A 72,089-nucleotide genomic window follows, 5' to 3' on the forward strand; every position below is an offset into this window, starting at 1 on the left:
GAAGCTCTCTGCTTGGTGTCCCCATCTGGCTCCCTTTGTTTTGACCCTTTGATTGGGGGAGAGAGTAAGGGACCCCAGGCCCAGCCATTGCTGCTGCAGACACCACCACCTTAGAGGGGTCCTTTCATACATGGGGGCACATGCCCCCCCCCGGGTTGTCCACCCCACAGCCTGCCCCTTTTGTTAGGTGCTTTCAGAGGAGGGAATTGTTGGTGACACTCGGGCATGGTGCCAGGTAACTCGAGGGGGTGGCAGACCTTGAGAGTCGATGAAGCCCCCTTGCTCTGGACCACCAGGTAACTCGGAAGGGTGGAAGACCACGAGAGTCGAGGAAGCCTCCCGCTCTGGGCCCAGGCAAGCTTGAACACTTCCCTCCCCTGAAGCTAATGAGAAAACAGTTGTGATTGGTTGCTGTTTTACACATTGTATATGCTGTTGTTTTGTTTTGTAAGTGTGTTATGCAAATAAAAAAATATCTTTTTTGCTTCAAAAAAAAAATTACTCTCTTATAGCCATCTGGCCCGACCCTGTCACAATATGTATATCCAGCTGGCCAACTGCATTGCCAAATATCAATTTGAAATGCAATTATTATTATGCATGCAGTGATAGAGTTTGTGTTCCTATTAACTCTCAAACCCAGCTGACATACTGAATAGATCAAATAGTCATACTTGTCCCACATCTGTAAAATGGGCTATTGCTAATGCACTTCCCCACGACTGTGGCCCTCATAAATCCTGTAGGCTTTGCCTATTGCTAATATGCAGGCCCATTTCACAGATTGGGCCAGTAGACATATGTGTTTGTGCCATGTGTTGGGACTGGGAGTAGGACACAAGTATATTCTCTTTTCATCTCCATTGTTGTAAATAAGGAATACCATCAGTGAAGTCAGGAAAATTTACCATAATTTAAGATCAGCGAAGTGAGATTTATGAACCTATGAAACCTTGGAAAGTTTTCAGTGTACACATTTGATTAGCTTTAGCAATCATGTCCTTTGTTAATAATTATCAAAGCAACTCTGAGTACTTGAAGTTCACATAAATAAAATTTTTGAAAGTAAATTGCATACATCTTTGAGAAACATGTATTGATTTTACAATGCCGATATGGGTAATAAGTGTCTAATATTTTTTTCATGGATTAAGAGTAAGGGAAAATGTATTTTTCTCTCTCTCTCAAAAATCTATTGTTAAAATAAAATGGTATAAGTTAATCAATCTTGTGATAATAGGTTTCAGGACAACTACTCTATTTGACTTCATTTTTTTATTTGTCTACAGAGCAATACAAAAAGAACTAGGTGTGATAAGAATAAAGTGTAGGAATAAAATTACATTGATCTAATGTAAAATTGCAGTGGGCTTCTTCCAGCAGCCTTCCCTTAAAAGAAATATTAAGTTAAATCATTAACTCCATAGTTTAGGAATAACAGTTGTTAGCAAATTTTCTGAGCAAGTGAGATTCACCCCTATGCAGAGGACCAGCAGGAGGGCCACGCACCATTTAAATCCATAATCTTAAATTAAATTTCAGTGAAATATAATCCGAATAGTGGCCCTCTGCATAGGAGTACATTTCTATTAATGCCAACATAAAAGAACTAGGGGATGTTACTCTATGTAACTTTGTTCATTTTCTTTTATTATACAAATAGGGCTAGATTGTGACTTGCAAAACATGGCTGCACAAGGGATTAATACCTCCCCTTACACCTCTATGCAGGCTGCCCATACCTTAGGTAAAGGCATACTAGAAGGAGCAGCTGAGCAGGGAATGGACAGAGTCGTGACTCAACACCTTTCCTACTTACTGGCCAGCACAGCTGAGTCGGTGTGGGGTTTGTTGTAACTTCTTATTAGCAGAGGCCAGCAGGAAATTACTCCTCTCACATAACTCCGGTGCAAGGTTAGAAGCAGGGAAGTCATTTTGATTCGGAGTAAATCCTAGCTTAATTAAATCTTACTCCATTGGGACCAGAATTTCATCTAGGGTCTCTGAGTCACATTGACCTCCTAGGGCTGGGTGGTGCAATTTACACTACTCCTTTTCTTTGGGTTGTACCTAAAGTAAAAAAAATCGGACCAAAATTCATGAGTAACAGACTGCTCTGATGAAAGAAATTTACCATCCAGGTTATGTCATTGATAATGCCATCTATAAATTAAGGCTAAGATTAAAGTAAAGAACTGTAGTACAGCTGAAAGGGCCTGCAAAATATGATAAGAGTGTATTTTTAAGGAGTTCTCATTTGAATGAAAATTAGTTTCAGATCCCCATCTGTGTATTCAAGGGAAAAATTACTCTAATCTCTACAGAAGAGAGATAAAAAGGAGATCTGTTGAAGATGAAATAATGAATTTACACTCCTAACATTCATTTTAAGGTGCAGAAGATACATTACTCTACATTATGGCTATATTAGACTTAAATAAATTTCATTATGAAAACAAGATTAGAGGACAGCAATGTAATCTGAAAACAGACAGTACTTATATGAATATTTGTAATAAAAAGCTTTCAGAATGGTAATATGTGGCTGTACTTTTGGATAATTAAATACAAAACTGCCTTAAAATAATGTAAAGACACTGATTTAAACACACAAAATCAAGGTAATTCCAGGCTACCACACAACCCTTTCACTCATTCTGTTATGCATACTCTTACAGTCCTGTATCATTGACGTCCAATCTTTCAAACCATATGAACAGCTGGTTGTAATCTGTAGGCATAGCAGGGTGTGATAAGGACAAAGTGGGAGGCCTAACTGTGAGTGCCTTTATTTCCACAGGTTTCAGAGTAGCAGCCGCGTTAGTTTGTATTCACAAAAAGAAAAGGCGGACTTGTGGCACCTTAGAGACTAACCAATTTGTTAGAACATAAGCTTTCGTGAGCTACAGCTCACTTCATCAGATGTATCCGATGAAGTGAGCTGTAGCTCATGAAAGCTCATGCTCAAATAAATTGGTTAGTCTCTAAGGTGCCACAAGTACTCCTTTTCTTTTTCTGAATACAGACTAACACGGCTGCTACTCTGAAACCAGTAAAAATTAATGTCAAGTGGGACAGATATGGAGCCTCTCACAATCAAATACCATGAAAGAGCAGCACGTCTATACATTTTGCATTTATTTTTAAATTTCATTATTCCTGAGTTGTTATGGTATTTTCTAAATCCCTAACTTTCAGCAGGTTTTTCAACAATGATACCTGGCACATTGGTAGCAATTTTTCATGGACACAAAATATCCCCTTCTAAAATTCACAATACAAATCTGCCTGGCTCTACTTTCCATTTTCTGCTTTTTTTCAAAGACTGTTTAAAACTGCTACTGAAAACCAAGGCTGAGTTATCAGCACCCTAATAAAGCTTTCTTGTGAAGGCATAAATTATGCTGTATGGATGGGTGTTTTTATTCAAAATATTTTTAATAAGAAATGATCTCAATGGAGATGAATGGGATGTTTGCAACACTGATGTCAAAAGGACTTTGCATAATAGGAATGTTGCAAGAGACACATTTTAGAAGGAGACTATGGTTGGCATTTTCACCTTATAGAATCATCTATACGTAAGCAGTTTGGGCTTACGTATAGACTGCAAAAAGTTCCATTACTGTGTATAGATGGGTCTTGGTATAGTTAAAATTCTTTGAGTACCGTATATTGCATAGCATCATATTGCATGGTGACTCTGCTAGTATGTTGTATACAATCAAAACATCTGTTACTGCACTGCACTTCATATTTTGTGTATGTATCACTGTTTCTTTGCAAAGTCCTATGAAATTGAATGGTACACTAGCACTGCAGATTTCAGCAAGTTTTTTTCATGGAAAGAACATGAAGTGACATACACTATACAGAAAGATATAGCACACAGTAACATTGCTGATGCACTAATGGGAAGACAGTAAGATTCTGTGAGCAGTTACACAGCTGGGGGCTGAAGGGGCACAAATACATTTCAATGCATGGTATAAGTTGCACCTGTGGAAATAAAAAGAAAAGGAGGACTTGTGGCACCTTAGAGACTAACAAATTTATTTGAGATAAGCTTTCGTGAGCTACAGCTCACTTCGTCGAATGCATCCGATGAAGTGAGCTGTAGCTCACGAAAGCTTATGCTCTAACAAATTTGTTAGTCTCTAAGGTGCAAGTGAGCTGTAGCTCATGAAAGCTTATGCTCAGATAAATTTGTTAGTCTCTAAGGTGCCACTAGTACTCCTTTTCTTTTATTAATTTTTACATAAGTGACAAGCCAAAACAAAGCCCTTGGGAGGATACAAGAGTAAAGAGTGCTCTTGACTCTAATGGTGAGGGAGACAAAGGTGCATCTTTGCCCTGGATCTTGTCCCTTCGTGCAAAGTGCTGACTTACGGAAGACAGGAGATTCTGAATCCTAAATTTAACTTGAGGCGGTTGGTTGTTGGCGGTAAGAAAACTGTGCACATTTATGGCACAATATAAATAGTGTTAGTGGTAATAATAGTATAATAGCAAAAGAATATGGCACCTACTGTACCTGCCTTTGCTCTTGCTCTCTCTACCCTCTACACATTCTACTTCTGTCTCCCTTAAAGTGAAGAAAAATACGTTTCACTTTGGCTAATGATTTGAGCAAAACGGCAGCAGCACAAAGTCATTTACTTTTGCCTTTTCGTGCAGCTATCAAAGAGGAAGCACTCCTTGTTTTTTTGCTTACCAGTGAAGCTTTCAGCACTAGTTTAATGGGGGTAGCATTTTATGAAGATACCGTCCATGTTCTCCTGAGCTATTCTTTTCTTTTCTTTTCTTTTCTTTTCTTAAAGAAGTTAACTATCAAATGATTAGTCTATGTTTGGGGCCATTTCCATGTATGAGCTCGTTTTGAAAACAAGTAAGCCCAATTTTTGGTGAAGCGATTAGCAAGGGGCAGGGGGGCACATTTTAAACTTCACAAGACGTGGGTGGGGAGAAAGAGGCCCCTGCTCTGTACCTTTAGTTTTGCTAATGGAATGTGCTTGTAGGCTCAGCCTCCATGGGATGGCGGGGGGGGAAGCACCAGTTTGCACCACCAGGACAGCATCTCACGGGACTTCAGCATCCCAGTTTCTTCCCATCTTCCCTCCACTCCAGGGCATAACTAATGTGGTGCTGCTGTTTACCAGTAGCAGATTAACTCCCCATTGCCTGCACACTGACTCAGCAGTGCTTAGTCAAGGCTCTGCATATATTCAGTATTTCTTCACCTGCTCCTCATCCATTTGCTCTGCCTTCCATGTCTGGCATAGTAATCCAGGCCACGCAGGGAAATGAAGGTATTTTATTCTCACTTCATCCCCTATGTGGTGTGTAAAGCTAGGCCATAATCTGGCCTCCAATGTATATCAATTTGCATAATAGAGTACTGGATTATGCCTGTAGATTTCTGCATGAGCACCCCTCCGTTCATAGAACTCACTCACATTGGAAAGGGTGTTGCATGCTTAGCTTCTGTAGAGTACCCACAAAGCCCAGTTCCTTTTCCCTTGACTCTGTGGATTGTCCTTTGTGGTGTTCAGGAATCTGTGAGTGGGGGCAGGCTAAGGGGGATGTAAATCTTTTGCTAAACCTACAGGGAATCCACACCAAAGTCTAAAACTGTATTAATTCTTTTGCAGAGCTCTTCCTTCAAAAGGAAGGCTTGCAGGGGCAGGCAGTGGAGCTCCCGGCAATGTGGTCTCAACAGAACTCGGAACCACATCGGGGGACTCTGGCACTGACATGGTTGCATGGGGCACTGAACAGGTGGTTCTGTTCCTCCAACAGATTAATAGGGATCCACAGGGCTTGGAGGCCAGGCCCTTTGCAAGGGGACAAATTCTGCCAACAACCAAAGAGGTTGGGGAGAACTCAGATGAGAAAAACATCTCAGCGTTTCTCCTCCCCCAGACCTCTCTTCTGCAGGTTTTTCCAAAGGAGGGAGTGATTTGAGCCAGAACTCATATTTATGCTGACAGCTAATTTGCAGCCTAATGAAATTCAGAACTGAAAAGATAATAAACCCTAAAAAATGAAGCTGGTAAATGGAAATACTGTCAGACCTTTAGTTTTAATAGCAGTGCTATTGAGCACCAGAGCTAAAATAACAAAGCTAATTTTAATGAAGATTTGAACACAGATGAGCTCATTTATCTTCTACAATTATGGTGCATTTGTAGAACTAATATCTAAATAGAATTCCAACCATTTAAGGTTATATGTATATGTACTTTTCAAGTATATTTACCTCAGCATGTTGAAACTAGACCTATTCTAATTAAGTATGAAAATACCATTCTTATTTTCTCATTTTTATTTCTAGGAAATTCCAGTTAAGTACACAGCATAATTTAATAGTTTAGGTTTCCAGGGCAGCACATTCTGGAAAAAAGAAATTACTGAGTAAATTTTAACCACAAATTTGTAATAGGCAAGCAACAAGAATATAGGTCCGGATTCAGCAAAATACTGCAATGAAACTATGCACCACAGTTGCCAACTTTCATGTGGTAAATAAGTCAAAAATCAAACTAATCCCATTTCAAAACAAGGCCAAAACAAGCCAATCCCTAAGAACCCCAACACTCTCTATGTGACTAGATTCCTCCTCCTCCCCCCCCCAGCATGCAGTCTGGGACTGTGGGGGGTCTGCTGTGCACCCCTGACTCTCTCCCCCCCCGGCCCTGCTTACTGCTTGCCTCTGCTTGCCCCCCCCCACTCCGACCCTGCTTGCTGGGAGCTGATTTTAAAAAAAGAAGCAACAAGCTACAATAATCAACAAGCTACAAGCCAAACAAGCTACAAGCCAAAAACTAGCCAACAAGCAACTTGCAAGCCAATTAAGCCAAAAACAAGCCCAATTTCTATGTTTTTTTTGCTGGTTTGGCATGTCTGCTATGCACATGCGTGCAGCTAGACATGTGCTCAAGCACCTTGCTGTGTTAGGCAATAGTAAGTAAGAAGTAATAGTACATGACAGAGAGTGTATTCATCAGACAATAGACTTACATGCTGTGAAAGAATTAATGCACACCCAGGATACTCTTATGCCAATTAAAACTAACCTTTTAAACAATGTGTAAACACTGAAATATAATATATTTATTCAATATGCATCCCCAACAAAATAATTTGCTATGGGTGCTTTTATTTGCTCTAAAGATTGAATTGGATATCTCAAAATATGCTGGTGCTTTAATATGCATTGGGCTTTTTCTTCTCCTTCTGTTCTCCCATGTTCTGCCTTCCCCTCCAGATGATTAGGATCTGAATGAGTAGGACTGCCAAGATGAGCAGTAGTAGCAAGACTCCAAAGTAGAAGGTGCATACACTCAACTAATCAGAACAAGACTGGTGGTTTCTCCTGGGAAGCCCTGTTAGCCATCTAGCTCTGGAGACATGGGGGTGGGGTAGCATGGGTTGGACAGGTGTCAGTCTGTATGGGACAGAGGATTTTAGGAGGGGAGTGCAAGCCTGCTAGCCACACACAGATGACACCAGAGTGTGTGGCAGCAGGACCATTGAAAATAACACCAGGCAGAGTTCATGGGATGTTATCTGTGCAGGAAAGTCTGTAAGAGGTACGTTTGGGGAAGTCAGGTTGTAAGAGGACAATCTAATTGATTGAAGCCTTTGGAAAGTAATTTTATTTGGACAAACTGGAATAAAAAATACAAGTTAAGAATTAAGCATCTAACTAAAGAAAACCTGGATTCCACTGATATATATTGAAATCATGGGAAGCCTGAGTTGTGCAGGAATGCAGTTATGAGAAAGGTGTGAATTGATAATGAGTATGCTTCTTTGTGACCTACTTACAAACCATCAAGTGTGATGCTTAATATATTGCTTGTGACATACCAAAGTGTAAAATCTTGTATTACAATGGTAAATCTTGAGCTCTGATGGAATCATCTGAATGAGAAGAATCTGATGTAAAAATTGCATGGGAAAAAAAAAGAAAAGAGTGAGCTTAAGGCTCGGTTTTGGGAACTAAAAGTTTGATTTTCTGCATTTTTCTACTGATGCACAGAGGTTTAGTAAAATGTCACTTTAGGAAAAAATTGAAGTAAATCTTCTTACTAATTTTGGTTATAGCTACTGTAAAATGTTATGTATCAACAATTCATTTTTAACCCAAAGATTGACGGCCGTGGCAATGGGCACAATTTTGAGATGTGGAGAGGATGGGATTGAGTACAGGACTGACAGGAGGCCTTAGAATGATGAACTGTTCCTTTTAGTAGCAAATGTCAAGACAGAAGAGGGGATAGGTATTGATAAAGAGGATAAATATTGTCAGTTGGGAAAAATGAGCTCATCATTAAAGAATGAAATAGCATTCTAGTGTTTAAGGAGCTAGAACCAAAGTCAAGGTATAATGATAAAAGGATTTGACTGAGGATACTAAATCAAGGATCTATGAAATGAATGATCTACCCTGAGGTAGAATATATACTGCATGGTTTAGGTTGCTTACGAGACACAACAAATCATACTTAATGCAGAATTTGGAAATGAGAAAAGAAGGGGAAAAAGAGTGAGGAATATGATGTTTCTCTTGAAGGGGAAGAGGAGAAGTTTGAAATAAATGGGGGAAAAGTTTAAGGCCAAGAAATTTTGAAGATTGAATAGGGCATTGCATTTTCTCTGGAAATTTCAAAACAGATCAATCAAGAGCTAGAAGATACTAGAAGATGTTTAAAAAGTAATCCAACAGGTGAACCATAAATGGCAGGTAATAGTTATTGGGAAGCATTTGACAAGCAATTTAGGAATTGTCATTCACAAACCATGGACCTGCCAAAGGGGAAACAATCATTCAAATGCTTTGTTTTTCCAAGAGAGGCTTAGCCTGCTAGTGGGTCTGTGAAGTCTTGCCCAGAGGAAGGGGAACAGGTTATTGAGCCTTCCCCTTCCTTACTACTTGAGTTATGGGAAGCTTCTTGGGGGAAGGAATATTATTTGGGAATGGTGCTGGTGGATCATATACTTTGAGGGGGAGTTCTTAATAGGTTAATATATGTGGAGGATGAGTTCTTAATTGGTTATCTGGATAAGTTTTGGTTTCACATCCAGACCTGCAAAAAAGCTGCTCTAGTTAAAGGATTGATATGATTGAGGGGGACAGTCTGCCTATATGAACAAAGGGTGCCCACAGATCCCATGTTAGGTACAAATATGGTGAAAGGTTGGCACTAGCAGATACAACAATGATATCCTGCAGATAGCCATTGGTCATGGATGAAGCCCTAGCTTTAGGTGAATTCTCATGAAGTGGACGGGCCATGCTGACTAGGCCAAAGTCCTCCAGGATGTCCTACGAAGATGCTTCTCCTTCAGAACCACTGTTATCATCTTGGTGTTGCTGCCTGACAGGTGTCTGTGGTATGAACTAAACCTCTCTCTCTCTCTCTTTCTCTCTCTCAGTTGACTCAGGCAAGAAGAAGGAATCATAACATTTTAAAATCTCTGTTTCCTATAAATAGCCACAATATAACACTCTTTTTCACATACGTCTCTGAGGTGGCAGTTACAAACCTGCATGCAGAGCATTAATTCTACCAGCACTGGGCCTTAGTGCTTTATGCATGGCCTTGCCGTACTGCTTGATGACACTAGGTATTTTTTAAAAAGTCCAACTGGTACATCTATGGCCTGACCCACCTATTAGCAGCAGCTGAATTCATATTGGAAGGAGAAAAAAGAGTACTGTCTCAATCTCAGTCCACAGGCCAAGAACCATCCAAGCTGTTGAGCCTCAAAGCAACATCAAAGAGCCTCAGCTAGGCACACACACCAGTGCACTAACAAAGGTAATACTCTGAAATGGATGAGGGTAAATAACTGTGCCCACTGCAGCTGGGATGATTAATGGTGATGGGGGGTGGTTAGTGGTAGCATGACATAAATGCGAAAAATGGATTCCCTCCATGCACTTGGCAGATAGATTACATTTGCTGTGTATAGGATGGGGTATGCAGCAGCTCCCAAAAATCCCTTGGCCAGAGACCTTGGAACCAGGGCAATTAGTCATACAAAACAAATAGAGATAAGTGACTGCATCCTTTCACAAATGAGACTGAGTATTAATTGTTAGACAATTAGTAAAAAAAATCTAAACTGTGCTCCTAAAACTAAAGCAAGCTGCCAAACTAAACTAACCTCAGAAGCTGGAGATGATCTCTCAGGGCTGGAGCAGATTAGATATCATATGACCTAAGTGACCAATCACTCAGCTCAGACAGCAAATTCCAAATAGTCAAAGGAGTATTTGCTGCAGAAAGTTTATGAACAGCCAATTGTCCTAATTATTTTTTGTGACATCGGCTTATCTAATTATGAATAATATAGATTATTGTAAAAAGTATCTTTGTGTGGAGAATTTGTGAAGGGAAAGTCCCAAATCCAGTGAATAAATTGATTACAATAATTATTTCAACCAGCTCTAATAAATTTACTGGTTGAGTTAACTGCAGAGGTGACCATTTTTATGATTCACTCTTTCTCTGGAACCACATATCTTTTTTTCTTTATTATACTGAATATAGAATCATAGAAATTAGAGACAAGAGACCGCTTAGATCATTTGTTCAGTCCCCCTGCCAATGTAGGATTTTTCCCTATAGGATACATTTTCACTAGCACACAAATTATCAAGTTCACACAAACTTAAATGCATATTAGAGTATTCTGTCACCATTTCTGAAGTTTATTATTTTGTATTATAAAAGCAAGCTCAAAGGAGATTTGTGCTGAGGGATAAGCATGCCATCCATCAATACCTTATCATTAAAACTTAATTATATTTTTAATTTCCTGACTTTCAGAAATACCTTATTTCAACAATTTATTCATTACATGTAAAAACATGCAACTGTTTTAGAGCAGTGCTTTCTAAACAGACACATTCTATAAACCTTAGATCTTTCAAGCCATGTGTGGTCTAGGACTCAAATCTAACATCTTACAGGATATTTTTCTAAACCTGTGCTTTTTCCACATCATATTATAAACCAGCAAGTGCCATTGTAAATGGCTTGTTTTTTATTTCACTTTAACAAATGCATGTATTTAATAATTTTGTATTTATGCAAGGATTATCTAAGAAGCTAAAGAACTAATTTTCCCATATAGGCTGGGTTTAAGTGTATAAATACTAACTGAGACAGTTAAATGAAAACTATGGTGTCTGATGGTTAAGATCACTGAATAATTTGCAATAACTTTTCCCCTAATCTATTTAGGCTTTTTTGCAGATTATGATTTCCAGAAATTTAAAACATGAGCAAACACTTATACACATACCTACATTTACTCACATGAATAATTCGATTGACTTCACTTGGTGTTCTGAATTTCCTTATAATTTCCTTTTCTTGCAGTCTGTTGGAGACCTCAGTAGCTTTGCTACATCTGCTAGGTAGGGTGACCTGATAGCAAGTGTGAAAAATTGGAACAGGGATAAGGGCGGGGGTGTGATAGGCGCCTATGTAAGACAAAGCACCAAATATTGGGACTGCCATATAAAATCAGGACATCTGGTCACCCTACTGCTAGGTGACAATAGTAGAAGAATCATTACTTCAGATCTATGCTTGTTATGGAATCCCTTTAGACAAGGGAAACTGACCGTTTGGTGTTGGGGCTGTGACAGCGACAGCAAATCCCAGAAAGTCTAAACTGAAAGAAAGGGATAAAAAGCATTGTTTTCTATAGTAACCAGAAAACCCAAGAATTTTAGCATGTGTACCCAGGGATATGAAATACAGAAACTTGGGAGTCGGACTATTATGCAGGGTTGAAATACTTATCTGTAACACATATGTGGTGGTGATAGGTAAGAAAAGCCACAATTGAGTTACATGTGGGTCATCCCTAATGGTTACCCATAAAGCTTTTACAACACACCACACTATCACAGAATACATATTTGCCATGTATTTAATAGAAAAACTATTCTGGAAATGTTAGAGATTTTTAAAAATAATTATTTTTATTCCTTCTACCTGTAAACACCAGGTTGTCTTGATTAGCAGACTATTCCTTTCTGTGGAAAAACCTAACGAAACAAACCAGATATGGGAGGTGTTTCCTGGAAGGTGGTGAAATGGCTTTGGTGGGATGAGATGAGAAAAGAACACCTATTTTGGAAGTTGTGCCCAGCTTGCAGCTTCATGGATTTTTGTGATCCATAGGGGATGTATTGCTCTTCTGCAGGGCATTAAGAGTTGTCTGCTGATCCTCCTTCTACAGCAGAATTCATGCTGCCATTGTCTGGGTCCAAAAGCCATTGTCTGGGCCCAGAGGAGGGCCCCAGGTAGAAATAATGCAGCTCCTCTCCTGGGATCAGTTATGGAAGGGCATGGAGAACAAGGGTAGCACTCCCCACTTTCATACTAACAGTGTGTGATGTGCGGGTCTTGGAAGGAGAAAAGAATTTAAACTCATTTTGAAAATGTCTACAAATGACCTGAAATAGCTTTGCCATACTTAGACAGTTTCAAAGCAACAATATTAATATCTCCCTATCTTTCAGGGCAAGAAATAAAATGAGAAAAAGTATTTGTACTTTTGGAAAGGAGGGTTTCCTGCCTGACTGGTGATACAGAGAGTTTGTTTCTAATCCTGATGGATCATGAGATATCAGATCTTAAACTTGTTCCAGAATTCAGTGTTCTTAGTTTTGGGCCTCTGACCATGTTGGGGGTCAAGGGGGAAAAGGAAAAAAACAGTTCTTTAGCAGGTCAATCTTCTCAGAGGTTTGGAATATTGTGGGCCTAGTAGAGATACCATGGGGCGGAGTGCAGGTGAAATGGTTAAAGATCAGTGATAAGTGCAATTTGTCACATGGATGCCTTCAGCATGTATATTCTCCTTCTAGCCTACCCAGTGTTTAATATTAGTCTTATAAAGCATGACAATTTGCTCACATGCTGTATGATGTACAAGCTTTTCCATAGCTGGCACTATCCTATTGCTTTAGCTGGTTATTTCCTTCAAGCACCTTAGAGTAATGCTGGGTTTTACTGACACTTTTTAACCTTCATAGTTGACTTCAACTGAACAATTCAAGATTTTTCCAACTCCACAAATGCCTGTTTTGGGTTCTTTTTTGTTTGTCTGTTTTTGCACACAGATAAAGGTCAGACTCTTCCTTTTTACTTCACTCAACGATTTTATTGTCTCAAGGTTAGTACAACACTCAAGGTTTTTCCCCCTTTGAGATATATGCTTGTCACACAGCCTTTTACTATTGAAAAGTGAACACTACATAGATTTTAAAATAATGTATATTTTCCTTCAAACAGTTTTACTATAAATAAGTAGAACTGGAATTGAACCAACTCTTAAATTGTAAACTGGCTTGTGTCTTTATGTTAACACTGTGTCCTACATGTATGACATATATAGCACGTTACCCTAACAAAATTATGTATAGGACATAATTTTAGCCCTTCACCTCTTGCTAATTAATCCTTTAAATATTTAGAGGCACTTATATAGTATCTACATGATTGAGGTCAGAAATTATGGTCATATAGACTGCAGAGAATTTCTCCTGGACTTAGCAATATCTGTGAGCACCAAAATGGCCACATCTCCAGATCATAGCAGTCTTAGAAAAGCATTATTCTCTTCTTTATCAGAACATTAAAAATACAAAGAAAATGTTGACATTTCTTTCTAAGAGACTGATGACAGCCATTTCCTTTTGCTTTCTCTCGTCTCGCAATAGTCATTATTGGTAAGGTCTCAGAATACTTGCATTGTGTCTGCTGCAGTTAAGAATTTATAAGCTGTGAGCTACAGATTGTTCTGGTCAGACTTATTTTGTAGCCTGTGAATTCAAAGAAACATTTAAGAACATTATACAATAGTCACTGCCGGTTGACATCCACCAACTTTGAGTGTTCAGTCTTTTTAGCAGGGCAAGTTGAGCAGGTCACTGCTAACATTATACCGGTTTTTATCCTGGGTAAGTCATAGTGGAAGACATCCTATTAAATTATACATTGTTTATAAATTATACCATGTTGCTGCTTCATCTGTTTTTGTTCTTGTTCAGTGGTATTTGTGAGTTTTATTTTGACTTGCCAAGAATAAGCTTTTTTCCCTCTGAGTTGACAATTGCATTCTTTAATGAAATGTACTGCATGTTATGTGTCAGACCACAAGATACTGTCTCTGCCTCCAATTATTCAACCATTTGTCAAATTAAGCCCTACTTTTTAAAAATGGAATTCATAAACAAATTTCATTATGATGACAGAAAACATATGGCACTGTATTCAGGGTGCAATACATGAATATTTGTACCATATTACTTGTCCTCTTTATACCATGTTAATTTTCTATGTCTCAGTTAGAGAAAGTGGCTGATTTAATTGCTTTTAAAATTCTTAAATGCATGTTATTTCTACCTATTTTCCTCACTTCTGTTTGGCTAAATCAGTTACAAAATAGTTATAATTCTGTATTGTTGCCTGAAAAATCAGACCACAGGTCAAAGCACAAGAAGTAAATTTTTTGCACTGTATTAAACAAAACTAGGGCAAATCCTGTCCTGTTTTTCATCGTTCTGGAGTGCCCCAGATGCAGCAGGTATAATGCAGCTGTGATATTGGAGGATGTTAAGATATGGGGACTTCAAGCAGAAGAGCCCTGACTCCTTGTGTGCTGAGGAGCTCTGTTCTTCCTGAATTCCAAGGCAAGAGGATTGAGATTAGGCCAAAGTAAAAATGGTACAGTAAGTCCTCACTTAACGTTGTAGTTATGTTCCTGAAAAATGCGACTTTAAGCGAAACGATGTTAAATGAATCCAATTTCCCCATAAGAATTAATGTAAATAAGGGGGGTTAGGTTCTAGGGAAATTTTTTTTCACCAGACAAAAGGCTATATACAGTAGAAGTTTTAAACAAACAATTTAATACTGTACACAGCAATGATGATTGTGAAGCGTGGGTGAGGTGGTGAAGTCAGAGGATGGGATGTTTCCCAGGGAATGCCTTACTGCTAAATGATGAATTAGCATTCAGCTGAGCCCTCAAGGGTTAACACGTTGTTAATGTAGCCTCACACTCTACAAGGCAGCACGAATGGAGGGAAGGGAGACAGCATGGCAGAGAGAGACAGAGACACAAACCATGTGTGTGTGAGAGACAGAGGTGCATTGCCCCGTTAAGTACGCTGATGCCACTCTAAGTACATTGCCTTTTTAAGTAGATCAGCAAGTTGAGACAGCAGCTGCTACCAGCAAGCTCCCTCTGTCCTGAGCCCTGTCACGCGTCCTCCCTTGCTCTAGGGAGATGGGGTAAGCGGTGGGCAGGAGCAGGGGGTGGGGAACACCCTGACATTAGCTCCCCTCTTTCCCCACCCCCTGCACAGCAAGCAGGAGGCTCTGGGGAGCAGCTCCAAGGCAGAGGGCAGGAGCAACGCATGGCAGTGGAGGGAGGGACAGCTGAACTGCTGGCAATTGATAGCCTGCTGGGCGGCTGCCACACAGGGAACTTAGGGGAGTGGGGAGCTGATAGGGGGGTTGCCGGTCCACCCTGGTTCCAAGCCCCCACCAGCTTGCTGCAACGGGCTGCTCTTCCTGCAAGCAGTGGACAAAGCTGCCAAACAACGTTATAAGAGAGTGTTGCACAACTTTAAACGAGCATGTTCCCTAACTGATCAGCAATGAAACAACGTTAACCGGGATGACTTTAAGTGAATGCATCCGATGAATTGAGCTGTAGCTCACGAAAGCTTATGCTCAAATAAATTGGTTAGTCTCTAAGGTGCCACAAGTACTCCTTTTCTTTTTGCGGATGCAGACGAACATGACTGCTACTCTGAAACCTGTCTTTAACTGAGGAGTTACTGTAGTATGGCTGGTGGATCTGTCTGTAAATAAATCCACCGACCATTCTATACAGTATAGAAGACTGGAAATTCTGGATATGCAACTGACAAGTCCCTGCCAAGGGGCTAACAATCAAAGGGCTTGACTGTAATATCCTTACACATCTTGAGTAATAATTTACTCCTCAAGTAGCCTCACTGATTTCAATTAGACTACTTGGGGAAATAAGGTACTACTCCATGCAAATGAAGATGTCACAACCTGATCCTAAATTAAAATCTAAGCTTGACAGCCCTGCAGTCTTCTGTTTATTCACATAATGGGCACAGCAGAAGCAAAGCAAGATTTCCTACACCCAAACTATTGTGATTTTGAAGAAGTGGACAAATCTCAGGGCAAGAAGGGGTTAATGGTTTGTTCTAGAAACAGGTGCTTAACTTAACCTGACCCAGCAACACCTGCCAAAATTATCAAGCCTGATAGAGAGGATCCACTGACTGCAGGAAATAATAAGTGAGGAACCTGAGTTCAAATTGTGGGCTGTCCAGACACAGATATCTTGGGCCTTAGGCAGGGATAACTTAGGAAGTGGTCTCAGCAACCCTGAACTAAGCATCATAGGAACAACAAAGTCTGATAATGGCTAGACCCATATTTCTGATTTGTTTGTTGGTAGAGCTGAAGTGCAGTGGAGGGGTGAGTTTGGACCCGATCCAGGCTTTAGGCTACACTAGAGCGTTTACAGCGGTGGAGCTGTGCCACTATAATCTCTCTAATGTAGCCGCTAAGCCAACTGGAGAGCTCTTGCCATGAGCAGCGGTAGCTATGTCAGCGGGAGGAACTGGCTTTTTCAAACCCCTGAGTGACATGAGATAGCCCACAGTAAGTGATAGAGTAGACATAGTCTTAGAGTAGGAGCGATTTCTGACTTGAGAATTTCCATTATGAAAATGCAATTTTTCTTTTAAAAATTGCGGAGAATGAAAATCAGCGTGGCGGGGAAAACAATGAAATGAAAAATGCTTTGAGATTTGCCCTAATTCCCACAAATCACACTTTCAAGTTATCATCTAGCTCTATTAAAATTGAAAGGATTTTAAATAATTAATTTACTTTTCTCCATCACTGGTCTGTCCTTCTTACTTGCTTTTCACTCTTTGCTTTCTGGTTCTCATTTCCCAGTTAAAAGCTGCACTTTGGGGCTGCAACACTGCAAGGGAAAACTTGAATCCAAACGCAAAATATTTTCATTGAATTTTAAATTCCATTAAAATGTTTATGAAAACATTTCTGTTGATTACATTGTTAAATCTTTTTTTATATATTACAGAGAATGTGGATCTAAGCTACATGGTGATATTTCTTAAATTAACGTTTGTTTCTTGATTCCATTACACTGATTATGTCAGTGTCACATATTTGGACCAGTTCCTCAGCTAGCATAAACAAGTGTAACTCCCCTGGAGCTATGCTGATTTGCACCAACGGAGGATCTACCCCATTGACTTCTTTGAAGTGATGCTGGCTTTACCCTGTACATCAGAGTGGATGTTAATAAAAAATCATCACCCCTTGGGTTTGGTATAAGAAAACTAACTAGTGGGCAATAATGTGTCAGTATTAGTTTTGGGTGTTACATCCCAATTGTTTTTTACTTTTTTAACCCGGAAGGGCAATAGTTTTCTGTTCTAAAACTTTAACCAATATTTCTCAGATACAGTGTCCTTGTTATGCCTTCTTAACACTTTCTTCAGAAGCCTTGAAATCCCAAAGGAAGTGTTAGATCCACAGCTTCATTGTTATTGAGACTAGCACCATATGTCTTATTGATTTGATAGTGTAGCTGTTCCCAATACATTTCATTTATTCAGATAAAAATAGGAAAATAAATGTCAATAACTATTAGCAGAGAATGCTGACAAGAAGAAATCAGACTTAAAAGAACATGGTTCCAGAACCTTGGGAATATGATTTGAAGATTGAGTGAATGTACAGTGTATTTTTTCCAACCCCTCAGACAGAGACAAACACCTACAAGATCTCTGTCAAGCTTTCTTACAACTACAATACCCACCTGCAGAAGTAAAGAAACAGATTGATAGAGCCAGAAGAGTTCCCAGAAGTTACCTACTACAGGACAGGCCTAACAAAGAAAATAACAGAACACCACTAGCCGTCACCTTCAGCCCCCAACTAAAACCCCTCCAACGCATTATTAAGGATCTACAACCTATCCTAAAGGATGACCCAACACTCTCACAAGTCTTGGGAGACAGGCCAGTCCTTGCCTACAGACAGCCCCGCAACCTGAAGCAAATACTCACCAACAACCACATACCACACAACAGAACCACTAACCCAGGAACTTATCCTTGCAACAAAGCCCGTTGCCAATTGTGCCCACATATCTATTCAGGGGACACCATCACAGGGCCTAATAACATCAGCCACACTATCAGAGGCTCGTTCACCTGCACATCCACCAATGTGATCTATGCCATCATGTGCCAGCAATGCCCCTCTGCCATGTACATTGGTCAAACTGGACAGTCTCTACGTAAAAGAATAAATGGACACAAATCAGATGTCAAGAATTATAACATTCATAAACCAGTCGGAGAACACTTCAATCTCTCTGGTCACGCAATCACAGACATGAAGGTCACTATCTTAAAACAAAAAAACTTCAAATCCAGACTCCAGCGAGAAACTGCTGAATTGGAATTCATTTGCAAATTGGATACTATTAATTTAGGCTTAAATAGAGACTGGGAGTGGCTAAGTCATTATGCAAGGTAGCCTGTTTCCTCTTGTTTTTTCCTACCCCCCCCCCCCCGCAGATGTTCTGGTTTAACTTGGATTTAAACCTGGAGAATGGTCAGTTTAGATGAGCTATTACCAGCAGGAGAGTGAGTTTGTGTGTGTATGGGGGTGGGGGGGATGTGAGAAAACCTTGATCTATGCAGGAAATAGCCCGACTTGATTATGTAAAGAGTTGTCACTTTGGATGGGCTAGCACCAGCAGGAGAGTGAATTTGTGTGGGGGGGTGGAGGGTGAGAAAACCTGGATTTGTGCTGGAAATGGCCCACCTGTTGATCACTTTAGATAAGCTATTACCAGCAGGACAGTGGGGTGGGAGGAGGTATTGTTTCATGATTTCTGTGTGTATATAAAGTCTGCTGCAGTTTCCACGGTAAACATCTGATGAAGTGAGCTGTAGCTCACGAAAGCTCATGCTCAAATAAATTGGTTAGTCTCTAAGGTGCCACAAGTACTCCTTTTCTTTTTGCGAATACAGACTAACACGGCTGTTCCTCTGAAACCAGTGTATTTTTAGGACCCATTGTGACATAGCAGCATACAGAGAATACCTTTGGAAATTTCTGAGTTGCTGATACACTGCCAACCATAATGTACAGAGACAAATGTATTGTGAGATAGCTTTTTCAGTGAAGTGCAGCAGCATCACTGATCGATCGTCTATGTAACAAAATGACGGACAGGCAGCACCAGTTGCAAAAGAGCTTGGTTGTTTAAGTAGAAAACTATTCACTGGCTTCTATTGTAGATAGTTACTCACTAATAATCAAGATAATCTACTGTTGTTTTATCTTCTATAGCACGTAAAGGATGATGTCTATGAAAATAGTACACATACAATATTCAGATCACTGGTAGAAAAAGAAAAGGCTTCCCCAACCTATCCAGCAAATAGCTGCAGGCAATTGAGTATCCTGACATTCCCGCTACACCAATCACGACACTCAGAAGGTGTCATAATGGCTGAGAATACTATTATGGAGGTATTGGGTCAGGTTGTGTTGAGATTTTCAATGAAAGCAGGATTATAAACTGACATCATTTTCCATCTCTGCTGTCAAATTTGACACACACACACACACACACACACACACACACACACACGGCACTCACTACATTGGATTTACACCTGTTGAAACTCTATTGGCTTCATTAGAGTTATACCTGACTTACATGGATGAGAAAAATATAGGGTCCAGAGTTAGTGTATTACTAAGTACGTAAAGTGGGATCCTTTAGGATGAAAAGTGCTGAATAGTCAACAAAAATGATAGCAATAGAGTTGCTTGAGCAGCAGATTTCAAGATTATCAAAAGTATTTGCCCCAGAAGCCTAGTTCTAGAGCCAGTCTCATCCAATCAAGGAAGAGAATGCCATGTCACCTATGTATCCAATTGTAAACAGTCCCGATTTCTGTTTTTGAATTTTGAACACTCCTGATAAACTGCTCACTAATGAGCTACAGACCAAAATTTTTGTAGAAAATATTTAGAAATGAAGGCATACATTCACGAAAATTGTTCCTGGACAACATATGAACTGAAAAAAGGGGTGAAAGGCTTTGACTATATGATTCACTATGAATTATTCATATACTAAATTATCTTGAAGTAAAGTGAAGTGAAAATTAATAGATTTCATACATTTTAAGGCTAGACAGGACGATTATGACCATCTAGTCTGACCTTCTGCATAACACAGCCTATAAGATTTTACCCAATGATTCCTGCATGAAACCCCCCAATCTTTGATTGAATTACAGCACATATTTTGTAATCTTGATTTAAAGACTCCTTGTGTTGGAAAATTTAGCACATCCATTATCTGATTAAAATATGACCATGTAGATCCTTGTTGCAACCACTTATATATTCGCAACAAATCTTGTATAAAATGTGACATGTAAGATGTCTATGAAAAGGTTATGATTCACTGATTGTGATTATGCTATCTGTGTGCATGTATCACTTTTGTATTTGAAGTTATAAATATTGGCTCTATACCTGGACTTCAAATGCTTGCTCTGGGGTAATGCCCACGAAGTAGTCAGCCAGCACATCGTGGAGAGACTATTCAAATTGAGTGGCCCATCAAAAGGACATTTAACTCACAATGGACCATGGGAGATGCCCATCTACACTGAGTGGACTGTCCTGTAAATGCACTGTCTGGAATATAGGTAATGGCTTCCTGCAATGCCTGAGAGAAATTGGGCATGAACATGTGACTTGCCATGTGACTCCTAACAGTAGCTGGTCACCTGTGATTCTCCACTAGCTGTGCTGAGGTTTTTGTTTGAAACAATGGGTTTCCCTCCACATGGCAGAGGATATAAATGGCCCTGGAAACCCCTCCATTTAGCCTCTATCCTTCTCCAGACTCTTTCCTGCCCAAGCCTCTGGACTATACTAATGGGAGTATTCTAACCAATGAACAAGGACCTTCCAATGATTTGGAAGCAGCCAGAGACCTGACTTAAGGCAGCAGTTTATTCTATGATTGCTACAAGCCTGCATCAAGAACTCTGAAATTACTGTATGTATTTGATTCCTTTAACCAAATTTAACTCTCACCTTTCTTTCTTTCTTTTTATGAATAAACCTTTAGATTTTAAATACTAAAGGATTGGTATCAGTGTGATTTTGGGGTAAGATCTAAGCTATATATTGACCTAGTTGTGTAGGTGGTCCTTTGGGATCAGAAGAACCTTTTATTTAATGAGACTGGTTGTAAAGAACCAATCTCCTTTAAATTCAGTGGTTTTGGTGGTGGCATAAGAACTGGAATGCCCAAAGAAACTGTTTTTATGACTTCTTGTTAGCCAGTATGATGAAACAGTAGTTTTGTTGCTGGTTTGGTATATCTAATGGAAGAATAACCACCAGTTTTGGGTCGTGTTTGCCCTGTTTCTCAGTAGTTTGTCCTGAAGTTGGCATCCTCAGTTGTGACTCACTGAGACACGGTTACAGTGATCTGTTCCCTTGGTTAGTTACTATTATAAAAATCTGTATCTTATTTTCTGTTATTTCTCATGCAATTTTGTGCAGGTCTGTGGTGAATTTTGTGCAGGTCTGTGGTGAATTTTGTGCAGGTCTGCTATTTATGTGGGATCAGCACGACATGCACAGGATAAGAAATAGGTTTTGAGAGCCTAGAAAACCCAGGATTTCAAACTTCTCTGCTTGTAGGCCCCCTGGTTCCCATTAGCTGTGGCAAAAGAATGCCGCATATTGAGTGCCATAGTTCACAATTATCTTCCCAGGTAGATTCATTTTCGAACTCAGTCCAATTAAAGGTCTCCTCTTGGAGATCTGATTTATTCAGATGTTGTAATTATATAAATTAAGCATGAAAGTGGAGAAATGTTTGAAGATGTATGCCCTTTTACCGCAGAAACAGTAAGACAAGTGATTTGCTCCTTGTACAATCTGTTTTCTATTAGAGTATTTACCATTACCATATATCCCAAGTGGCCAATTACTAGCCTTTTTATTTCCTTTATTCTGACTATCATAAAGCACTATGCAAACAAATCCCTTTTGATACTCTCTAGAAGTTATTCTGAAATTGTAAGTTTTTCCCTTTCTCTGAGTTTGCAGGTGTCTAAATCCTTAAAGAAACAGCTTACCACTGTCTGGCATGTCCTTCTAAACCGATGCCAGCTATCCTCACCTCTCTCATATTGTTATCACATTAGACTCATCAAATCCCACTTTGCATCTCATGCCATTGTTGCAGAACTGGCAGTAGAGCTGATGGGCTGGGGACAAGTCCTAAGAAGGACATAGTTAATGCAGGTGCCAAGCATTGTAGACATTATCACAAAGCAGTATTGCCACGGATCTCCCATTGATGTGGCTAGAAATAAATTACTTGCCAGTGTGTGAAACCTCAACTAAATCTGGACCATCCAGACTGGGTTAACCTCCTAGTTTGTCCTCAGACCACAGCTGTTCAATTGCCTCAAAGCAGTGGAGACAAACACAAATGTATTATTTGCCTCAGTAGCCTCAAGATGACAGCGTCTTTTTATGTCAGGATCTGTAATAATTTTTGCACCAGTTGTTTTCCGCATTGCCACCAAAATAGTTAAATGAAGGCAGCCCAGAAGTAAGGCTCTTCATATCTCAAGTTATGTAACCCATGTATAGATCAATTATAAACAATCAGCAAATTTAAATCATGTTAAAGTCTTAAAGTACCAAGTGAAAGTTTCTGTCATTTCTTAATTAGAAAGTTATTTAGATAGAAAACTGTCTAATACATTTGAAAACTTGTCTGATATATAGTGAGTTGAAAAAACTATTTTCCAGTTAGTACTAACTCAACTTTATGCACTGGCTAAACTGCTGTTTGAATGTATACATATAGGAGGCTATTTTTACATGCCCTCAAGTATCTGGGTAAACATCTTTATGGCACAATGTCAGTAGTTCCAAATACCAAAGGTCCACAGAGTCTTCAAACAGATGTTGGAGCCCTCCCTGCAGAGAGAGCCAAGAAACAGAATGTCTGCAACAAAAAATGAAATGCAATATCAGCAAAGTCATTCAGCTTCCAGGCACACTGCATATTTACCCACAAAATAGATATTATGTGTATCAAGCAATACATTATAAAACCTTGAAGCAGCTTCCTTATTGCTTTTGATTTTGCTGATTGCATATTTATTGTCTCTCTTCAACCACTGGGTTGTCTGAATGAATGAGAACTCACTTGTTCTGTGAGAGATCCTTGATGTGTTTGAATTACAAGACAGAAGAATTCCAAGAATGTTGTAATATGTCCTTGACCATACCAGACACATCCAGTAAAGTAAGAGGGCTTGCTGTACAAATCTCATTACACTTGATGCATCTAAGAATAAATAAAAAATGAATTGCAATCATATTCAGTAACTGGAAGGGCATTTTACTGGAACATTCTAGACACATATGTTCCCTACAGAAATAGAAAAAAAGGGTAACGTGGTACTCTGGGTCTTTTCATAGATGATGTAGCCATTCAGGATATCTCCATTCTGGAAACAAATAGGAATTCTTTATAACCATAAAGGATAGCTACAATTTGGGACCACAGGGCAGTATAAACTTCCAAAGGCTGCACAGAAAATGAGCCATCCATGGCCGTAGTTGATACGTGCAGGAGAATATGTTCATGAAAATGTTAAGTTTTTTTGACAGAACAACACTCATCTGAGATTTGAGTTCCTGTAAAGAGCTAAGCTCCGTGAAATGGGAAAGCAACACTAGAATGGCATCTGGGTTTTAGTGACTCGTTGCATAAATATGAATATTTATGGCTGAGTGAACTGGTTTGGAAAAAAATAATCTTTGCCTAGTTCTAGAACTGATCTCCTACCCAACCTCTTTAAAGGCACTGAAATGTTGGGATGTCTTTATATTTTATTTTCTATATGCTCACCTTTCTTTATATTTCCAAGTTCTGACCAAGGCTGGAACCAATGGTGTGGAAATGGTCCAAGAAAGGCAGCTACAGCATTGCATTAATGTAGTTTTTCACACCAAAAACTGTTATGGGTGTTTTGTTAGTTTGCTGTAGCTTTGCTACACAACAGGTCTTGTCCAACATAGTTACATGATAAAAAAATCATAATATGCTTAATACAACTCCCAATTTATGATAAATAGGTCATAATAAAATATATGTGAAATGGCCTATCTTTTTAATCTGTCAATAGGACAATTTCTAATTAAAACAAAACTATACAAGAATAATTATGATAAGGCTTTCTATAAATTAAGGTGGAGTTTTATATTCTGCATGCTGTGACAGTTAAGAAATATGTCTGTAATTGTGCTCACAGACAGCAGGGGATACATGTTTACAAAAGTAAATGGCATTCTTAAAATGCACAAGGTTTAAGAAAATGGATTCTTTGTATTCAGTTGTTGGAATAATCTGTTACTTAAAATGAACTGACAAAAGTGACACGAGGTTATTGTTACCTTTGTAAAAGCTATTGCAGATGAACTGGGGGGGGGGGTGTGCCATGTATTTGGACCTGTATATTCTATTGTAACTTTGCCTAAGAAATGCAGTGAATGGTTCACCAATGTTAATAATCCCCTAAAAGCTCTCAAATCAACTAACAAGTTTGATCTTCATTGTGCATTCTGAATAGGCAAGTTAACCTAAAAAAGCCAACAACAATCGCATCATCAAATGATTAGGAAATTCAAACATTTCCTTACTGCAGGAGCCAAGAGTGCCCTGAAAAGTAAACAATAAAGTAAATTAACATTACAGAGCTGGGCAAACTATTCAAAGCAAATAATTGATTATTTCACAAATTTAGTCCTTTTCTGTTTGTAAATCTTCTGCGTTGGGATTTTGGATTTTATAAATCTATCTGCTATCCGCACCTGTTTGATGAGCCCTTTCGGTGGACCAGTTTCAGCCTCTGGGTTTGCAAATTACTCGTTTTGATGAGATCTTACACACCACAAATAATGGAGAGTGAAACTAGTCACCTGAGCCACATGATATTGTTTCTGTTCTTTATGGCACCACTGTTGGAGATCTGGGAGAGATGCAGTACATTCCCATCTCTGTGGCTGGCCACTTCCATTGTTTAGTGCAAGGGCTTAGACCATGGCCCTTGGTTCCTCCCAACTCCCTTTGTGGGGGCTAGCATTATAAGGAGATCTGAGCAGTCCCTGCACTCGGGATGCGTAGAGGCTGAGACTATGACTAGCCTTTGTATATGCTGGGCCATAAGGGGAGGAACTGTTTGTGGCCTTCCCTTGATGGGGCCAGTCCCACACTTAACCTTAGTTCCGGATACAAGCCCAGTCGAGTTAGTGGGAGTATTAAGTTGATGGGCTTTTTGATCTGGCTCTCAGAGTCTAGGATCCTGTCTCACGTCTTCTCTGAGGGGCAGATCAGTACTCAAGAGAGTCTACAGATTTCCCTTTGAGAGACTGAGGGAATGTATTAATCAGGGTAATATTTGTCTACAACACTGCCCCATCAAGGTATGGAATACTATTAATACTGAGCAAGGGACTGTGGAATTCTCATTCCTATACATGATTATGTGCTTGCCAGAGTGGCAGAGGAAGTGACATAAGTATTTGAATAGATATACGTATATCTCTGATTTTCCTTGCAGGTCATTTTGTGGGTTAATTTAGAGTGTGTAAAGGGCTTTGAGATCCTTGGATGAAGTGGTCTGTCAAAATGCACAGCATTATTGTTGATGATGATCATTGATATTTATTATTTGTATGACAATGCTTTGTACCTTCAGATCATTGTGCTCCTTTATGGTCCCATGGCATATCCATATAACGTTCTTTGGGACTTCTCCAGTGGAAAGCCCATCTCCCTCTGCATGCCTACCATGTGCAACTTTGCTAATGCCTCTCAAAAGGATACAGGTGTATGTTCTTCAAGCCTATCAATATTCTCCCCTGTACATAACAAGAATAACCAGTTCCGTTAATGTTAAACAAAAGTGATACCTTCTGTGGAGGTTACCTTTGAGAAAACTGGAAATAAACAGATATTTAATACTTGCTATGAAACCTACTGAGAGGTAGTCCAATGTAGCCCTGTAGCTTTAGCTGCGTTTTCACTTGTTACCAGTTTACCAACACATAAAGCTGTAACAGCGCCGCCCCCCCCCCCCCCGCCTCTCTCTCTGACAGCAAGGATAGTACTTCAGTTTCTCTTTGTCCTTTAGGGATATTTGTCACCTGCCTGGATAACCAGTTAGATCTGAATACAGAACAAGCTCTGTTTACACAGCTAATCTGGCCAGAACTAGTGTTTCCACCAGTGCACTATCTGTGTGCCTCAATGGATAATTTGAACTAAATATCTAAATTGAAAGTTGAGGAATTTTTAACATAGGAAGAGTCCTATAAAATCTTTCCATTGGTTCAGCAGCCACTGCAGACACCATATGATCTCTCCATAACTAGTTTCGCCTGAAGCCATGTTAATTGTGATGTGTTTCTGACTGTGAATCTGAGGAAACTCTGCTGTGTTTCTGACTCGTAAGCAGACCACATCTTGTCCCTGACACAGAGAGATTGATAACAACATTACAAAATTGCTAAAAGCACTACTAGAATGTTGTTATGTTTAAGGTAATGATTTGGAGGTGGGGGGGAATGGCAGTGGAGAGAGCTGAGAGACTATTTATTTAATCAGCATTTGTTCACATGAAGTTGTGACTCCTAAAACTATTGGATCGGATTTTCTGTTCTACTCTACTCACTTTTCTCTGCCTGCAAACCCCTAGTTGGGGATTCCCAACAGCTCCTACACTTGCCTCCTTGCAGCCCTGGGTCTTTGGCATTTTTCAGCGGGCAGAGGTTCTCTTAGGGAACATAGGCAGCTGTCACACATTAGAGCAGCCCCTAGGCTGCACTACACTGTGCCTGGGCTGGGAAGCTGTCACCAGGAAGTCATAAACAACTTTCTGATGCCTCCCCATCCTCTGCTGCACCTAGCAAGAGAGAATCTGGCCCATTTTCACAGGCTCATTATTTTTAGGATCTATATTATTCATCATGAAGTTGGTTTAGCTCTTGAAAATTAGTTTGGACCCTTACTATAAAAAACAGCTACATAACTACATCTCACATCATTTAATTATAAAGATCCTCTTAAATAAAATGATTTCAGTTATTCTACTTTTGAAATTACTTTTAAACCAGTAAATTGCAGCCACATAATACCTTGCACTTATGTGTAAATCACAACAAGCTCTTTACAAATGTGGGTAAACATTAGCTGCCTTTTCTGGGGTGGAAACTGAAGCACAACAATGGAATAGAGCCCTGCATGGGACAATTTTTAATGCCACCTGCTACCACTATTATGGCAGCAGGTCCTGCGGGATCCACAGGATCCCAGTCCTGCTGCAGGACTCTACACTAGTCCCACGCAGGGCTGTACAACAACCAGCAGCAGAGAACCCAAATCTTTTGACTTCCAATCCAGTGTTTTATCCACTAGGCCACAACCACCTCCCAAATAGGCGCCTATGTAGCAAGGATGTTATTTAAGGCACTGGACTTTCCTTTCAAGCCAAATAAGTCTGTGGAGTATAACAGGCATTTTGCTATAACGGGATCTTCTTTAAAACATATTCCAAGGCAACTGCAGTATCTGAACCACAAACTAGAGTGACTGGGTAGTTTTGGAAGGAAAAGCAAACTGGCCTAAGACACTGCAAAGCACAGTACCCGTCACTTCTGAATCCTTTACTGAAAAATCCTCTGGAATTTAATACTAAAGAAGGATACTCTTTCAGTATGTTTTGATCCATTCTATAGAGTTCAATACAGAATTATCCCTGATGTAGAATTCTGTGGGCTAATTGAAATGAAAATATAGAAGCAAGATCACTCTCTATTAAACAACAGAGATTTTTTAGACTGATTTCTATAAAGGACTATTAAGTTCCTATGAAATCTCATTAGTTTCATCCCTATTAAATTCTGTAGGACTGTTAACATGAGAAGCCCATGTGTTAAAGATATGACTCTGTGCCCCAGTTCCAGAATTAAAGGTATCCATCCCATCTACCATGTCAAGTTTTACTAAAAAAAGCACTATGACTACAAACATTTTATATGTGCTTCAGAAGCAAATTGTTGAACCTCCTTCTACTTGACCTCTAGCCATGAGGGGATTTGCTTGTTTTGGTCCTTTCATGCCAGTTACACTGGCAGGCTGACTGCTTCCCACGTGAGCTCCTTTAGAGGAAGTCACACTTGTTTCCTTATTAGAGCAGCTCGGCCTGCACTGTAACTCCATTCATTGCCTGCCATTTTAGTATGGGATACAGATACCCAGAATAGTACTTGCCACATGGAGATACTTCAACTTTGTGAGAAAGGGATAAATACTCTCCCTCTGTATGTCTGATCCAGGCGGCAGATGTCTGATTTGAAACAGACAGTTGTTCATTATGGATCTTGCCTGAAAAAGAAATTCTAGTTCCTAGTTACTTACCTTGATGTTTGCACTGAATAAGTATCTATTTGGATTTCATTTCTGCGCCAGCAGTGAATATGCTTGTCCTGGCTGATCTCTGGAAAGGGGATGTTTGGCAGAATCTTTGGTTACTTTATTGTCAGAGAGGGAGTGGAAAGCCTCACTTGGCATCCTGCTATGTGGATGCCTAAATTTTATCTTTTGGCATCTCAAGTCCAGAGTAGGGTGTGCAATCACTGAGCAAGAAAAGCATGCAGTGGTTTTGTGAGCCTGCAGCAGAGAGCTGAATCAATTTTTGTTTTGCATGAGGAACAAAAGTGTATGCAACTAATAAGCCAGGAGAATGCCTGTGAATTGATGTTGATATCAGCAAGGGAATTCTTGATTTAGATATATTTGGCTCTATTCTGATCTTTGATACCCACACCTGCATGTGTCCCCTTGTGTCCTGGGGCTCTTTTATGTGGCTCAACAGGTGGGGAAGGTCCCCCAGCTGTGAATGAAAAGGAAACCTGTACAGCTGCCACAGGCTAGGAGCCAGAGTGCTGAATTTTTCTTAAATAAAATCCTGACCGAGGAAATCTATTTTCTCTCTCCATGTAGGACAAACCTAGTCTCAAATAATGAGAACACTTGAATACACATGAAGAGATGTGGCTCCACTAAGGGAATTCTTGACATATCTTTAAGTACAGTAATCACAGAAGGCTCTTTTCTCATTTTTTGTTTTTACATACTCATGGAGTTCAACAGGTGCCATCTACGTAAACTTTTGCCATTTGTACATAAGTAATAAATAGCCAGGTGCACCGGGAGAGATTTTGATGGCTTCTCTGCTTTCTATTCAGACAGTAAAAAGAAAAGAAGTACTTGTGGCACCTTAGAGACTAACCAATTTATTTGAGCATGAGCTTTCGTGATGCATCCGATGCAGTGAGCTGTAGCTCACGAAAGCTTATGCTCAAATAAATTGGTTAGTCTCTAAGGTGCCACAAGTACTCCTTTTCTTTCTGTTAATACAGACTAACACGGCTGCTACTCTGAAACCTATTCAGACAGTGTTTCTCTTTCCTCCCCACCTCACAACCCTGTTAGGAAAACATAAAAAGAAGTTATTTCAAACAGTGCCCTTTTATCTGTCTATGTGCTGCATTTCTACCAATTAACTGTTTTTATCTTGCACTGATACTTTTGGCTCTAGTAGTTCTTCCCTAACCTAATAATGTTTTGTTTCTGACACAATGTAGTTGAGGCCTGAAGTTCTGTGAGGCTTCCTAGGTCAGGTCCTCACAATGTTATGCAAACATTTCCATCCGGACTAGACAAGGCTCAAACACACATAAAGCGCACCTCTACTTTAAACAATGTTGATATTTAACGGACCAGGTATCTGCCCTATTCTCAGTTATTACAATACATAAAAGGGGATGGCAAGCAATCAGAAATTTTCCTTATGATTAATGCATTATTATCATCATCATCTAGAATTTATGCTTAACCATAATCCCCAGTCCTGCTGTCCCTTATTCATGTCAGTAATCCCATTAACATTTACATGGTGTCATCTTATTTTCCAGCTCCCAGTTTGCATGTTTGTCTATCTTTCTATTTACAGGCAACTACGGAGGCAGTTCCATTGTGAAGTATCAAGGAGACTATTAGTTTGTGTAAGGAATACTCTTGTGAGTGAAGGTTAGCAGGATTAGGCTCCCTACACTTGGGTATATCCGGTTACATGATAGACACATATATGGTTAATCTGCCAAATATAGGAAGCATCATTTGAGGCTAAGTCTGGCTTGTTTTAAGTTCCATTATAGAATCAGTGTAAAATATTTTATATTTTTATGTGCCAGAATAAGACAAAGATAAAAACTATGTGGAACAGTGGGCCAAATCTCCCCATTGGGGATTTGCATGGATGAACCTGGCCCATTCTGCATTGTGTCATACAGCCCACGTGTTTTCTGCACTGACCATAAGTGGTGCCCCACTGAAATATGCATCTTTCAAGGTACTGTGTACACACAATTAGAATTTCCATACATGATTCTGTTTGTTTAGTTTTTTTAAAGGGGCCAAGCAAATTTTATATACTAAAAACCTGGAATAAATCATTTCCAAGATGAGGTAAGTTTTAGACTACTAGCATGAAAAAATAAAAAGCACCTGAAATTTATAAATATTGACTCTGGAGCAATTTTTCACTGTCACATAATAAACCTCCCCAAAAAAGTGGACTGTGATTTAGGAGGCCCATAAAATGCTGCTCTGGTAATAAAGTAGCATTTTTATTCTGATTCCTATAAGATATATTAAGAAAAATCTGAAAATCAGACTGAAACTACCTCACTATTTTCCTACTTTTCAATATGAAGGCAAACTACAAACAGATAACAGGACAATATTAAATCAAAGCCAAAAGACCTTTTGGCTACAGAAAAAATAAAGCAGAGCTTAAACATCCCTAATTAATACTCCAGTTAAAGTTTATTCCATTTTTTTCAATAGCTTGAAAAAAAATATCAAGGCTGAAATGTCCACTTTAACCTTTTCCCCTCATGTAACTTAATCTACATTAAAATAACAGTTGGCAGCAGAAATGCCCTGTAAAATGAAGAAAGAGTGCTCAAATCTACTGATCAATACTTTTACTGGAATAAAAATCACTAAAGCATACAATCAATTTAAAGAGTTAAATCCAGTCTCCTTTAATTTGATGGAAGAGACATATTCTTTCTCCTTCTTGCTAGTAGTAATTCTTCATATTCCAGTAAAGAAAAATCAGTTGTGAGTTCCTCTGGTGAGGTTAATGCTTTCTTTAAAAAAAAAAAAAAGGAAAAAGAAATCCACCACCACTTGCAAAGAGAAGAGGCGCTCTTTAAAAAAAAAAATCATTACTTGATGTAACCTTTTGAAGACAAGATAGCTTAGTGCTTAATTCTGTGTGTGGCTACTTTCATCTTTTTGAATTTTGGGACAATATATAGTCGTCATAAAATAAATGCACTACTACATAGTGGACAATGAGCTGTGGGAAATAAATTTTTAGGAGATGAAAAGCCTAAGGGCTAAGTGATGCAAAACTTTCTTTCATGATTTATTCATTAGCTAAAATAAACATCTTGAGGATATTTTATAGGTTTCATTAATTATTTGTGCTTTATAGTGGATATGAACTATCACAGCGTTTTCATTAAAGGATCTGGAATGAAATGCGTAGACACATGGAAAATCCTGTACAACATAGTTTCACTTACTGTGTTAGTGTTTTATTCCTTTTGTGTTCAATATTTTTACATTAGCTTCCTTAAGTCTTATCAGTGGATGATTCAGCATTTATTTCCACGATCTGCCCCCAGTCTTTTATCCCTATTTGACTCAGTTCCCTTCATCCTTAATAAAAGTATATACAATTTCATGTTTATGAATTATGACCATTGGAAGTGATTTATAATCAGATGTACATATTTATGAGTTATTTTCAGGGTACTGCAGTATAAAACTTTTTTTAGACCTACTACTGTCCATCATGCTGCAGAGTTTGGCTGGAACCTTGCTATGCTTTGCAAGTAATCTGTGAACACAGTAGCAAAACCTACTGCTGGTGCTGAGAACTCACTGTATGTTATCTAGCATTCATTGTGTGTTATAAATCTCCCTGTGGTGGTTGGTCCTCAGAGGATGAGTCTACTAGAGCTGCCACTGCTTTAACTCAAGTGATAACTTCTGTTCTTCATGCTGGTGGTCCTAGATTTTATCCCCAGTGATGGCCTACAGGGGAAGTCATTGCACTTACATATGACATCATGTGGTAATTGGAGAATTAGTTAATACGAGGTCTGGGATTTGTGTTTCATTGTATAAGTAAATTTAAAGTATTGAGGGGTTGCTTTTCATCTGTGGAAAAGAGTAGATGGAGAATAAAATAATCTCTGTAAGCTTTACCAGACCAAAGTTGGCCCACAGCTGCTATCTTACAGATTCTCCCTGAGTCTCCTGGGGTTCCATGAGCTATAGAGCTGTGAAAGCTGTGCCATTTTCTGAAGAATACTTCTCCCTGGGAGTTTCAGCCAAATGCGGCTGTCCAAGATTTCCCCATTCCTAAAGAGAAGGGAGAGAGACTCTGGTAAGGAAAAGACTCCAGTGAATGATATTTGAAGATTAACCTGGATATCTTAATGATGCTTGGCTACTTCCCTGCCTGACAGGTAGTCAGCCAGCTGGGTGGGAATTTTAGAGATCATATGATCTTATCCCTGTATTAACTCTGAACTGAAACCCAGGAGTTCAAATGCACTATTCTTAAAAAAAAAAAAAAAAAAAGAGTGAGAATGAAGCAAATTAGCATTAGTCCCTTCAGTTAAATGGGAGCACGAAAGACACAGGACAAGGAAACCTCCTTTCCAAAAGCTTGGCTTCTGAATTAAAATAAATGCCTCTGTGTGTGTGTGTCTGTACGCGTACCCGTGTATGTAGAAACCTCCCTGCATGGAGAATTATAGTTACACTCTTCAGCATCCTAAAGGGGCTGAGATGTCCTGAAGAAATTGCAGTTTAATGTAAAACCTTGAAACTCCAGGTCAGACTCAGAGTATTCCCAGGTAAGCAGATTATTTTCAGTTTCAATAAATGCATCTGAATACTAGCATTTCAGAACACTGTTTGCTCCAATGTCAAATTCCAGCAAACATGCCTTCCAAAGCTAGAGAGTTTTCTGTTATTTGCCTGGTAGGCTTACAAGTTTCAGTGTGCCCATTACACCCATTATAAAGAGCAAACCAGAAAACATCCTTAAAATTTAATCCTTGATGCAGGTGGGAAAAGTATACATTTGTGTATCTGGATAGGGCAGTCAAAGTGTTGTGAAATTCAATACATTCACATAGACTCTATTCAAAGGCCCTTCAAGCATGTGGTGTAATGTATCTGAATTAGGCAGCAAGACCTATGGGTTAATGCAGTCAAGCACAGCACAACAGAGAATCCTGGACAGCATGCTTCTACTACAAGCCGCCCTTTCGTTTCAGAACAGACTCAGAACAGCTTGGGACTTCTCTTCCCTCAAGCTGCCGACATACTTGGGCTCTAAAATGCCTTCTTCTCTGGTGGTAATGTCTGAAGGTGGAGTAAATAGGGAGAATCGTCTGAGATTATAGCAGGCCTAGAAGCCAGAGCATGGAGCTGCTGTCAAGGAACTGTAACATTTAAAGTATAGGGAGAGGAGGGAGTTTTCAAGAGGAGGTCCTTAATTCTAGTGGAATTTAGGATCTTCGTAGGGCAGACATATAGGTCCTTAATTCAGTTAGAGCTCCTGAGGTGCACTGGAATCCTGTGCCCGTCCAGCCTGCTCTGGCTCCACCCCAGTGGTGTTCCTGTTGGGCTCAGGAGAAAGCTGCTTTCCTGCAAACCTCAGCAGCTCTGCAGCTGGAGAAGAAATCTGTCCTTCAGGCCTCCTAAACTATGCTAGAGAAAGGAGTCTGTTCTGCAAGTCTCCAGAGGGCAAGTGCCTTTTTTCAAAAGCATCTTCCAGCTGCCTGCCTTTTCTCCTTCTACCAAGTGTCAAGCCCCTGGTTTGACACTTTTTATAGCAGCTTTGCAAAAGACAGAATTAGACAGCCATTTGCACAGGCTCATAATTGCATGGCTACATGGGGATTTTCATGTATTCAGTGAATTGCATATGCATCCGCATTACAAAATGCAAGAAAGTGTATGCAAAACCCAGTGCTTTAGATTGCCATTAAAGTAATTAGAAATGCAGAAAAAGGTGTCATAAATATTGAATCTGTTTCAAAATAATAAAAGAGAAAAATGAAACTTTAGTATAATCTCAGTGTGTTCACAGAGAAAATATTAGTGTTATGAATATGAAAAAATGTATAAATCTATTTGTATATATCCAGCATCCTTATATATGCAATTATCTGTGCTTATTTGTGCAATAAATTGACATTGATTTACTGTATGGCAGGATCCAGTATATTAGATTTGATCCTGCAACTGCTCTGAGTGTTTAACTCTAATTGTTTTCAGTTTGAGTATGGAGCAGGTGCAGTATTAGTCTGACCTCAGCTCTGGAAACCCAATTAGTCACGCTGGAAACAAGCATCTCTGTGTTTTTGTGTGTCTGTATCCAGACATTCCTGAGCTAGAAACATGACAGTATTGGGTACATGTTGTATATTAGATTCCTTTGTATGTGTGAAAAAATACAATTAATGTACAAAAACAGTCTGGATAGAAAATTGTTCTTATCTGTGCTATAATACTTTACATCTATTCACAAAGTGTAACATTTTCAAAAACACCTAAGTCTCATTTTCACACATGAAGAATTAAGTCCTATTGGCTTCCAGTGAGACTTTACCTCTGAATTTCCTCAGGTTTTTTTGAAAATGGTGCTTAGGCTCCCAAGTCACTCAGGAGCTTTTGAAAAATGTTATCTTAATTCTGATCTATCAAAATTCTGCCTTCTAAACATGTCTCCAGCCAGTCAGGGTTTATTTGTTTTTTTCTTTTCCTTTTATCTTTTGAAGGTGCAAATTGACCTGGACAGAAACAAGCTACAAAATCAGTTAGGCTGATTTGAGGTAGTTTGATTTGCCAGATATTATGCAATATATTGCGTGTTCTTGTGGGATTAAGAAAGGCAAAACTTTAAAGCAGTGGTTCTCAACCAGGGATATGTGTACCCCTGGGGGTACACAGAGGTCTCCCAGGGAGTACATCAACTCATCTAGATGTTTGACAAGTTTTACAACAGGCTATCTAAAAAGCTCTAGCAAAGTCAGTACAAACTAAAATTTCATTCAGACAATGACTTGTTTATACTGCTCTATATACTATACACTGAAATGTAAGTACAATATTTACATTCCAATTGGTTTATTTTATAATTATATGGTAAAAATGAGAAAGTAAGCAATTTTTCAGTAACAGTGTGCCGTGACACTTTTTTGTATTTTTATGTCTGATTTTTGTAATCAAGTAGTTTTTACATGAGGTGAAACTTGGGGGGTACGAAAGACAAAGCAGACACCTGAAAAGGGTACAGTAGTTTTGAAAGGTTGAGAGCCACTACTTAAAAGGATGCTGGGAGTGGTAGTCTCTCTTGCAAGGAAGTCAGGTCACAAAACAAAGTGTGAATGTGAATGAAGAAAAAAGGCCAAAAGAGACTGAATCTGCAAGCAGCAGCTCACTGCTGTTTCTAGTATCTCTTGATATTACTAGTATTATCTCTAGTAATATCTCTAGTATTACTCCCAAATAGGGCAAAAACATTGGCATCCTTGTTTCCCTAATTCATATCATGAAAATGAGGATTCTCATATCTTAACTTATTGAGAATTCAGTTTTCCCTTTTCCCTAATTTTTGCATATGTTTATAAAAAAAGATGTCTACAGTGGTGTATTATTTCCCAAATATTCATGGAGGGAGAATGTTGTAATTAGAATCCGTTTACAATCCCCTATTTTGTAATAGTTTTGACTATTAATATGTGTGAAATATGTGTCTACTAGCTTAGCATCTGAACAGTCACAATTCTAAACTAGACTCCAGGAGTGTGTGATTTATTTCCTTGAGGGAGATTAATAACATGGAAGAGACACTGTATCCTGTATTTTTAGAATTTGGAATTTATTCCGAGAATTTATTGACAACCATGTTCACCTGAGGCAGGTATATCTGATGGCAAAAGTGAATTGCATTATGGTTATAACTCACACAAAGCACCACTTTCATAACTCTGGCAGAAAGTTTGTGCTCAGGATCCCAGACACATTTTGTTCCTGAGACAGCTACTTCTCCCAAGACTCTGCATCCAGAATCTTGCTCTGTGTTTTTACTACAGCTGTCTGAATAATTCATAATTATTTATTCAGAGAAATTAGCCCCCTTTGCTGCTCAGAATGTCTGTGAGCAGATTGCAGTTTGCTCCAATTATTCATTATGTCCTGGATTCTCCAACTTGATCCTGTGGGTGGATCGTTTTGCCCTACTGAAGACCATGAGGGCCTCCAAGAACCTGCCTGTCTGGGTTAGGTTGCTAGACTAGGGCCTACGCAGGAATTTCTGGGTGATGTTCTCTGGCTTGTGTTATGCAGGAGGCCAGACTAGATAATCATAATGATCCCTCTGGCCTTATAATTTGTGAATCTATGAAAGTATTGATCAAATTTCCTCTTAATAGTTTACTCATTAGACTGATCATCACTCTTTGAAATTCAAGCTATGCAGCTTACTTGTGGTTAGGTAGAAAAGTCACATGGTATTGTTTCTGACCACTTACTGCATAGGCTTATATATACTTCCAGAATAAATTCTCAGGCATGAAAATTTAAAATCCAGTTTCTGTGACTATCTAGGCATGCAACTTTGAAATATGCTTTCTGTGAATATTTTCAAAGCAGGACTTGACCACTGGATCATTGGAAGCAAAAACAAAAGGAATGCAAGTATAGCCAGAGTTAAATTATTTACACATTTGAACAAATACCCACAAGCAATTTTGGCATCATTTACTCAGGTCTAGCTTTTACTGCTCTCCAGTCTCACTAAACCCTTTGCATTCACACTGGCAGTCACATAAACACTCCAGTCAGATGACATGTGTCACTTAAAACTACCCAAGGTTTGGAGTTGTCCTGTCGACAAATTACATTTATATTGAGTTCATATATAACCAGACTTTGCAATCTCTTTCTAATTCTGGGGCAGGGAGGGGAGATTCGCAAGGGTGATCATTCTGAAACCCATAGCACTTACATGACTTTAAGCAAAGATATTGGGACTACTCACATGAATAAGTGCTACTCACTGAGAGTAAGGATTGCAGAATCAAGCTTTGTATTCTTGTATTTCTTATTCTGTCCTCTTGTTTCTCTTGCAAGTGTTAAACGTACTGATGTGCCATTTGTTAATTGTAGCTCAATCTGTCTTCTTTTCAGTTCAGTATAAGAAAAGCACAGGGTCTTATATGTAACAAACATTTTACATTTGTAAAAACGATCTTTTGGAAAGTAGGGGATTGACATTAGATTAAATTAACAATGAAATGATAACTTTTAACAAATCAGCACTTCACTTGCTGTTGATTGCATAGTACAGAAACACACAGTCCAGCCGTCGGATGTAATTTTCAGACAGCACTGAAATTTTCCTTCATTACCACTGCAGTGGTTAATCAAGAACTTTTCAATTAAAATACCCCTTCAGCTGCCTTTTCATCAACCACAGCTAAAATGTATATGGTAGATAATAAAGAGATTGTCAGACTGCACAAAACCATAAAAGCTGTTGGGAGAGAGAATAGGATTTCAACGTGTCAGCCACACATTTATATTTTTAACATCTTGCTTCACATACTTAGATCCACTAGTTGCTATTAAAAAGCGAACAGTTACCAATGACTACCACACAAAGGCATATGAAATGGCACAACCATTTCTTGTTTTAAATACAGGGAAATTTTGTGGAAGGGTTGAGAACTCTTTAAAAAAATGTCCTTTTATATTTTCCTTGTGAGTAAGGTAGTACTGTTATTTTCAGGCATTTCACCATACTTAATGGTAAAATATTATAAGTCAATTTTTGAAGGATGTCCACTGCATCTTAAATACCAAAGTGCAATAATTGTTGGCAAATACTGAAAGCTGACTTACACCAGCTAAGGGCATGATCCTTTAAACTGGCCACTGTATAAAGTGGCAGGATCTATAGTTTGTCTCTTAAAAGCAGAGGAAAGTTTATAGCTTTGCATTTGTGACATGGAAGTTAGTGGTGAGGAGAATCCTTCATTCTAAGCTCCTATACTCAGGAATTGTGAATTTACCAGAAAATTTATCAAAGACCTGAGATTAACATTATTTGCTATCCATCCAAAGAATTTTATTTTAAAAGTGGCAAAGTTTGACCAAATTCTGACCCCTTAACTTACCCTTTAGACCAGTCGTTGTCAACCTTTTATCATTTGAGGACCCCTAAAAAATTTCAAATGGCAGTGTGGATCCTTTTGGAAATCCTTTTGGATATAGTCTGCAGACCCCGAGGGGTCCACGGACCACAGGTTGAAAAACCGCTGTTCTGTGGTAACAACAATCTTTTGTGGAGCCTTTAGACATAGTCTGCAAACACCCAGGGATCCGCGGACCGTAGGTTGAAAGCCACTGCTTTGGACCGCCTGAAGGCGAGCCTCCCAAAGTCCAGAGATCTGCACTTTGGGAAAGGGTAGAGATTGGGCAAGCTATGGACAGGTCCAAGGAGAGCCTTTGGGAGATGCACATCGCCCACCACTCCCTTTAGACCTGTAAAAATGATGAAGAAAAGATGATAAAGTTCTAAGGTGTGTATCATTTTCTGGGGAGCCTTCCTTCCTGAGGGCAGCCTAATACCATGTTCCAATGGAGCTATGTTGAGGGGAGTACAGTCAATGCAGAGGTAAAGGGATATAGGGCTCCTAGTGGGTGGCCCTACCGCCCACAGATTACTAAGGATGTACCCAGTTTATGGGGAGGATGCACAGACTTCTCCATAAGGGAGAAAAGCCCTCTCATGGTGAGGGATCAACACAAATGGGTAAGTACCTTGCAGTGCTTTCTTCTCTCAGTACCCCTGTTGTGGAATTTACCATGTGAGGGGATGCGTTGGGTCACTGTTTGGGAGCGTGGGAATTATGGGTAACATTATGGCATTTTATCTTCAGTGTTACCATTATCTGTACACTTTTGTGCATATAGAACATTTATTTCAATGTACAATCACTCTCTTTGAAGAAACCAAAAAAAGTAAATGCAGAAAAGAAAAAAAGACATCAGTGCCACATTATGGTTGAGATTTTACATACATAAAAGCCCTGGAGCTTGTAAAACTCATTGGTTTCACTTCACAGGAGTTTGTGACATGATTTGTTTTGGTTTTGATGCATCTCAGCTTGCACCCCCGACTGTTGCTTTGAAAGTCAGAATTGAACACACACGCACAATCTCAAAGCAAAAATTAATCAAGACAAGAAAGTTTAACTTCCGATCACATCAAAACCATATGAAATTTCTCATTTCATTTAGTTTGCACACAAAACCACATGTCAGCCACATTCACCCATAACTGGGCTTAGGTTTGCTTAGAAGGTTGGTGAATTTCAGTGATTTTTTTTAATAAGTTTTAAATTTGTAATAAAACATGAAAGTAGGAGAAGTTTGTATGACACTGTTGCTAATATTTCATACTACTATAAGCATAATTTGGCCACAGTTAATGCATATACTAAGGCAGTAAATGTATCACCAAACAGACCGACAGAAATTACTGCATAGGCTAGAGAAGATCAAGTTAAAAGTGATAGTGGAACTTTAGCTTTGGATTTTCTGACTTTGGAATATGTAGAGTCTCCACCATAATGTTAGACTTCATTGATGTTAGGAATGTTTGGCATTTAGGGCTAGATTGTGCTGTTAAGCACAGACCTGAGCAAGAGATGGTGCAGAAGATGAAGCTCCGGAGGAATAGCCCCAGAAGGTAATTCACCTCCCTGCTTCCTATATTTCTGTGAAGGGAGGAGTAATTTTCTACTGGCCTAGAAACTATGCTGGCTGGCATGCTGGGATAGGAGGAGCCAATTGCTGGCTTTTCCTCTTCCTACCCACTTTTTCCAATTTGCTTCTTGGGTTTAATCTAAGGTACTGTGCTACCACTGGAAATTAAACAATAAATTATTTTCAATAAGTTAACAACCATAGAAAGTTACATGGAACAACTATTGCTCAGGCAATAGATGACTTAGATCCTCAGGTCTCGCCTTTGTGCACCCAGAGTATGTTAGGAGATGGGGGTTGATCTTGATGGTGGTCCACTGGGCACTGATCCAATGTGCATGATCTTTCTAGCCAATAAATTGAATCAGAGTTTGACCCTTCGGGGACAAATTGGTGTCTAGACTTTTAAACCTTAAAATTTAAGGCAATGCCATATCTACTAAAAGAGTATGTAGGATTCCGATGAGGAAAGCAGTTCCACTGGAATATTAACAGAGCAAGAATAGCTGCCATTTCCTGCTCTGATGCCTGAGAGAGGGGCTGAATCCTGGAGAATTAAATACAGCCTCCCAAAATGCAAATTACTTTACCTTCTTGCTGAGCAGGGAAAAATAAATGGTTCCTGTTAAAAAAGCCTTTTCCAGTGATGGGGGAATAGGGAGGCTTCCATACCCTTGCCTGCTGTTCAGTCCCATTACACTGAGAATCTGGCAGAGAGGGGGAAGTTCCATTTTCTTTAAACTATTGCTGCAGAATAATTGCTACCAAAAATAAGGAAAATCTTAAATCAAAGATATCAGAGGCTGGACACTAGAATAGGAATCAACAACTGGACACCATCAAGCATAGATAAACCTTTGACTTGTTAGCTGGAATACTGAACACAGCTGTTAGTGTGAACCTTTTCCTATTCCCTAAAAAAAGAAAATTGAAAGTGTGCATTTTGCTTTCTGTGAGTTGGTTGGCTTTTTTTTTTTTTTTTTTTTTTGAGTTATAATGTATAGAGCTATTGGGTGCATTAATCAGGGAAAAAAAACATGCTGAGAGAGGAAGATATGTGTTGAGGTGTTCTTCAGACTTCCCTTTTTAAGGAAAATAAAGGTGGGAAGATACTAAGGGGCAAGCCCAGTACATGTGCTGAAGCATATGACTGAGACTTCAGGTAGCTTGAACGTAAGGAATGAAGGCATCAAGGAATGTAAGAAGAAAAGGAGTACTTGTGGCACCTTAGAGACTAACCAATTTATTTGAGCATGAGCTTTCGTGAGCTACAGCTCACATCCGATGAAGTGACGAAAGCTTATGCTCAAATAAATTGGTTAGTCTCTAAGGTGCCACAAGTACTCCTTTTCTTTTTGCAAATACAGACTAACACGGCTGTTACTCTGAAAGGAATGTAAGGAGAACTTCTTCAATTGCCTAAATACCTTGTGAAGTTTGGGAAGTAAACAAGGGGAATTAGAAATGCTTATTTATTAAAAGGAATTTGATACATTTTGTCTTACTGAAACTTGGGGGTATGAGTCACATAACTAGAATGTTAAACTCACTCAATTCCTAATTTAGGAAAGATAGAGTGGGCAGAAGGAAAGGGGTGGGGGTTTGCACTCTGCATCAAAGAACCCTTAACTGTTTTTGTGTTATTGACCGTTCAGAAGAACAGGGCCTTGAAGGCTTATGGGTTTATCAAGCTGTCTAGAGTGGTTCCTGACCATAATTGCCAATCTCAGGGCAGCCTGTTAAGAAGCAGGGAACAAACCCCAAACTTATTGTGTATTGTATACTTACATTTCACCAACCAAGTATCATGTGTGAACTCCTCAAGCACTACAACAGCCATAATATGGAGTGCCAGACAGTCCCCTTGGGTACTCTGGTCTATCTTCTCACCTAGGCAAGCTTGCCTTTATGATAGATGGTCCCTTAAACCAAATATCACAACAATATTCAGGTTACTCCCAGTCCGAAAGGACCAGTCACTTGTCACGGGTCAATTGCTCTTCAGATCCCAAAGACAATGTTTGTAGCCACCTAGCATTGGCGACTGTTGGAAGACAGGATACTGGCCTAAATGGACCATTGGTTTGACCCAATATGGCTGTTCTTATGTAATCCTATAATAAACTAACTAAAGATTTATTAACTAAGAAAAAGAAATGAGAGTCATTTACAAAGATTAAAGCAGGTAAACATACACAAATGAGTTACAGTCTTATGTTCCAAAAAGGTGACAGTAGTTTCTATATGTGCAAGCTCTCATGTCCTAGGGTTAACCCAAACTAAGCAGCTTGGGGATCCCTTGCTTATGCATAGAAATATTGTCCTCTCTGAATTGTAAGCAGCATAGTGTTACAGTTCCTTCTTGCCAGGCATTTCTATTCTTGTCTGCCAGAGTTCAAGCTGTTGGGATGAGTTCATGTGCAGGTCCCCCCTTCATGGGTGTGGGTGGAAACAATTAACAGAGTCTTTCTCCTTTGGTTTTCACAGTGACTCATTTGGTTTCAAAGGGCCATGTTGTGTGAAGGACCAACACTTCACACTAATTAATGCTTCTTTCCTGTTTGGTCAGTTACACAATTACAGAGGTTTACAATGAAAACACTCAATGAACTTTATACTATGGGCTGTAGATGTTACAGGTGAGATCAATACATGCAGCATCCTACAAGCCTTTCATCAAGTCTAAACACATTCTTATCATCTTAATATATTTTAACAATGCTAACACACAGGTGAACCAGACTGTTTTCCAGCTATGCATTTGTCAGTGTTCAATTGCGAGAGCAGGCAGCTGGTCTGCCAGCATCATAGGGTCAATGTACTAAGTAATAAATCACAAGATGGGGTATAGGCAGGGTCTGTTATAGACGACAAAATCAAACAAGGGAACAGGTTGAGCAGTTCCTTAAACATCTAGCTGTACTATATAGACAGATAAATTGAGTTATGGGGGATTTGAGTCTGGGGGACATATGCTGGAGGTCTCATGCCACCACTACTAAAACATTCCTTGGAATGTCTAAAAATGATAGATGATAACTGTCTAACACAGAAAGTATTGCAATCAACTCACAGCTTCATTCTGACAGATACAGGTGAAATAAAATTTGGTGGTTGCCTAGATGCAAGGGATCCTAATGTAATATAATATAGTCTGACCAGTTATACACACATATACACTATACACTCTTTAGAGAAGGGAGTATTCTTACTATACATTCATAGTGCCTAGACCAGTGGGACCCAGATCTCAGCTGGAGCCTAAAAGTGCTACTGTAATAATAATAATACAATTGATTTACACTAAATGAGGCTCTGGCCTGTATATGTAAGAGTTTTCATTACTGTCATTACATTATACATTACTAGTTCGATTGTAATATGAGTCCTAATATTATTCACAGGTTGTTGTCTAACGCAATAAAAATGTTTTCCTTTGCTTGAAAAAAACTTGGTTTTTCATATTTATTAATGGAAATGATAATGTTCACCCTAAACGTTATGTTATGTTTAATTAAGTGTGGCACATTTATAATGCAATTTGAGAAAAACATATTTAAAACAAGAGCATGCTTTCCATAAGATTTGAGATGAAGAGCTAAACTATAAGTCATTGGTAGATACATAGTTTCAAAAATGTAAATGATTGACAGATGGTGATGGCAGAAGATATTACAGATCTTAGAACTCCTCAGGGACTGTCAGACCTGTCTTGCTAAGCTTTTGCAGCAAGGGGCTAGTCAGTCATAGTGAGGCATCTGCTGACATTGAAATGGACTAAAAGATATTAGGAAAAATATCTCTGATGATCTCAAATATTACAGTATATTTGAAGAATGAGTGGAAATAGAGAAACAGCACTGACCCATGTCCAGGATATGATTGTAAATCTAAGTATATTGTTAATGTCACCAAAGCAATTACAATCCTGGAAAACTTAACACCTTCAGACACAACGTACAGCACAACTCAAACTACTTGGCAAGTTTTATCATCTCACTGAAGAATGCAGAATGTCTGTTGTAGTTGCTATTGAAAAGTAAGAATATTGATGGATTACCTTGACCTCATCATAAACCACCAGTCAAAAGATGATGAATGGCTCTTTGTCTATTAATCAGGACAATATGAGGTATTAGTTTTCTCATGAGTATCAAATTAGAAAAGCTGTCAAACAGACTGACATGGATAACAGTTAGGTACTGTATTTCTAGTTATTTACTCAATGATAATGGAAGCATCAAAGACAAATTCCACAAATTTTTCAAGGGGCTATCTGAATTTCTTCTGGTGAGCTTAATTTATTATCAACAAATGAACAACCTATTGAAATAACAGAATGCAGGAATATGTCAAGCACACCCACAGTTGCAAAATAAAAAGGCTGACCCAGTGTACAGACTTACAGAATGGGAATATTTTATTGATATAGAGTATGGCTTCTCTGAGAGATCCAACTGTGCTGAGATGACAGATGTGAATTCCTGTATCAGCAAATACGAAAGATTATGTTACTTTTTCATGCTATGAGATGTTCTCCCCTTCTTTCTCCAAACACACACACAAGGCCCAAAAATCCTCTCACATCAATTCTACACCACTGACTAGGGTAGAGTTGCTGTAATGTGACTGAGAGGAGAATTAGGCCCTGAATGTTATATTGACATTTGAATTTGCCACTTACTTGCTGGGGAAAAAGAATATTTGAGAGATACTGTCTGTCCTTTTACATGCATTTGTATCACCTACACTTTTTCTTTCTATATTCTAAATAAAAACACACCAATGAAGATTAATTTATAAAAATTATTACAGCACAGTGTAACTTGCTGATCTAAAACGTATTCCCTTCTTTGCAAATCCAGGGAAATGACCTGTAAAAAATGCCTTCAAAGGCATAAAATGATGTATAAAAGTATCATAGCAATATAATTAAACACTTCATAGTTTACATCAAAGATTTAATAAAGAGCACTTTTGCCTGAACCTGTATTAGTATTGTTTGACTGGTAGCACTATTACTTTGAGAACAGCAAGTTGTACATTCGAGGTCCACACAAGGGGGCATATTCTGATCTCTGACACCTTGGTGAAAACCCACTGGTGTAACTGACAACAGAATTTGATCATTTGTACTGATGCCCAGCACTGTCAGTGCAACGCAGTGCAAAATTGAGCTATGCTGAACTGTTAGAGATTGCATAAGATTTTATTTTTAATCCAAAACTCTGATGTACATCCCACAGTGTTTTTTCAAAAAGCTTGAAGGCAGGCATCTCTTCTTTCACTAAACAGACTCAGAGGCTATATAGAAGCTACTGTGTGTTGAGTATGTAATGGTGTGTGACTCTGCCTACACTATATCTTGCTCAATGCTTTATATGTAGTTCCTTGTACTTAGGTACCCTTGAGTTTGAAATGTGCTAAATTAGCCCTTATTCTGTTTCAGATCTTGTTCTTTCCATTCTCAAGCTAGAATCTCAACCTTATACCATACTAGCTTATAACAGAATGTGAATAATCTTCACTGTTCTCCCAAAGAATGCTAAATGGAATGAGATCTGGTGAAATTCACTACATGAAAAACCTCAGATGTCAGGAAGCCATCATAACTGTGCCATGCCCATTTCTTTAACATTATGTAGGAGACAGCTTGTTATAAATTTCAGTAATCAAAGTATGCAGAGGGGATCAGGGTGATTCACGAACTCAGTGGCTCGCACAGAGCGAAGGAATCCAGTTTTCCTCAACTGACCAACTGGGGCCAGGCTAGTGAATGAAGCAGAGGATGAAGTCTGCTGATATCCGTAACCCTCATCCCATGGATCCTGCTCAGTTGTACAGTTATTCCCCTTCTTGCTCCATGCCAGCCATGCGAATACAGCAGGGCTGTATTCATGCAGGGGCTGGCCAGATGCCGTGTTAGTCCTCCCCTCAGAGGGGGGAATTGCAGGATGTGAAGCGGAAACTGGTGCATTAGTTTAACATGTTCTGAAGGAGGCATGCTGTTTAATATGCTACTTACTCTCCTTTGTGCTGGGGTGTCAGCCCTTTTCCCCACACGCTTTTTCTGCATAACACATGTGCCACAGCAAATTTTTTGTGTACAGAAGAAATATGTCCAGAAAACAAGATGGTGTTTATTGCTTAATCTCCTTTTGTTCCTTCAAGGCCCCACCATAGCTTTCTATTGTTTTGCTCCACCCTGCGCTGTGGACTGGAAGCTGGTGGGGTGCAGCACACTCCCCATTTGTTTTCAGAATGCATCGGAGTATACAGACAAGACGATAATGTCTGCTGGGCTTACTGAGTGACCATAAACAGGTTTACATGCTGACTACTTGTACAGCCAAAAAGCTTGTTGTTTATTGACAGGCACTTCTTAAGAACAAACAGAGCTGAAGTGCTTGGTGATATTTATTCTGGCCCAATTCAGTTTTGTTGCTGTCAAACGTCACTGTAATACAATGCACAGATTCAGGATGATTATTATTTTATTTCCTTCAAAGTCCCAGTACTGGTAGTATTGGACTAGTTCTACTCCTTACACCAAGAAGTAGTCAGGCTTGAGAATGGGTGACAGTGCAATACTGTGCTATTCACAATGTCCAGAGTTGCTTCCCACAGCCTGTGAGTTATGTTGAAAATACTGTCTCCAGGGGGTAAATGAAAACAAGACCTCTGGGAAAACTCACCTCTGTTAGGTTATTTTCTCTGACTTTGCATAGACATGGCTCATATAGTAGACATGATTAGGCATTAGAAATGTCATAGACATAGAGCTGAGCTGGTCAAACTGTGCAAACTATTTTTGTGAAGCTTTGTTCAAATTTGGATCTGAATAGCCCTGCTCAATTATTTGTCTTTATTTTCAGCAAATATTCCACTCATCAGATTTCACTGGTCTAACTTGAATTTTATTGCTCCCTGAAAGTGAATGTCAATGATGTGTATGCACATATTTGCAAAAACTAAACATGACATTTGCATGCGTCAGCATACATTCCAGAAATACTCTGCAGCCACACAGTGAGAGAGCAGAAACAAACCCATGTGGCTTACCTTACCAACCACAGTTAATCAAGATAGCTTTTGGAGCAAGTATAATAAATTAGCAGTACAGCTCAAAATCAATAGAGATAGTTACAAAAATTCACAAAAAATCTTTGACACATCATTTTCAGTAACACAGATCTGAGGAAATTACAGTATGCTCATACTCCTTAAGGAATAAAAGAGGCTAAATTAATCAATTAAGTTATTCCTTACAAATGATTCACTCAATAGGGAGGATTCATTTATATAGAATGAACAGTCCACATTAAAAATGATGGGATGTCAGCAGCCATTTTAAATATTCTTTGAGCTGCTGAAGAACTATTTAATAAAGAATTAGGGCTGTCGATTAATCGCAGTTAACTCACATGATTAACTCCAAAAAATGAAGTGCGATTAAAAAATTAATCACGATTATTTGCACTGTTAAACAATAGAATACAAATTGACATTTATTAAATATTTTGGACAATAATAGAATGCCATTTATTTAAATATTTTGGATGTTTTCTACATTTTCAAATATATTGATTTCTATTACAACACAGAATACAAAGTATACAGTGCTCACTTGATATTATTATTTTTTATTACAAATATTTGCACTGTAAAAATGACAAAAGAAATAGTATTTTTTTCAATTCACCTCATACGAGTACTGTAGTGCAATCTCTTTATTATGAAAGTGTAACTTACAAATGTAGATTTTTTTTTTGGTTACATAACTGCACTCAAAAACAAAACAATGTAAAACTTTAGACCCTACAAGTCCACTCAGTCCTACTTCTTGTTCAGCCAATCACTAAGACAAAGAAGTTTGTTTACATTTACAGGAGATACTGCTGACTGCTGCTTACTTTCAATGTCACCTGAAAATGAGCACAGGCGTTTGTATGGCACTTTTGTAGCCAGTGTTGCAAGGTATTTATGTGCCAGATATGCTAAACATTCATATACCCCTTCATGCTTCGGCCACTATTCAGAAGGACATGCTTCCATGCTGATGATGCTTGATAAAAAATAATGTGTTAATTAAATTTGTGACTGAACTCCTGGGGGGAGAATTGTATGTCTCCTGTTCTGTTTTACCCACATTCTGTCATATGTTTCATGTTATAGCAGTCTCAGATGATGACCCAGCACATGTTCATTTTAAGGACACTTTCACAGCAGATTTGAGAAAACGCAAAGAAGGTACCAATGTGAGATTTCTAAGGATAGATACAGCACTCGACCCAAGGTTTAAGAATCTGAAGTGCCTTCCAAAATCTGAGAGGGATGAGGTATGGAGAATGCTTTCAGATGTTTTAAAAGAGCAACACTCCAATGCGGAAACTACAGAATCTGACCCATCAAAAAAAAAAAGAAAATCAACCTTCTGCTGTTGATATCTGACTCAGATGATGAAAATGAACATGCGTCGGTCCACTCTGCTTTGGATCATTATCGAGCAGAACCCATCATCAGCTTGGAAGCATGTCTTCTGGAATGGTGGTTGAAGCATTAAGGGACATATGAATCTTTGGCACATCTGGCACATAAATATCTTGTGATGCTGGCTACAACAGTACCAGGAGAATACCTGTTCTCGCTTTAAGGTGACATTGTAAACAAAAAGTGGACAGTATTATCTCCTGCAAATTGTAACCAAACTTGTTTATCTGAGCGATTGTCTGAAGTAGGACTGACTAGACTTGTAGGTTTTAAAGTTGTACATTATTTTATTTTTGAATGCAGTTATTTTTTGTACATAATTCCACATTTGTAAATTCAACTTTCATTATAAAGAGATTGCACTACAGTACTTGTATTAGGTGAATTGAAATATACTATTTATTTTTACAGTGCAAATATTTGTAATCCAAAATAAATATAAAGTGAGCACTGTACACTTTATATTGTGTATTATAATTGAAATCAATATATTTGAAAATGTAGAAAACATCAAAATATTTAAATAAATGGCATTCTATTATTGTTTAACAGTGTGATTAATTGCACAATTAATAGTGAATAATTTTTTTAATCGTGCAATTAATCACAAATAATATTTTTAATCACTTGACAGCCCTATAAAGAATTTGTTGCTGACCTGAGATGGTCTGTCATCTGGTTCTTTGAGAATTGTATAAGTTTCTAACTTAACAACCCCGTGAAGAAATAAAATGTTATTAGGCACAGACCAGAAGAGTTTGTAAGAATGGCGTCTTCATTCTGTACCTCATACCATCATAGGTACAGGAAATAAAAAAATTCGGATTAGAATTGATTCCACATTTGCTTTCATGATATACTAACTATATCAATGTATTTAATGGAATGTAGCACAGGAATACATTGAATCAATACAAATTAGTGTGTCTAACTATCTAGTAGTATTTAATATTTTAAAAGGTTAAAAAAAGACTAAAAAATAAACCTTTAGAATACATCCAAATATATATATATATACAAAACATAAAATCAAATATATACAAAACATAAAATCAAAGGGAAATTAATGGGGACCTGATGATAGTGCTATTCACTGAAAATTACTGATCTTCCACAGAAAGGGAATGTAGGAACATACAAATTCTCCACAGATTTTAATACAAGGCATTTTGCTTTATGTACTGACATGTGGTATTGACTAACATACATTACTTGACTTATGCCTCTTTATTCCATGTGGAACATGGTGTCGTTACCTCTGCCTTCCATCTTTGGAGGTGTCTTGCTGCAGTCTTTGCTTCTTCCCCAGTCATTTTAATAGCTTTTAGTTCTACTTCTGTTGTGCATTTCCAAGTTCTCCTTAGTCTACCTTGTTGCCTCTTGCCCTGGGGATTGCAGTTCAGTGTCAGTCTTACGTTATTCAGTTCTTTCCTCCATGTGTGTCCTAGCCATCTTCATTTTTGTTCCATAATTTCTTGTCCTATTAGTTTCTGTTTCGTCCTCCTCTAAAGCTCATCATTTGTGATTGTTTCTGGCCATCTGATGTTGAGGTTTTGTTTAAGGCAGCTTTTTTGTAAAAAACTTGGAATTTAGATAATAAGGTCTTGATAAGTCTCAAAGTTTCAGTGCCATAAAATAGACAGACTTTAAAATGGTGTTACATAATCAAAGCTTTGTATGGAGTCAAGGTTTCTGTTTCTCCAGACTGGCTTTACAGGCATGTCTGGCTTTCGCTATTCTGGTTTTAATGTCGTCGTCTGTTACACTTCTTTTGTTTTAACAATGTTGCCAAAGATATGTGAAGTGTCAGACTTCTTTTATGTCAATCCTGGGAAGTGTTATTGGTATTTCTTGTTGCATGTTGATGATTCTTGTGGTTTTCATTTTCTCAGCGTTCATTTTCAGCCCTACTAACTCTATATTGGTGTGATCATTTGTTCTAGCTGTTATATCTCAACGGGTATGAGACAGAAAGTTGATGTCATCTGCAAAGTTGAGCTTCAGTGTGGAAGTCTATTGTATACCCCTTGGTTGTTCTGTAGCCTTTCTCATTACCCAATCCATTATCAGGAACAAGGTCATAGGTGACATAAGACATCCGTGCCTGATGCCAGTAGTTACCTTAAATGGGTGTGTCAATTCACAGTTATGTATTATTTGGCATATCATATTTTCATAGAACCTCTGAATAATAGTCACAAATTTCTGAGGGATTCCATAGTGGTGTAGCAACTTTCATAAGAATGTTCTATCCACTATATTAAAGGCTTTTTGGAAATCTATTAAATTCATGTAGAGCGGTGACTGCAGTTCAGTGATGAAGCATAGTGTTACTATATGCTCTATGCATAATTTTTCCTGTCTGAACTCTGCCTGTTCTTGTCAGAGCCTTGAAACTACTGCCTTCTTCAGTCTGCCAAGGTTAATGCGTGTCAGTATTTCACTTAGGATAGATAGCAATTGAATGCCCCTCCAGTTTTTTCACCGAATGAGGTCCCCTTTTTTGGCATTTTCCCACTAGTTTGGCATTTTTTCTTCTTCTCATATCTTTTGTAAGAGGCCTACCAAAATGTCTACTGTGTTCTTCAAGTTTGCCTTAAGGACCTCCATTGGGATATTGTCCAGATCTGGTGCCTTTACACTTTTTAACCGATTTACTGCCCTCTCTACTTCTGCTTTAGAGAGAGATCCTAATTTAACATCCAGATCTTCTCCTTCCTCTGTGTCTGGGAGGTTAACCATTGGCTTACCATTCAATAGTTGACTAAGATATTGCCTCCCTGTATTTAATTGTTCTGATGTCTTGATTTTCCTCATTATCTTGGACTGATCAGTTGGTGTTTATTCCTCTTCCTTACAACTGTCTAGTGATGTTGTGCAGTGTCTTCATGTCATTTTTTGCTACAGAATCTGCGCATCTGTTGCTGTTTTGTCTACAGAATCTTGTTTGTCTTCCCTGGCTCTGTCTTTTTGACCCCTTTGTTCTTTACGGCATATTCCTCTTGAGGTCGCTGTTTCTGTGTTCTTGGTCTTTCTTGATTTAATTTCAGTTTAATTGTACGTCTTTCTTCTATTTTATGACATGTATCCTCAGACAATCATTCGCTGTGGTGTTTCTTCCTGAATTCCAGCACTTCTTTGTAGGTTTTGCTGCACGTATTTTTCCTTATGCATTCTATGGTTCCATCATCTTCATCTTTACCATCATACATTACTACCCACAGCTAAATGATTTACCCAGCTTCAGCTTGCTGAACTGCTCACTATTTGATAATTCTACTCTACCCTACAAAGAGTTTGTTGGTGTAGCTAAGATATAGTGAATATGTAGCTTACGAGTTCATTCATATCTTATATACCCATTCCTCAAATGAAAAAAGGTGTACTGTCTCCATCCCAAAAGACAATTTTGCAGCCATAACTGCATCTACCCTAGAGCTTTTGCCAGTATATCTGTTAGTTAAGGATGTGATTTTTTTCACATTGCTATCTGATGTATTTATGCTGACAAAACATAGGTGTGGACAAGGTCTGAGTCATGTACAAGGAAAATCCTGGTGCCTGTGAACAGACCAGGTAAATAGTTTCTAGAGGTGGGGACAGAAACTTTCTCCCAGGAAATGCACTAGCAATGGAGTCACTCAAAATCTGCAATAGCTCATAATTGCCACATCTCCCTTTCAGGTTGCTGGCTAGTGAATCCCCTGGTCACACCCGCATATCCACCCAGGAGCTGTCTTTCTCCTCCTCCTCCTTAACTCACCTTCACGGTGAAACATATGGAGCAAGATCTGTATGAAACTGGAGGTTGTGGGTCCTTGTGTGCACTCTGCATCCTGCCTAGTGTACTACTCCAGTTCAGTTGCACTTAGGGATGGTATGGATACATGGTGGCTAGAGACTGGAGGGGTGAAGGATTTGGGGCTGTCTTCACTGCAAAGGTGGGTTTTTAGCTAGCTCAGTGTAAGATCCTGGTGAAGAGAAGGCTCTGTAGATTCTACCTGAATGTAGCTAGTTGAGATAAATCTGACCTGCACTAGCTACACTGAGGTAAAAATTACCTGTGCCTTCTCTCTAACAGGGTCTTACGCTGAGCTAGCTAACTCAAGATAGCTTTCTTGATATAAAAAAAACAACTTTTTTTGCCGTGAAGACATAGCATATGTGATCTTAGTGCTTGATCAGTTCTACTACACTGTTGCTGGAATAAAACCAAAGGTAGTGAGTGGTCTGTGGGTGGAGAAACTTCATTAAAAATTGGAAGACATAGGTTACTTACTTAATATTCTCGTGTTGTTTCAAGTTATTAGGATGATCCATCCTGCTATTTAGGCAGCTGACCTAACTATTCCACAGAGCTTACTAATAAGAGAGTTAAAATAACATTTTTGTGGGTGACATGCATGCACTTTAGAACATTATCATTAGAGGTTTGCAGTACATATCCCGTAAAATTGAACAAATTTTATTTTGTTTGTTTAAAGTTTCAGCATTTTAAATATTGAAAATATTATTCCAAAAAAATTGCTAGCCAGATTTCTTTTGACAATTATATCAAGAGAAGCTAGATGGTGCCAAGTTTTAGTTTTTGTACGCTAATTCTCAATTGTGCTTTGCAAGCATTGGTTTTCTGACAACCATCTGTTTCTACCTAACTTTTTTCCTCCAAGTCAGCCCAAAGGAAATTAAAATATCAAAAGAAAATATTTCTGTAGGGAAAAGGAACCTCAGAATAAGGGCGGTGAAGTTGTAAACAGCTTTTGTATTAGAGTTTATTTTAAGTTAATTTTTAAAACCTATTTAGGGCTTTTAATTTTTGCCATTTAATTTGCCAGTCAGTCAAATAAGTAAGCTCAGCATTCTGCTGGAATTTCCAAGTATTCCCTGGAACAAAAATGAAGTAATTGGGTAAAGTGCAATCTCCACACCCCAGCTTCCATTCCTGGGTGGAAGGCTAAACTGAGCAATGCTGGCAGTTTAGCAGGGCTTGTAGAGGCAATGTTGCGAAACCTGTGGCTGCAGGGGGCTTCTAAGTTCTGAGGGCCTCACCCAATCAAGGACAATGCTAGTGTGATGTTAACTTCTTATGCTCCAGTTCCACAGTATGTGGCGTGTGAGCTGTTTCATGGTGGCTGAGAGCTAGGTAGTAACAATTTGGGCCGTCTGGATTATTGGAATGTCTCCCCCTTTATTGTGTCTCTCACTGGGATACATCACAAGTTCCTTCCTCGTCCTGTTTAATAAGAAACTTAGAATCATAGAAATGTAGGGCTGGAATGGACCTCAAGAGATCGTCTAGTCCATCCCAGTGTCCTGAGGCAGGACTAAGTATCCCTACTCCATCCCTGACATGTATTTCACCATCCTGTTCCTACAAACGTCTTGTAAAGGAGATTCTACAACCTCCCTAGATAACCAGGTTCAGTAATTAACAATCCTGTAATTAGAAAGGTTTTTTTGCTAATATTGAACCTAGGCCTGCCTTGTCGCAGATTAAGCCAATTACTTCTTGCACTGCCCTTGGTGGATATGGAGAACAATTGATAACCATCCTCTTTATAACTTTCACCCATACTTCTCTTAACTCCCTCCAGATACTATCTTGGGATTCACAACCTCTTTCCTATGGGATTTATCTACCCACCTGGCCTATACATTTGGGAAGGTGAAGGTAGGGGAACAAAGCCCCACACTGAGCCTAGGAGAGGAGGAACCAGTTACATAGATTTGCAGGAGCCCCAGATAAGTCTGAAGTATACCTGCAGTTTAATGGGATACCAGCAGAAGTCAGGAAGTGACACAAGAAAAGTGTGCCTGTCGTGCGGAGGGTTTGAGCATCAGTCAATAGCTCTGAGTAAGGTTTTCCTTCCCTCAATTTACAAAGATGTATTAGTTTAAAACTGCTTTCAAAAGACCCTAAAATGTAAAAGTATGAAACCCTGTTTCTGTCAATGTTCTGTGGATAGCCAGAAAGATTGTGCACTAAGATTGGAATTTGAGTCTGTAATGCACTGACTCCTAACTTCCACTGGGTGGAAGATAACCTTCCATTTAAGTTAGAAGCTATTATGTTTCCCTGTTCAGGTCATGGTTTATGACTTCCTTGTTGTAATATTTCATATATTTCATATATGGAAATATATGGTATTTCAGATCCATAAGGAACTATCTATAAAAACATATATTGCCAGAGGCAAACCCTTTAGATAATATGACACATACTTTGTTGTTTGTTTGCTTGTTTTATCTGTTTTTAGGGCTGTCAATTAATGGCAATTAATTCATGCGATTAACTCAAAAATTAATAGTGATTAAAAAAATTAATCATGATTTATTGCACTGTTAAACAATAGAATACCAAATATTTATTAAATATTTTGGATTTTTTTCTACATTTTTAAGTATACTGATTTTTATTACAACACAGAATACAAAGTGTACAATGCTTACTTTATATTATTATTTTTTATTACAAATATTTGCACTGTAAATATGATCAACAAAAGAAATAGTATTTTTCAATTCACCTCATACAAGTGGTGTAGTGCAATCTCTTTATTGTGAAAGTGTTACTTACAAATGTAGATTTTTTTTGTTACATAACTGCATTCAAAAACAAAACAATGTAAAATTTTAGACCCTACAAGTCCACTCAGTCCTACTTCTTGTTCAGCCAATCACTAAGACAGACAAGTTTGTTTACATTTACAGGAGATACTGCTGCCTGCTTCATATTTACAGTGTCACTTGAAAGTGAGAACAGGCGTTCACATGGCACTTTTGTAGGTGGCGTTGCAAGATATTCATGTGCCAGATACGCTAAACATTTGTATGCCCCTTCATGCTTCGGCTACCATTCCAGAGGACATGCTTCCATGCTGGGGATACCTGTTAAAAAAAAAAGCATTAATTAAATTTGTGACTGAACTCCTGGGGGGAGAATTGTATGTCTCCTGTTCTGTTTTACCCGCATTCTGCCATATATTTCATGTTATAGCCGTCTTGTATGATGACCTAGCACATGTTAGTTTTAAGAACACTTTCACAGCAGATTTGACAAAACACAAAATAGGTACTGTCAAGGTTCCTTCCCCACTCTGAACTCTAGGGTACAGATGTGGGGACCTGCATGAAAACCTCCTAAGCTTACTTTTATCAGCTTAGGTTAAAACTTCCCCAAGGTACAAATTAATTTTACCCTTTGCCCTTGGATTTCCACTGCCACCACCAAACTTTATCTGGGTTCCTGAAAAAATGGAGTTTGGACACGTCTTTCCCCCCAAAATCCTCCTGCCCCTTGCACCCCACTTCTTGGGGAAGGTTTGGTAAAAATCCTCACCAATTTGCATAGGTGGCCACAGACCCAAACCCTTGGATCTTAGAACAATGAAAAAGCATTCAGTTTCCTTACAAGAAAACTTTTAGTAGAAGTAAAAAAAAATCATCTCTGTAAAATCAGGATGGTGAATACCTTACAGGGTAATTAGATTAAAAACAGAGAGAATCCCTCTAGGCAAAACCTTAAGTTACAAAAAAAGACACACAGACAGGAATATTCATTCTATTCAGCACAGGTATTTTCTCAGCCATTTAAAGAAATCATAATCTAACACATACCTAGCTAGATTACTTACTAAGTTCTAAGACTCCATTCCTGTTCTGTCTCCGGCAAAAGCATCATACAGACAGACACAGACCCTTTGTTTTTCTCCCTCCTCCCAGCTTTTGAAAGTATCTTGTCTCCTCACTGGTCCTCATTGGAGCTCCAAGCGGTTCTCAAACTGCTACATTGGTCTCTCTGGGAGTTCAGAATAGTTACTGTGCATATCTTTGTCTTTTTTTTCCCCCATGTTAATAGTAAACTAAAACCATTTACACACAGCACCCAGGTGGCATTTTCAACCGATCACAGCTAGTCCAATAGGCATGAACTATATTGGTTACAATCTACAGGAAGCAATGATTGAAATGCTGTATCTTGCCACAGGGAACCAAATCCTAAGACCCTTACTCGGATTTCCTCAGCCAAAGTACCATTGATATCTGGATCAGCTCCTGAAGGCTGTAAACAACTGCAACTCCTGTTAGAGTCAGTAGAAGCCTCAGGATTTGGCTTATTAACATAAGAAGTCAGGAACTCCAGGTTTGGCCAGGGAGTCTATACGAGTTATGACAATTGTGCATACACCATACAATATGAATGGCAGTTTCAGATTAGGAATGCCTAATTCCATGCATTGTAAATAGGGATGGGTCTTAACTGGACCCTCGGTTCAACCCTCACTCCCATGAACTCTGTATGTATTTGGTTTGAAATTTGGAGCTGCCCAGCCTGGCTCAGGCCCATTGCTAAGTATAAATAAGGACTATGTTAAGCAGGGTGACATTCACTCCTGAGGTATGATTTTATCACAACTGCTGTCAACCACTGAAATAATGTTGTGACAGACAGAATCACTGTCATTTGTGCCAAAGCATAATCCTCCCTCCCCCCCACCCCTGCTCAAGCAAGGTGCCCTATGCCCCAACTCCAATGAAAAGCTAATCAGAAATAAATTATTTCCTATGTAATATTAAAAGACTTTTGTAGTGGCTAGAAAATTATTATTTGAGTAAAATTAATTCAGTTGGCACCAACAGAATAATTTAGCTTGGGTATATTGAGTATAGGCAATTATGATAAAGGTATAATCCATCCCAGTTGAGGCACTCAGTGTTGATTAGGATGGTATAGACGTGTAGATAGATTAGCTAGTCAGTCAGTCATTCATCACTTATATCAGTTAAACTAGCTTTTCTATTATTAAAAAAGATGTTAGCCCCCAAACTGTTATCTAGCCCTGATTTGTAAGTGTAAGTGATTTGAATTTAGTATTTGGCCAGTTCCTGTTCAAAGATACTTCATCTGTTAAGAGACAGGAAGTTCACTAGGATGGTCTGTTCCAGACACCAACATCCTACAACATTGTTTATTTCGTGTCTGTGACTATAACAAGGACATTCTGGAAACTATGAGCCACATTCAGAGAAGAGCATGGGCATAAGGAAGTCTAAGAAAGCCTGGAAGTCTAAACTGGTGCAACGTAAACTTTCCTCCAGTCCCTTTTGCACCTATGTTGTACCAGCTCAGGTAGAAAAATATGTTGAACTCAGTGACGTCTTTAGACTCACAGGGCCAAATTCACAAGTGTTGCCTAAAACAGATCCTCTTATACTCTGTTAGCCTTCACTAGAGCTACATCCAACACTGCTGATCATTGAGAGCCCAAGTTGGTGTACCCTCATATGATGAATAACGAGTAGTGATAAGAAGGTGCAAGTTAAAGTAACAGAGTTTGTTAGTATAAAGGGATATATATCTTACAAAAGACCTCGGAATTTGGCTTCTTTTTTTATGCACTCTAGGATAGCCTCTGTAGTGGGTTTATATTGTTGTAGAGCAATTGTTGCAGCAGAGTCTTCAGCTGTAGGTTATTCCTAACTCTTACACTGTCCTGCAACAGGAAAAGAATTTCTGTCACTCCAGAGCTCACACCTGCAGAAAATAGGACCTACCGGAGAAATATTTCAGGTTTTACATCTGCATGAATCCATGAAAATAAAGAGAAAATAAGCTGAAACGGTGAGCTGTTCATGTCTGGATAGCCCACCAGCAATCTATTAAATAGTGATATCATCTGTTTAGCATTACCAGAAAAAATGTCACAGCAGAATACATTATATATAGTAAACACAAGCTGCAAATTGTTTACTACCAGAAAATGCAGATCATCTGTCATTTTTAAAGATTACCCTGTGCAAATTTACTTATACCTACTACACAGATGTGTGTAAAAGTATAGCTTCAGATGAATCTGGGAATGACTGAAATAATGTATCCTTTTTGAAGAACAATATTGTATCAACAGTGTCATAAACACTAAAACCTCCACTGCTAATATGCACTTATGTCAGGTAGCAGGCTGACTCAGCTGGCCCTGAACGCTTGTTAAATCTATTTTTCCTATAAATCCCCAGTGCTACATTAATGCTTACTGCTGGGTAATAGCTAGAGTAACATGTTTCTAAGACAACTGGGTTTTGATTTACTAGCTCGCAGGACAGAAGAACAAAAGATACCTAGATATAATCACTGATATGTCAAATCACAAAGGCAGCTTCCATAGTTTCTATTGATTTTACAAGACAAGCTTTTTATTTCATAATATCTAGCTCTTTTATAGCACTTTTCATTCATAGATCTCAAAGTCCTTTACAAAGGTGTATCAGTATTATCTCCTTTTTACAGGAGGGGAAGGTGTGGCACAAAGAGGTAACATGACTCACCCAAAGTTATGATCAGGAATAAAACCGAGGTCTTCTGAGTCCCAGGCCAGTGCTTGCACCACTCAGCCACGATGCCTGTGTTATAAAAGCACATGTACATGTCCCAAATCTTCAGAAGTGATTGTGCATCGTCTGAAATGTCTGAATTGTGTGCACAAATCCAAAATTGCACTTGTGCAAGTTGGGTGCTCCCAAAAGTGTGTTCATCACACATACTTTGCTTATTAGGAATTCTGCATGAAAACAAAAGAAATTTTAGAAGTTGTAAATCTTTCTTAAAATGAAAGAAAGGCAAACCTAGGTCTTATTTCCCTTTTTTTTAAGGTTCAATGAAACCCCCAGATTCCCTGAGTTCTTTAATCAATAGTAGAGACTTAGGGCTTGATTCACTCCCATGGATTGGCGTGGAGGGGGAAGGAAGTAATTGGCACCCCATTATGTCCAACCACAGATTCATTCTCCACGGTAGCATTGGTGGTGGTAATGTCTGTGCTCTGTTCTAAAAGAGAGCAGTGCTAAAATTTGGCTGAGGCTTTAAAGAAGCCCTGCAGAAGAAGTTGTCTGGAAGGTGTGTTGAATCAACGTGTTTCCTGGGTAACCCAGCTGGGCGCAGTGCCATACACTGGCAATGTTAGAAGTGATGATGAGTTGATGTGAAGGTACATGAGAGGTGGGAATAGAAGAAAAGTTCAAGGCAAAGGCTAATGGCAAGGTTATGGACAGTGGAGGAAACTGGAAGTCTCAGGTGAGAAAAGAGAGAAGATCATTTGTAAAAGAAAATGTTCTCAAGAAAAGCCCTTCTGATTCGGAGACTTTCAACGAAGGAAGTAAAGATGAAGTTTCCAGTTTACTTAATCAAGGTAGGCAGAGAGGGACAACAAGCAGTCATTAAAACATTGTTGAAAGATATCTATTGTCTTTGGCATAAAAGTGGTAACTTAAATGCAGCAGTAGGATGACCAAGATGAAGAAACTATAAAAGACAGAACAGAAGTTTGAGAAAAGAGCTCTGAGGAAGTCCCTGAAATAACTAGTGGCCAGAGCCTCTGCTGGGGCAAATCAGCTTTGCTTCTTTGGATCCTGAGTCATATTGACTGAAATATATGTGTGAGCACAATATTTACACAAGTACACTTGCACACATGCATAAACATGCACACACAAATGTAGATATAAACAAATTTGTTCTTTAAAACAAACAAACCCTAAGTTTCAGTCTCCCTAACACTCAAGGTTGCAATTCCATATTTTGGTATCTCTCATAAAATGTTATTGCCATGTATTGCATTTTACACAAAACAAACTACCAATACATAACAATAATAAAAAAAGTGATGGAGAACACTTCATCATCTATAAAATGAAATAAATTACTCCTATTCTTCATATCAGAAAATAAACTAGGGGAGAGAATACTAATAGCATTCACTGTCCCATTACAAGGCCACAAAGACAATTGCTTGATAGGAAAAGTCACTCATTGAAACATACCAGATGCAGGGAACCTTTTAAATTGGAATTACGTTTCTAAAGCCCTCAAATATGAAACCTTTGTCAGTGTTCCTATGAAAAAACCTAACCTCCATTACAAACACTACACTGTTCTCCATAGAAAAGCAAAAGCATGAAAAGATGAATAAGAGTATCAATGATCAGTGTGAAAGTGTTAATTTTAATTGAATTATGGCAAACTTTAAATTGAACAGATAAATCATAATCCTGTAATGCTTTAATTTTCTTTCTAATATTTTTTTCTAATATTCTCAAGTACGACGTTACTTACACTGTTTAATCAATTTCATGTTAAATTTGCAAAACTGTATGATATTGTTTTGTTGTTTTAGACAAATAAATGGATTATAATTTCAACACCCTAGCTCAGTGAACCACAGCTATGTGTTGTAAAGAAAAGAAAGACAGTTGGCTTAGTTGATTATAAACATGTGAATCTGATCTACTGTCTGTGTGACCATTTGATTTAAAACCTCTTATGTGTTTGTGTAATTTCTCTATTGTTCTTATATTTAAATATTGTTAACCTTGCTGAAGAGGTAGCTTGGTCAGATCCAAGGGACTAATTAAGTAGACAGTGAACGATTCATCTCTAACCCTCTTGTCTGTATGAAAGTCTATTTTGTCCTTAGTAGCTGGATTCTGGTTATATATTATTGTAGCTCTTCATTTACATCTCCTCTCCTCTTTAGCCTGGTGAGTCTGTGTTCTTCTGCAGTCAATTCACAAATGACTTCTGAGCCTGCAAAGTCCTTTTAAAAATAAATGAACCGCTCCACACTCCAACAGATGTTTCTTCTTTTTTAGATAAAGGCTTATGTTATGACTTGTTCTTCTGCCTCCTCCTGAGCAAGTATAAACACAGTCAAAATCCAGAAAACTCATGGCTTGATCCCACATCCATGGGGAAAAAATCATTAAACTTGAGCTGCTGTCTTCTCAAACAGAGAGTTTAACCAACCAAAACTTTAATTCAGTCAGCTGACATACCAGCAAAAAAAATTATTCATACCAGGATAAATTTTTGTTCATGTTTGATAACAATTAACTGTGTTTAATATCATTTTTACTATAGCTATTCAAATTTTAAATATCTCTTTTTTATTAAAACTGTTGGCATAATATTAGACATTTCCTAGATAGACAGACATGTACAACACAAAAAGAAAACACAAAGTGAGAGCTGATGGAGGACTAAATTCAAACCCTTTAACCAGGAAAGAATTTGAAGAATTCAAGAATGATCTTTGTTTTGTTATGGGAGACGTTAATTGCAATCTTAATTGTTTGTGGCTAACTGCTTCCAAAGAATCTAACGTTAAAAACACATTTGTAATGTGGAAAAAATGGAAGATCTGCATAGGGAATTTTACCTAGGCCCTATAGTCATTGCCATTAAACAGCCAATATGTATTCACAATTGCATAACATTGTATGGGAGTTACTGCAGTGTTTGCTATACGGAATAACTATGGCCTGTGGAGTTGGGGGATGGGGGTGTGAGGGTGGGTTCCTGAGGAGCCTCATTGTTTTCAATGGAGATCCATTTGCATGCTGGGATGTACCTGCATACAGGCAATTGCAGGGCTGGGCCTAAGGTGTATCAGAAAGAAACCTCTGCATGGTAAATGACTACAAGTTGACCATTGTAATATTGATAATATTGCCTTCATTATGGACTAGCAGATCATTGGGACAAAGATATTTTTTAAAAAGGAAATAAAAACATATGGATACTGATAAATGTTAAGGGTTGACTGTAAATGAATTATAAATGGAGAACTTATATTTCAAATAATTTTATCCCTTCTCAGCAATCCACTGATATTGCTAACCACAAAAGATAGCACCAGAATACTTGTAATACAACCTCTTAAACTTTATTTAGGAGGGGAAAGGGTACACTCAGTAGAAATATATTTTATAGAACTCTTTGGGTATATTGATTTCAAATTGTAAAATCTCATTCTTTCATAGGCTATATAAAAAGTGTATGAAGTGACTTAAAATCACAGAAATTCATGTTAGAGTAAATTGTGTGTTCTCAATTAGTCATGTTATCAAGCACTACACTCAAGAGGGCAGTGTGGCCCAATGAACACTAGCATGGAACTCAGGAGCTCTGGATTCTGTTCCCACCTTTGCTACTGCATGATCTTGAGCAAATTACATCAACTGTCTGGACCTGTTACTCCTACTATATGTCTGTCATATCTGTTTACACTAGATGCTTTTCGGGGTGGGTATTGTTTTTTACTGTATGCTTATATAATGCCTAGCACAATGGGGTCCTGATCTCAGCTGCGGCTTCTGCATGCTGTTGTGATACAAACTAGTAATTGCAAGTTTGAGTTACTTATGGCAGATTCAGGGCCTTCTTATCTGTTTGGAAAATGCCCATCACACTAAGAGTACGTACTACTGGAAATAAGTGCCTAGCACACCAGAGCTGGGTGTTGCCAGACATATTATACTAATAATTAATATAAGGCAGTGGTTTTCAACCTTTTTTCATTTTCAGACCCCTTAAAAAATTTGAAATGGAGATGCAAACCCCTTTGGAAATCTTAGACATAGTCTGAGGACCCCCAGTGGCCTCCGGACCACAGGTTGGAAACCTCTGATATAAGGAATGATATAAGGCAGTATGAGAAATAGTCTGAAGGAAGCCCATTCTTCTGCATGAAGAGAATCACTCCTCTCATACGATTCCTTCTCTGCAACCTTGTAAGATACAAAGGTTACAAATATATTGCTTGAGAAAGAGTTTTCTCAATGCTAATGGATAGAAAGTCCACTCCACTTCTATGAATCATATAAAGCAGACTGTGGACTCTTGCTTGGGATGCTTAACAGAAATCCAAAGAGTTGGCAAAATTATTTCCTAACCTTTCCAAGGGCTTGTAGAAAAAGATTTTAACAAAATAAACATTCATCCTGCCCAGTTTTCTGGTTTTATTCCAGTATCTCCCAGTTATAGTGTCTTTAAGAAAACATTTGTTTTTTAATTGATAGATTCCCCAGTCATTGTTTCTGGAGAAGACCCTGAATGCTGATTAAATTAAAAACTATTGATATTAAAACAAATAAATGTGGCTTAGCACTTCCAGATTTATAGCTTCATTATTGTCCTACATTACCGTCAGTTGGTGCAGTCAAGAGGACATATGGGGTAGCTTTGATCCATATCAAAATAAGCTTGGTGCTCCTTTCTCCATAAATGCTTCAACTGTTATAATCTAGAGTTGTGCCAGGAATGTCTGAATAACAGTCCTTGGGTGTCATGTAGCCTAACGATGCGGGGGAGGTTAACACACTGAATTTGGAGGCGCTCAGCTGTACTATGCCTGAGATAATGGACAAGCATGTGCTTATCTCTTGATCTTGGTAACAAAGAATCAGGTTGAGAGAGTTTCCCTATTCAGTATTAGTTCATCTGCTAGTTGCAGAAAAGGATTTTAAATCTTCTAAAGGAGCTAAAGCATGAATTTAAGCTATTGAAACAGGATTTTTATATTCCTATACAGATAAGGCAGTCCTTGTAGGCAGAGGCACACACTACTCTGGACTCTACAGACCATTATTCCCAGTACAGATATGTATTAACAGATTTACAGAAAAGCAAAACTTGGAAGAAACAAAGAGGTTGAATTAAATCTATCTCCTTAGATTTATTATGCCATGCCACAGATGAAAATAGGACAATATGGTACAACCAGATATACACAGAGAAAGTTGATTTATACCCCAGATGTATTGAAGGGGAAAGGAGTCCGGGAGAGCTGGCTGTATTTCAAGGAATCCCTGTTGAGGTTACAGGGACAAACCATCCCGATGAGTCGAAAGAATAGTAAATATGGCAGGCGACCAGCTTGGCTTAATGGTGAAATCCTAGCAGATCTTAAACATAAAAAAGAAGCTTACAAGAAGTGGAAGGTTGGACATATGACCAGGGAAGAGTATAAAAATATTGCTCGGGCATGTAGGAATGTTATCAGGAGGGCCAAATCGCACCTGGAGCTGCAGCTAGCCAGAGATGTCAAGAGTAACAAGAAGGGTTTCTTCAGGTATGTTGGCAACAAGAAGAAAGCCAAGGAATGTGTGGGCCCCTTACTGAATGAGGGAGGCAACCTAGTGACAGAGGATGTGGAAAAAGCTAATGTACTCAATGCTTTTTTTGCCTCTGTTTTCACTAACAAGGTCAGCTCCCAGACTGCTGCGCTGGGCATCACAAAATGCAGAAGAGATGGCCAGCCCTCTGTGGAGATAGAGGCGGTTAGGGACTATTTAGAAAAGCTGGACGTGCACAAGTCCATGGGGCCGGACGAGTTGCATCCGAGAGTGCTGAAGGAATTGGCGGCTGTGATTGCAGAGCCACTGGCCATTATATTTGAAAACTCATGGCGATCAGGGGAAGTCCCGGATGACTGGAAAAAGGCTAATGTAGTGCCAATCTTTAAAAAAGGGAAGAAGGAAGATCCTGGGAACTACAGGCCAGTCAGCCTCACCTCAGTCCCTGGAAAAATCATGGAGCAGGTCCTCAAAGAATCAATCCTGAAGCACTTGCATGAGAGGAAAGTGATCAGGAACAGCCAGCATGGATTCACCAAGGGAAGGTCATGCCTGACTAATCTAATCGCCTTTTATGATGAGATTACTGGTTCTGTGGATGAAGGGAAAGCGGTGGATGTATTGTTTCTTGACTTTAGCAAAGCTTTTGACACGGTCTCCCATAGTATTCTTGTCAGCAAGTTAAGGAAGTATGGGCTGGATGAATGCACTATAAGGTGGGTAGAAAGCTGGCTAGATTGTCGGGCTCAACGGGTAGTGATCAATGGCTCCATGTCTAGTTGGCAGCCGGTATCAAGTGGAGTGCCCCAAGGGTCGGTCCTGGGGCCGGTTTTATTCAATATCTTCATAAATGATCTGGAGGATGGTGTGGATTGCACTCTCAACAAATTTGCGGATGATACTAAACTGGGAGGAGTGGTAGATACGCTGGAGGGGAGGGATAGGATACAGAAGGACCTAGACAAATTGGAAGATTGGGCCAAAAGGAATCTGATGAGGTTCAATAAGGATAAGTGCAGGGTCCTGCACTTAGGACGGAAGAACCCAATGCACAGCTACAGACTAGGGACCGAATGGCTAGGCAGCAGTTCTGCGGAAAAGGACCTAGGGGTGACAGTGGACCAGAAGCTGGATATGAGTCAGCAGTGTGCCCTTGTTGCCAAGAAGGCCAATGGCATTTTGGGATGTATAAGTAGGGGCATAGTGAGCAGATCGAGGGACGTGATCGTTCCCCTCTATTCGACATTGGTGAGGCCTCATCTGGAGTACTGTGTCCAGTTTTGGGCCCCACACTTCAAGAAGGATGTGGATAAATTGGAGAGAGTCCAGCGAAGGGCAACAAAAATGATTAGGGGACTAGAACACATGAGTTATGAGGAGAGGCTGAGGGAGCTGGGATTGTTTAGCCTGTAGAAGAGAAGAATGAGGGGGGATTTGATAGCTGCTTTCAACTACCTGAAAGGGGGTTCCAAAGAGGATGGCTCTAGACTGTTCTCAATGGTAGCAGATGACAGAACGAGGAGTAATGGTCTCAAGTTGCAGTGGGGGAGGTTTAGATTGGATATTAGGAAAAACTTTTTCACTAAGAGGGTGGTGAAACACTGGAATGCGTTACCTAGGGAGGTGGTAGAATCTCCTTCCTTAGAGGTTTTTAAGGTCAGGCTTGACAAAGCCCTGGCTGGGATGATTTAACTGGGAATTGGTCCTGCTTTGAGCAGGGGGTTGGACTAGATGACCTTCTGGGGTCCCTTCCAACCCTGATATTCTATGATTCTATGATTCTATGATTCTATGTGCAAGCAGCAAGCATATAAGTAATGGTTCACATTCACAATGGCTGGGGAATCTTTGGTAAGGTGGCGTCCCAGAATGCAAACAAATAAAATAAAATATAAATCTCATGACTAGTCATTTGAATTCTTTTAATGAATTTGCTTTGGCTATGTTCACATTCCATTTTTGCTGGTAAACACTAGATCAGTTGAGTTGTGCTGACAAAAAAATGTTCATGAGAAGTAAATTTCAAATTCATGTGCTTGAGGATTTGCAAAAACTGAAATTATAGAAGAATCATAGAAGATTAGGGTTGGAAGAGACCTCAGGAGGTCATCTAGTCCAACCCCCTGCTCAAAACAGGACCAACACCAACTAAATCATCCCAGCCAGGGCTTTGTCAAGCCGGACCTTAAAAACCTCTAAGGATGGAGAGTCCACCATTTCCCTAGGTAACTCTTTCCAGTGCTTCACCACCCTCCTAGTGAAATAGTTTTTCCTAATATCCAACCTAGACCTCCCCCAGTGCAACTTGAGACCACTGCTCCTTGTTCTGTCATCTGCCACCACTGAGAACAGCCTAGCTGCATCCTCTTTGAAAACCTTCTTCAGATAATTGAAGGCTGCTATCAAATCCCCCCCTCACTCTTCTCTTCTGAAGACTAAATAAGCTCAGTTCCCTCAGCTTCTCCTCATAAATCATGTGCCACAGCCTCTTAATTTCCGCTGCCCTCCACAGGACTATCTCCAGTTTGTCCACATCCTTTCTGTAGTGGGGCCCCCAAAACTGAACGCAATACTCCAGATGTGGCCTCACGAGTGCTGAATAGAGGGGAATAATCACTTCCCTCTATCTGCTGGCAATGCTCCTAGTAATGCAGCCGAATATGCCGTTAGGCTTCTTGGCAACAAGAGCACACTGTTGACTCTCATCCAGCTTGTCGTCCACTGTAATCCCCAGGTCCTTTTCTGCAGAACTGCTGCTTAGCCAGTCGGTCCCCAGCTCGTAGCAGTGCATGGGATTCTTCCCTCCTCAGTTCAGGACTCTGCACTTGTCCTTGTTGAACCTCATCAGATTTCTTTTAGCCCAATCCTCCAATTTGTCAAGGTCACTCTGGACCCTATCCCTACCCTCCAGCATCTCTACCTCTCTCCCCAGCTTAGTGTCATCCGCAAACTTGCTAAGGGTGCAATCCATCCCATCATCCAGATCACTAATGAAGATGTTGAACAAAACCGGCCCCAGGACTGACCTCTGGGGTATTCCGCTTGATACCAGCTGCCAACTAGACATCAAGCTGTTGATCACTACCCATTGAGCCTGATGATCTAGCCAGCTTTCTATCCACCTTATAGTCCATTCATGCAATCCATACTTCTTTAACTTGCTGGCAAGAATACTATGGGAGACCATATCAAAAACTTTGCTAAAGTCAAGGTATATCATGTTCACCTCTTTTTCCATATCCACAGTGCCAGGTATCTCGTCATAGAAGGCAATGAGGTTGGTCAGGCATGACTTGCCCTTGGTGAGTCCATTTGAACTTTTTCTGATCACCTTCCTCTCCGCCAAGTGCTTCAAAATGGATTCCCTGAGGACCTGCCCTATAATTTTTCCAGGGACTGAGGTAAGGCTGACTGGCCAACTCCCTCAGCACCCTCGGATGCATTGTATCCGGCCCCATGGGCTTGTGCATATCCCACTTTTCTAAATAGTCCTTAACCTGTTCTTTCACCACTGAGGGCTGCTTACCTCCTCCCCATACTGTGCTGCCCAGTGCAGCATTCTGGGAGCTGACCTTGTCTGTGAAGACGAAGGCAAAAAAAGCATTGAGTACTTCATTTTTTTCCACATCATCTGTCACTAGGTTGCCTCCCCCATTCAGTAAGGATCCCACATTTTCCCTGACCTTCTTCTTGTTGCTAACATACCTGTAGAAACCCTTCTTGTTTCTCTTCACATCCCTTGCTAGCTGCAGCTCCAACTGTGCTTTGGCCTTCCTGATTACATCCCTGCATGCTCGAGCAATATTTTTATACTCCTCCCTAGTCGTCTGTCCAAGTTTCCACTTCTTGTAAGCTTCCTTTTTGTGTTTAAGCTCACCAAAGATTTCTCTGTTAAGCCAAGTTGGTCGACTGCCATATTTGCTATTCTTTCTGCATGTTGGTATGGTTTGTTCCTGCACCCTCAATAAGGCTTCTTTAAAATACAGCCAGCTCTCCTGCACTCCTTTCTCCCTCATATTAGGCTCCCAGGGGATCCTGCCCATCAGTTCCCTGAGGAAGTCAAAGTCTGCTTTTCTGAATTCCAGGGTCCATATTCTGCTGCTCTCCTTTCTTCCTTTTGTCAGGATCCTGAACTCAACCCTCTCATAGTCACAGCTGCCTAGGTTGCTACCCACTTCTACTTCCCCTACCAATTCTTCCCTGTTTGTGAGCAGTAGGTCAAGAGGAGCACGTCCCCTAGTTGGTTCCTTCAGCACTTGCACTAGGAAGTTGTCCCCGGAAGTCTCCAAAAACTTCCTGGATTGTCTGTGCACTGCTGTATTGCTCTCCCAGCAGATGTCAGGGTGACTGAAGTCCCCCAGGAGAACCAGGACCTGTGATCTGGAAACTTCTGTTAGTTTGTCCGAAAAAAAGAATTATCTACCTAATCTTCCTGGTATGCTGATCTGTAGCAGATGCCTACCACGACATCACCCTTGTTGCTCTTACCCCTAAACTTAACCCAAAAACTCTTAACAGGCTTTTCTCCAGTTTCTTACTGGAGATCTGAGCAATCATACTGCTCTCTTACATACAGTGCAACGCCTCCACCTTTTCTCCCCCACCTGTCCTTCCTGAACAGTTTATGCCCATTCATGACATTGCTCCAGTCATGTGAATTACCCCACTAAGTCTCTGTTATTCCAATCACATCATAGTTCCTTGACTGTTCCAATTCTTCCTGCTTGTTTCCCAGGCTTCTTGCATTCATTTACAGGCACCTAAGATAACTAGCCAATTTCCCTACTTTCTCATTATGAATCAGGAGGCCTCCCCTGTTGCATCCTCCTCCTTCTGTTTCCCCCTCATATACCACTTCCTCACTTACCTCAGGGCTTAGGTCTCCATCCCCCGACAAACCTAGTTTAAAGCCCTCCTCACTAGATTAACAAGCCTGCCTGTGAAGATACTCTTCCCTCTCTTTGCTAGGTGGATCCCATCTCTTCTTAGCAATCCTTCTTCCTGGAGCAACATCCCATGGTCGAAGAATCCAAAGCCCTCTCTCCAACACCACCTGCGTAACCACACATTTACCTCTACAATTTGATTGGTCCCTACCTGGGCTTTTTCCTTCAACAGGGAGGAGGGATGAGAATTTAAGTGTTAGGTTGCACCTTGGTCTTCAGACCCGCCAACAGCAATTCCAGGTCCCAGGGCAGAACAGTCAATGGGCCGAGCTGCTGCTGGGTGTACTCTTCTGGCACATCCAGGGCTTCCCAACCCAGCTCTCTTCACCACTGCCAGTACCACCCTGGGCGTGCCCAGGAGCCCTGCGGCCCACTCAGGCAATTAAAAGGGCTCAGGGCTCCTGGCTGCCACTGCTACCATGGCAACAGTGGTGGAAGGGGCCACAGGGCCCTTTTAAATCACCCAGACCCCTCAGAAATTGCCCCCTTTGGCAGGCCTGTTGGTCTTATTTGGTCCCACAGTGGGGGAATAAATCACTCAACCCCTGCTAGTCAGAGTAAGTCCTAACTAGACCTTGGGTTCAGGTCTGATACGGAGTGCAGCTCCTGCTCTCCATGTGGTCCCAGTGCAACCAAGTGGGCAGGGAGTGGGAGTCAGGGCAGGGAATGGGCAAAGCTTTCACTCTGCCCACTCCCCACCCCCACACACACTTGCTGGCTAATGTAGCTGGTTAGACATGAGTGGGGAAAGCAAGCTGCACCATTTCAAAAGCTGCAATAGCTTACCATATACACACACATACATACACAGAAGGGCAAGAGTGGAGAGCAGGGAAGCAATTGTGATGTGGTTATTTCTTCACCTGGCTCTTTCTGGCTCAGCAAAGCTGCACACCACCCCTTACCTCACACAATCATGCTGAAAATATTTACGTTGTAGGGGGTCTCTTCAGCAGTGTGGAGTGAATGCAAAGGACATCAGACTGGCATAACATACATGGTTTATGCATATTAAAACCATGCTGACATCTAATATACAGTATCAGCCAACAACTGTACAACCTCTCCAAAGTTCATCTGGTGAAAGGGCTCTTCTACTTAGTTTACACAAATTATAAATTGAGGAGTGCGGGAAGCAGCTTGGATCTTCTCTATGGTATTTACCTCAGGTTTCATGGGGCAGATCCTCAGCTGGTGTCAATTGTCCTAACCCCATAGACTTTAATGGAGCTAGGGCTATCTACACCAAGAAATGAGATGACCCTCATCTCCGCAATTCCTTAGTTGGGATATCTTATTCAAGCTCAGGGTCCAATCCTGCAAACCTTTCCTCACAACCTTCCCTCTTTACTTCAGGGGGATTGTCAGCTCCTCTTCCCACATCACAGCTCATTATCAATTAAAAAAAAAAGGTCAGCCCTGCAAGATTAGCTTGCAATCTAATCAAATTCACTTTATCTTCATTTCTTTTTACTCTGTTCCTTCCTTTCCAGTGAAATCCTTGCTGATCTTAACCATGAAATCCTTGCTGATCTTAAATACAAAAAAGAAGCTTACAAGAAGTGGAAGATTGGACAAATGACTAGGGATGAGTATAAAAATATTGCTCAGGCATGCAGGAGTGAAATCAAGAAGGCCAAATCACACCTGGAGTTTCAGCTAGCAAGAGATGTTAAGAGTAAAAAGAAGGGTTTCTTCAGGTATGTTAGCAACAAGAAGAAAGTCAAGGAAAGTGTGGGCCCCTTACTGAATGAGGGAGGCAACCTAGTGACAGAGGATGTGGAAAAAGCTAATGTACTCAATGCTTTTTTTGCCTCTGTCTTCACGAACAAGGTCAGCTCCCAGACTACTGCACTGGGCAGCACAGCATGGGGAGGAGGTGACCAGCCCTCTGTGGAGAAAAAAGTGTTTCGGGACTATTTAGAAAAGCTGGACATGCACAAGTCCACAGGGCCGGATGCGTTGCATCCGAGAGTGCTAAAGGAGTTGGCGGATGTGATTGCAGAGCCATTGGCCATTATCTTTGAAAACTCATGGCGATCAGGGGAAGTCCCGGACGACTGGAAAAAGGCTAATGTAGTGCCCATCTTTAAAAAAGAAAAGAAGGAGGATCCTGGGAACTACAGGCCAGTCAGCCTCACCTCAGTCCCTGGAAAAATCATGGAGCAGGTCCTCAAGGAATCAATTCTGAAGCACTGAGAGGAGAGGAAAGTGATCAGGAACAGTCAGCATGGATTCACCAAGGGCAAGTCATGCCTGACTAATCTAATTGCCTTCTATGACGAGATAACTAGTTCTGTGGATAAAGGGAAAGCAGTGGACGTGTTGTTCCTTGACTTTAGCAAAGCTTTTGACACTGTCTCCCACAGTATTCTTGCCAGGAAGTTAAAGAAGTATGGGCTGGATGAATGGACTATAAGGTGGATAGAAAGCTGGCTAGATTGTCGGGCTCAACGGGTAGTGATCAATGGCTCCATGTCTAGTTGGCAGCCGGTATCAAGCGGAGTGCCCCAAGGGTCGGTCCTGGGGCCGGTTTTCTTCAATATCTTCATA

This window comes from Lepidochelys kempii, chromosome 8 (genome assembly GCF_965140285.1).
Source record: "Lepidochelys kempii isolate rLepKem1 chromosome 8, rLepKem1.hap1, whole genome shotgun sequence".
Lineage (NCBI taxonomy): Eukaryota > Metazoa > Chordata > Testudines > Cheloniidae > Lepidochelys > Lepidochelys kempii.